Source organism: Drosophila suzukii, unplaced genomic scaffold (genome assembly GCF_043229965.1).
Source record: "Drosophila suzukii unplaced genomic scaffold, CBGP_Dsuzu_IsoJpt1.0 scf_12, whole genome shotgun sequence".
Lineage (NCBI taxonomy): Eukaryota > Metazoa > Arthropoda > Insecta > Diptera > Drosophilidae > Drosophila > Drosophila suzukii.
In genome coordinates, this window is record NW_027255899.1 from 956,623 (window position 1) to 1,028,711 (window position 72,089).

Sequence of the window (72,089 nt, forward strand, 5' to 3'; positions counted from 1 at the left end):
GTAGCTATGAAGCTTCAGGGTCCTGTTGACATCTTGAATATCGTCCCCGTGGTCAACGATCTCTACGTGATTAATCACATTGGCGGTGCTGTCGGCCACTTTGGAAGTTTCGCCGCCCATCTTGGGGTCTTTAGGCCATTCACTTGGTTCACTAGTTATTTTCGTCCTTCGGGATTTTGCTGGTTGACTTCCTCCAGATTGTGGTCGATCGCAGGACCGGTTATCGGGACTTTCTCCTGGGTGAAGTTGCTCCTAGGGAAACGTCAAGACATCCTTCTGGACACCAGCCTTCTTCCAGTCGTGGTCTGTGTTGATGGGAGTTGCACTTCTAGACCACCGTCATGGAGAGATCAGAACAATTTCTGTCTTTCTCCATTTGGCTGGGGTCTTTTATACCGGACTAGAGCTTTCGCTAGCCCCCATATTGGATGAATTAACTAGGTGTTCCCACCTAGGGGTACTGTTTCTCCATTTCCCCTATTTTAGGAGTCAATGGCCGGCTGGTGCACTTTGCCACCTTGGTCGTTGTTCTGGCCACGCGACACCCATGAGTTGTCGAATTGTTTTTGCTGTTTTGCTTTTATCAATCGCAGTGTGGTTAGTCATTACGGCACCTACCCTCAACTAATGGCAGTTGTTTTGCCGGGGTTAATCTTGGTATGGGGGTGGGCGTACGTAACAGGCTCGAAGTGATCGATGCGGCTTCGCATGGAATGACTTCGCAAAAGAAATCTTCGTACGGCCATCTCCTTAGATCTCCTTCTTCTCCTTTATTCTTTTCTTAGGCGCCCATTTACGTGTGGCTTCGACCCACTACATCAACCCAGTCTCAGATGAGCTAGTCGGGCTTATTACTTTATTGTTTTAATATTGTACTTGTTTATTTTATTATTATATATGCTGAAAAAGAAAAGCTTTCCGGCCTCGCACGGAAACATACATACATACATATTTATACCTGTAAATAAAAATATGGCTCATAATAAAATATATAATATAGTTTTAATGAAAAATAATATATAAATATATATATAAAAATCAGAAGTGAGTAGCAGCTAAAAAGTTGAGAATAAAATTGCTGAGTGTGCCATAACCATGGTTTTTGACCAGGGGCTGCTCAGCTGAAAAGTGAAAAGTTGAATAAAAAAGATTTCCCATTTCCCGAAAAAAAATATATTAAAAGTATAAGAATTTTTTTTTTTTTTTGTATTATATTTATTTTTATATGCTTAACATTTTATATTAATTACAATGTTTTAATCTAAGTTTAGCGGCTCTTTCAGGATGGCTGCTACTTCTCGCCTCGCCTGGATACCAAGTTGAGGGCTTCGAATGTAAATTCTCCTGACCGCGCGGTTCATGCGCCGGCTCATTCTCCATGTTTCCCGTTGTATCCGGGCGATGTGTGCTTGGTTCCTTTGTAGTTGCTCCTGGACTCGGAGCAACTGGTTCTGGTCCTCTTCCTGATCTCGGCTCCGGTGCCGGATCTCTTGCTCGATTTCGGATGCCAGTTCTTCATCTTCTGACTGGTATCGGCGTGTCCAGCATTGCTGGATATGATCCTCGTTCAAGTGGATGGCATGGCAAAGCCCGTTCATCCACTCGACGAGGAGCGCCAGATATGATGCCTGGTCCATATACCTAGCCTGTAGCCGACGAAGCCGGCGGGCAGCTCAGATGGCTTGGTTATAGCTGTTGGAGGACTGCATCATGTCTGGTGACTGGTCGGTCCCTGGTTGTGGCTTTTATAGCAAAACTGGGGCAGTTCTGATGACTGTTCTACCCATCATGTGATCGGGAGCTTCTATCAAGTAGTGCAATCTCGCAGTTCTGAGTTTGTCGCCTTTTGGAGTCGTCGGATTACGTTCAGAGGTTTAGGCGACATACAGGTCTTTAGCATGGAATACCCCGACACTTTTCCCTACTGCATTGCCCAGCTCATATAGCGCTTTGCCCTTACGCTGGAGTACAACACAGCGAATTCGATTCGGGCCCAGCTTGGCATTATATCCGTCAGCTTTGTTACTCTGCTTGTAGTTTTTCCTATAGACAACTTGTCCTACGGAAAACTCTACGAGCTTGCTACGGGTGTTATATGCCTTTTCTGCGCGTTCATGAGTTCGGTTTAATCCTTGGGTCACTTTTTGTCGGATAAGTTCCATTTTGTCTGGGAGAGTTATCTGTGGATCTCCTGCCTGTATTCCCCCTAGTTTCCGTAGGATCGGGTAGGCTGTTCCATGGGTAACCATCCGCGTGCCGAACATTGCGTAATATGGTTCCATGCCTATTGATTCGTGTAGGCCATTCCTAAGGGCACACTCTATTCGACTTAGTTGGGTATCCCAATTTCGCTGATCGGTGGCAATTGTCGCTCGCAAAATTTGGAGTACAGATCGGTTTACCCTCTCAGCCGCGTTCGCTTGCGGTGAGTAAAGTCCAGTCTTTACGTGTCGAATACCGTAGCGGATCATTAGCTCGCCAAAAATTTGAGACACAAACTGTTTGCCGTTGTCTGAGTGTACAAACTCGGGGACTCCAAATTGATGGAAAATTTTGGTCTCAAGGAATTTGATGACTTCTGCAGCTACTGCATGTCTCATCGGCTGTAGCCAGACAAATTTGGAGAAATGGTCTAGGCATACGAAAATCACCGAGTTCCCAGCTTTGGTCCTCGGGTATGGTCCCATAAAGTCGATGAACAACCTTTGGCCAGCCCGCTCCGTAACCCGCTGTTCTCCCATGGGTGGCCGGTCATTTTTGTTGGCGGTCTTGGTGATCTTACAGACCTCGCATTCCTTCACTACTTTTTGGACGTCTACAGCCATGCCTGGCCAATAGTAAAACTGTCTCAATTTGGCTAGTGATTTGTGCAACCCCCCATGCCCTGCGGTTATGGCATGATGTGCTCTCCAGACTAAATCAGGACGCAGCTCGGCGGGAACCCAGAGCTTCCATGCTCGGGCTTCATCCACAGCGTCGTTTAGGCAGAATCCCATCCGTTTATATACATAGCCTTCTGATGTTTGAAGGTCTGGACTTTTACCTAAATTTTCGTCCACCGCCTGCACTAGGTTGACATAATCCGCTGACTGGAACGCTGTCGAATCGAGGTTGATGTGTATGTCCAGTTCTTCCGCACCGGCCTTCTGTAGCTCGTCCATATGAACTCGTGAGAGAGCATCTGGGACTACATTTAGTGATCCTTTCCTGTGTTCTATGGTGAAGTCGAACGCTTGTAGCTTCAGACTCCATCGCGCAAGCCTGCCTGATAAGTCTTTCTGACTCATCAGCCATTTTAGGCTAGCGTGGTCAGTGATCACTTTGAAGGGCATCCCATCTACGTAGGCACGGAATTTGGTAATGCTGAGGATAGCGGCATAGCACTCCAACTCGGTTATGCTGTAATTCCGCTGTGCTTTGTTCAATTTGGCTGACATATAGGCGATTGGATGTTCTCCGCCCTCGTCATCTGTTTGGAACAAAACTCCCCCCACTCCAGTGGTCGAGGCATCACATTGGATGGTAAATGGTTTCTTAAAATCCGGTGTGACGAGTACCGGTGCTGTTGCCATGCTGGTTTTCAAAAGTTCAAACGCCTTAATTGCCTCTTCTGACAATTCAAATTTCTTTATGCGGTCTTTCTTCAAGCAGTCGTGAAGCGGTGCCGCTGTCTGGGCGTAATTTTGGATGAACCTCCTGTACCAGCCTGTCATTCCCAGGAACCTCCGCATTTGTTTGGCGGAGCTAGGCTGGGGAAATTCCTGTATCGATTGTATTTTCATGTCATCCATTCGGATGCATCCTCCCCCAACTACATATCCTAAATATCTTGCCTGGCTGTAGCAAAACTTGCTTTTGTCTACATTTATCGTTAGCTCTGCCCGCTGTAAGCAGGCACTGACCTGGCTCAACATATCCATGTGGGCTTCAAATGTAGGTGAACAGACCAGTAAGTCATCCAGATACACAAATACATTATCGCGTAGCGCCGCTGGTATAACTTTATCCATTAGTCGGCACATTCGCTGCGCGGCATTGCACAAGCCGAACGGCATGACTGTAAACTGATACAGTGGCCTGCCGGGCACTGTAAACGCGGTTTTCTCTCTGCTTTTGGTTTCGAGAGGTATTTGCCAAAAGGCGTCTTTTAAATCAATTGCGGAAATGTAATACGTTTCCTGTAGTCGACTCAACAGACCCTCGATATGTGGTAGTGGATACGCATCTTTGATCGTCCGGGAATTTACTTTACGCGCATCGAGGCATAGGCGATTTTTCGGCCCTTTTTGCACCAGAGTTACTGGTGAACTCCAGCTGCTATTGCTCTCCTCGATCACGCCTAGACCTAACATGCGATCTAGCTCGGCGTACACCAGCTTCTGTTTGGCTGGGGATATCGGGTAATGTCGCTGCTTGATTGGTAAGTCCTCGTTGGTCACTTCAATTATATGTTGCTCTAAACTGGTCTTTCCTAATCCTTTTTCTAGACAAGACGGGTATGTGTCTATCACTTGCTGCAGCTTACAATGTTGTTCTGGGGTAAGCTGATGTGGGGTATAGGCGGTCTCGGGCTTGAGCGTATTGTTCATGTCTAGGTCGCCGGTCATAAGGTCGAAATCCGGAGTTGTTTCGACGGCGGCAACCTCGCGTCTACCTTTACCGAGGAATGTGAGGCCGAACGTATCCCAGAAATTAATTCCGAAATAAAATCGTTGTGTCAGACCTGGCACTATCAAAAACTCTAGGTCCTTGGTTTCTCCTTCCCATTCCACGGGTAACGTTATGGCTCCGGTTACTTGGGTCTCACCACCGCTTGCTGTGCGTACGCATTCTTCGCTTAGCTTCCTTATCGGCCGCGTCCGGTTTTCCAAGAAAGCGTGTGCTCCTCTGCCAATACAGTTCGCACTGGCGCCTGTGTCCAGTAATGCGAGTATCTCTTCTCCATCGACCTTCGTTTTGGCAAAGAAACGGTTGTCATTTTGCACGCTCACCACTGTGTCCACCACCTTTTGCTTGAGCCGGCGATAGTCTGCTCGGGCATCATATAATCTTAGTATTTTTCGCGTTGTCCGTGTCTCGCTGTCTGCATCTTCCGAGCCATTGAAGATACGTTCACGAGCATGTTCGTACTCCCTCTCTCGTTGTTCTAGGCTCTTATGAGGGGAGATTTGGTTGGGCTTCCGTGTGTTTACCGGAAAGGGTTGGTCCTGGTCCGCCCGGCTGTCCCGGTCTTGCCTGACGGACTCCGCGCAAAAGCCGCTGGGTTAGCATCTGCATCCGTCCCGACTTTCTCGCAGAACCTGCAGGTGGCATCGTGGAATTTGATAGGGCAGGATTCTTCCTTCGAAGGATGCTTCCTGTAGAAGTCTGCTCCTTTGCCACACTTATAACACACCAGCGCGTGTAATGGGCCTCGGCATCCTTGTTCATCCTCGTAACGCCCTCGCGCATCTTTCCGCTGCCGGTTGAATTCTTCCACCGTGACCGCGTCCGGCAAGTCCTCCAGTGTCTGGAATTCCTCTATTTCGTTAATTGCAGCTCGGCTGCGCATGTTCCTTCCTGTGTTTCTCAGCCAGCGATCAACTCTGAGACCCTCTCTTTTGAGCTCCGCTAATGAGGTGATTGGGGATGTTAGTAGTAATCCCCCCATCTGGGAGTTCATGTTATCCTTTAAGAGCTCCACGAATTCATCTTCAGCGATTTTGTGCTTGAGCTTGAAATGCAGGTTATGCATATCCGAGACATAATCGCTAAAGGTTTCGTGTGGCCCTTGCTTGCGTTCCATCAATTCTTTGACTTTCATAAGGTCACTTCCGGTAGTGGAAAATGCCCGTCTCATTTCTTGGGTCAATGAGTAGTAGTCAAAGTCGTAATCCTCTGCCTTGTCTTCCATAAGCTGCCAATACCATTTCGTGGCTGCACCTGCCAGCAGAAGATGGAATTCACGAAAGACTTGTTGACGGCTGAGGTCATACAATTCTTGTAGTCGGTCCACGCGGAATAGGAAACTCTCAACTGTCATGCCGCGTCCGCTTCCATCGAACTTTAGGTTCCATCTGTCCAATCTGACATCTTTTGGTCGCGGTCCTTGGAATGATGAGTTCCGATCGATCTCTGGATGCAGTTGGTGACTCGACTCCCTCTCGTTTGTTCTGAACTGCCTGTGTGATGGGGTGTCCATCCGCCTGGGTGTTCTTAGCCGGTGCATCTGGCTATTGAGCATGTCCTGTGTTACCGGTTCCAGAGGCGGGGTCTCTTGGTATCTCAAAAAACTGTCCGTTGGATTCGGGACAGTACGGGGCGGCGAAGGCAGTCCCTTCTGTTCGGGTCTCCTGTCTGTCGGAGACTGCATTTCTGTTATCTGGGCTTTCAGCGCTTCTATCTGGGCACTCATTCCACGCTGCATTTCATTGCTTTGCCTCAAGAGCTCCATCAATCTTTGTTCACGTCGCTCGGCAGCCTCTAAGTTGTCCTCCTCGTGCCTCTGAAATTGAGGAAGCATACTTGATCTTCCTTTCGGTGGTCCTAGGGGTAGATTCTCCCCTCCGGCGGCTCCTTCCATTTCAGAATATTGGTCCAGGTTGTTTTCTTCAGACAGGGTATCTACCTGTCCTGGCTGATCCTGTGCGCGCTCCCACGGCTCTCTTTCAGGTGAATATCCTAGCCTTGGCGCGCTTGCACTGCGGGGTTGGTGATTGTCTCCGCGCGTTGTTGCTCGGGTCACTCTTCCGGTGCTGGGTTGGAATAAGACCTTCTTCTTGGCCCCCTTCATTTATACGATTGGACCTTCTTTAAAGGCCTCCGCTTTCTTTTTATAGGTTGTCACTTTGTGCGGATTAATACACGCACTAAAATTTGTCTTCACTTGTTTTTTTTTTGCGTTTTGGTATAAAAGGTTCACGTGATTCTTTTCAAAACACCCGGTCAGCGACGTAAACGCTGAATAAGTCGACAATAAGAATGTTTATCAACTGGGGGTGCTTCCCTCTGCTTCTCAAGTTTCTCTTCGGTCAAGAACCGTCCGATATTTAAGCCCCAAACAAAAACAAATAAATTTCCCTAACTAGGGGTGTTAGCCGCTTCTACACAACGCGGTTCCGCTAAGCTAACATGCCCTTACTTTCCCTTTTTCTAGACATCCCAAATGTTCCAAACGGAATGGCTGTGTCTAGATAAGGAATCTGTCCAAAAACCCCCTCCCGCCAGTCGTCGGAAAACAAGTTATTTTGACCGATCATTCTCGGGCTCCACAACCGTCTCCTATTTCTCTGGACTCGAACCAAGCAAACGACCTGACCAACTAGCCTAATACGTTGTGGGGCGTCGGCCAGAGAAACTAAAATCGTCCACCGCCCAAATATGTCAAGGGAAACAGCAAAGACTCGAACCAAGCAAACGACCGGACCAATGCCTAGTACGTTGTAGGGCGTCGGCTTTGCGTTTCCTGTCAGTTCCCCCACCCCCATTCTGTCCTGGATCGACAAACGAACAGTAGACCCGCACCGCAACTGCTAAATGCGTTACCGTAATGCTTGCGCTCCTGCTCTTTCTGGACTCGAACCAATTCAAACGACCGGGCAAATGCGTAGTACGTCGTGTGGCGTCGGCCAGAAAGCACCTATAAATTGTATTTACGTTAATTTTAACAAGTAGTCGTCGACACTTAGTTGTAGGTATAGTATTATAAAAAGGATAACTCATAGTTCTTGTTTTAAGGAAATTCTGGTAAATTTGTCCATGAACAAAACAGGGAATTTCTAATGTTACAAATCATTTCAAAGTCAGGCCTCTATTCTGCGACAAAGTTCTGATTGAGTGGCCACTCAACACTGACAGTCACAGAAGTTGAGGACTTTACGGTTATTAATTTAAAGACAAAAACAAATAAGTAGGTGCACATTTAAAATTATTTAAGTTCCCTGCTCTATAAAACAGTCAAGTTACTCGTGGCAAACAACGATGAAAGCTTTGCCATCCCTAGGTGCATCCACTCCGATACCGCAGGCATCGAGATTGTGGACCCTGGTAAAATTCCTTAAGGAATATGAAATGTCCTAGCGTTGGGCGTCAATTCTGTTACGTGGGCATATTAGTGCCCGAGTCCTGACAAGGACTTGGGCCGAGGGAGAGGCGTCCGATGTTCAGGCACCATTTGCCAGCATAAGCTACGTCGTATTTGGGTCGTGGGATCTTGGTAAGCCTCTCTCCTCTCCAACATAACGAGAATAAATATTAAAAGTGCCTGGAAAAATAATAATAGTCATCAAGTTCGTCAGTCATCAGTCCACACTGCCCAACAAGCTTAGCTGTCGCTTGATCGCAATACGATCGGGCTGTGTGTTGGCCATATTCCCTCCCCTTCACACATTCGTGTGCCAATGGATCGTCGCGGGCCGCGCAATACGATCCCCTATTGTCAAGGTTGTCCGTCGAAAGTTATGTCGTTGTTCTTGACCTACTTCACTCCTCGCGTCAGCACACCCCCTTTGTTAGAGTTCTAGCACACCATGGTTTTGAATTCTTTTTCACATTATAAATTTATTAAATAATTTTTATGTCGGCGTGTGCCGGTGTTGAATAACATAATATTGGTTAATTCATATAGGGATTAAATTAATTGACAATTATTGTATTAGCGGAGAGTATCGATTTGACCACCTGTGAAGGTGCACACATCAGCAAAATGCTGACTATTTACGACTGCAAACGTCGCTCAGAGGGCTCTTGAAATTGTCATACAATTACAAGGCTGATACTCGCCGCTGAAAAATTAACATTTAATTATTATGTATAAAAAAAGGTATAAAAAGAAAAGTATATCTAAATGATTATATATATGGAACAATTATCATATGTGGCTATTATATATTATTACATGTATTCCTAACAGATTAATTCTTTGTCTTAACTAGGAAAGTATTAACATTGCCCAAAAACAAAATCTTATCCAGACGGGAAAGAACAATGACCGTTGGAACGGTAGAGATAATGATAGCTTTTTCGGTCTTATTACAGTGGGCAAGTGGAGAAAAATCTAGACGGAAGGTCTCAATATATAAGTATTCCAATTCATTCACTGTTATTGGTAGGGTCGCTTTTGATAACAAGTATAAAATTCTTACGTTAAATTGTGGATCAGTGTCTATTGTTTTTGCTAAAGCTTCTGATGTAATCATGGTGCACGGATATATATATATATATATGAATGTATGAGAAAAGGAACCGTGTTCCGACAAACTTACCCTCTTTTTAATCCTGGGCGATGAGATCTCGACGCTCCGGATCCTGGGCTTTGGGAGATTTTATAATTGGTTTATATACATATATACGTGCAAGACTTGAAGGCGGTTTACAAAAACAAAACACAAAAATTATGTTACACAAAAAAAATAACACTATCGCTGTATAGATATGTATGTATGTATGCATCGTATGCGAGTTCCACTGAGGCACACGTCAGTTCCAATGCTCGGGCTGGGCTGGTCGGTGCAGCTCCAATTTCTTGTTCAGCGTATGTAATTGGGGGTTCTGTTTACACTTGCATTCAGAAATGCATGTACTCGCAAATTGCTTTTGATTGTTTTTGGCGATTCACTTTTTTGTTTATAATATTGGAGTGCAATTTATTTATTATTATTTGTATTGTTTTCTATTGTCTTTTTGCTGCTTTTATTGTCTTTTTGGTGGTTTCACTTCACTGTATCGGTTCGGCTTATGCTCCAATATGGGTCACCACTTTCTCCAGGGTGTGATGTTGGTCGCGGCGTCTCTGAACAGAGCGCTTGTACATCTTGACCACTTTAAGGATCACTATAACCAGTAGTAGCTATGAAGCTTCAGGGTCCTGTTGACATCTTGAATATCGTCCCCGTGGTCAACGATCTCTACGTGATTAATCACATTGGCGGTGCTGTCGGCCACTTTGGAAGTTTCGCCGCCCATCTTGGGGTCTTTAGGCCATTCACTTGGTTCACTAGTTATTTTCGTCCTTCGGGATTTTGCTGGTTGACTTCCTCCAGATTGTGGTCGATCGCAGGACCGGTTATCGGGACTTTCTCCTGGGTGAAGTTGCTCCTAGGGAAACGTCAAGACATCCTTCTGGACACCAGCCTTCTTCCAGTCGTGGTCTGTGTTGATGGGAGTTGCACTTCTAGACCACCGTCATGGAGAGATCAGAACAATTTCTGTCTTTCTCCATTTGGCTGGGGTCTTTTATACCGGACTAGAGCTTTCGCTAGCCCCCATATTGGATGAATTAACTAGGTGTTCCCACCTAGGGGTACTGTTTCTCCATTTCCCCTATTTTAGGAGTCAATGGCCGGCTGGTGCACTTTGCCACCTTACTGGATTACGGTTACGAGCAGGTCGATCGTGGTCGTTGTTTTGGCCACGCGACACCCATGAGTTGTCGAATTGTTTTTGCTGTTTTGCTTTTATCAATCGCAGTGTGGTTAGTCATTACGGCACCTACCCTCAACTAATGGCAGTTGTTTTGCCGGGGTTAATCTTGGTATGGGGGTGGGCGTACGTAACAGGCTCGAAGTGATCGATGCGGCTTCGCATGGAATGACTTCGCAAAAGAAATCTTCGTACGGCCATCTCCTTAGATCTCCTTCTTCTCCTTTATTCTTTTCTTAGGCGCCCATTTACGTGTGGCTTCGACCCACTACATCAACCCAGTCTCAGATGAGCTAGTCGGGCTTATTACTTTATTGTTTTAATATTGTACTTGTTTATTTTATTATTATATATGCTGAAAAAGAAAAGCTTTCCGGCCTCGCACGGAAACATACATACATACATATTTATACCTGTAAATAAAAATATGGCTCATAATAAAATATATAATATAGTTTTAATGAAAAATAATATATAAATATATATATAAAAATCAGAAGTGAGTAGCAGCTAAAAAGTTGAGAATAAAATTGCTGAGTGTGCCATAACCATGGTTTTTGACCAGGGGCTGCTCAGCTGAAAAGTGAAAAGTTGAATAAAAAAGATTTCCCATTTCCCGAAAAAAAATATATTAAAAGTATAAGAATTTTTTTTTTTTTTTGTATTATATTTATTTTTATATGCTTAACATTTTATATTAATTACAATGTTTTAATCTAAGTTTAGCGGCTCTTTCAGGATGGCTGCTACTTCTCGCCTCGCCTGGATACCAAGTTGAGGGCTTCGAATGTAAATTCTCCTGACCGCGCGGTTCATGCGCCGGCTCATTCTCCATGTTTCCCGTTGTATCCGGGCGATGTGTGCTTGGTTCCTTTGTAGTTGCTCCTGGACTCGGAGCAACTGGTTCTGGTCCTCTTCCTGATCTCGGCTCCGGTGCCGGATCTCTTGCTCGATTTCGGATGCCAGTTCTTCATCTTCTGACTGGTATCGGCGTGTCCAGCATTGCTGGATATGATCCTCGTTCAAGTGGATGGCATGGCAAAGCCCGTTCATCCACTCGACGAGGAGCGCCAGATATGATGCCTGGTCCATATACCTAGCCTGTAGCCGACGAAGCCGGCGGGCAGCTCGGATGGCTTGGTTATAGCTGTTGGAGGACTGCATCATGTCTGGTGACTGGTCGGTCCCTGGTTGTGGCTTTTATAGCAAAACTGGGGCAGTTCTGATGACTGTTCTACCCATCATGTGATCGGGAGCTTCTATCAAGTAGTGCAATCTCGCAGTTCTGAGTTTGTCGCCTTTTGGAGTCGTCGGATTACGTTCAGAGGTTTAGGCGACATACAGGTCTTTAGCATGGAATACCCCGACACTTTTCCCTACTGCATTGCCCAGCTCATATAGCGCTTTGCCCTTACGCTGGAGTACAACACAGCGAATTCGATTCGGGCCCAGCTTGGCATTATATCCGTCAGCTTTGTTACTCTGCTTGTAGTTTTTCCTATAGACAACTTGTCCTACGGAAAACTCTACGAGCTTGCTACGGGTGTTATATGCCTTTTCTGCGCGTTCATGAGTTCGGTTTAATCCTTGGGTCACTTTTTGTCGGATAAGTTCCATTTTGTCTGGGAGAGTTATCTGTGGATCTCCTGCCTGTATTCCCCCTAGTTTCCGTAGGATCGGGTAGGCTGTTCCATGGGTAACCATCCGCGTGCCGAACATTGCGTAATATGGTTCCATGCCTATTGATTCGTGTAGGCCATTCCTAAGGGCACACTCTATTCGACTTAGTTGGGTATCCCAATTTCGCTGATCGGTGGCAATTGTCGCTCGCAAAATTTGGAGTACAGATCGGTTTACCCTCTCAGCCGCGTTCGCTTGCGGTGAGTAAAGTCCAGTCTTTACGTGTCGAATACCGTAGCGGATCATTAGCTCGCCAAAAATTTGAGACACAAACTGTTTGCCGTTGTCTGAGTGTACAAACTCGGGGACTCCAAATTGATGGAAAATTTTGGTCTCAAGGAATTTGATGACTTCTGCAGCTACTGCATGTCTCATCGGCTGTAGCCAGACAAATTTGGAGAAATGGTCTAGGCATACGAAAATCACCGAGTTCCCAGCTTTGGTCCTCGGGTATGGTCCCATAAAGTCGATGAACAACCTTTGGCCAGCCCGCTCCGTAACCCGCTGTTCTCCCATGGGTGGCCGGTCATTTTTGTTGGCGGTCTTGGTGATCTTACAGACCTCGCATTCCTTCACTACTTTTTGGACGTCTACAGCCATGCCTGGCCAATAGTAAAACTGTCTCAATTTGGCTAGTGATTTGTGCAACCCCCCATGCCCTGCGGTTATGGCATGATGTGCTCTCCAGACTAAATCAGGACGCAGCTCGGCGGGAACCCAGAGCTTCCATGCTCGGGCTTCATCCACAGCGTCGTTTAGGCAGAATCCCATCCGTTTATATACATAGCCTTCTGATGTTTGAAGGTCTGGACTTTTACCTAAATTTTCGTCCACCGCCTGCACTAGGTTGACATAATCCGCTGACTGGAACGCTGTCGAATCGAGGTTGATGTGTATGTCCAGTTCTTCCGCACCGGCCTTCTGTAGCTCGTCCATATGAACTCGTGAGAGAGCATCTGGGACTACATTTAGTGATCCTTTCCTGTGTTCTATGGTGAAGTCGAACGCTTGTAGCTTCAGACTCCATCGCGCAAGCCTGCCTGATAAGTCTTTCTGACTCATCAGCCATTTTAGGCTAGCGTGGTCAGTGATCACTTTGAAGGGCATCCCATCTACGTAGGCACGGAATTTGGTAATGCTGAGGATAGCGGCATAGCACTCCAACTCGGTTATGCTGTAATTCCGCTGTGCTTTGTTCAATTTGGCTGACATATAGGCGATTGGATGTTCTCCGCCCTCGTCATCTGTTTGGAACAAAACTCCCCCCACTCCAGTGGTCGAGGCATCACATTGGATGGTAAATGGTTTCTTAAAATCCGGTGTGACGAGTACCGGTGCTGTTGCCATGCTGGTTTTCAAAAGTTCAAACGCCTTAATTGCCTCTTCTGACAATTCAAATTTCTTTATGCGGTCTTTCTTCAAGCAGTCGTGAAGCGGTGCCGCTGTCTGGGCGTAATTTTGGATGAACCTCCTGTACCAGCCTGTCATTCCCAGGAACCTCCGCATTTGTTTGGCGGAGCTAGGCTGGGGAAATTCCTGTATCGATTGTATTTTCATGTCATCCATTCGGATGCATCCTCCCCCAACTACATATCCTAAATATCTTGCCTGGCTGTAGCAAAACTTGCTTTTGTCTACATTTATCGTTAGCTCTGCCCGCTGTAAGCAGGCACTGACCTGGCTCAACATATCCATGTGGGCTTCAAATGTAGGTGAACAGACCAGTAAGTCATCCAGATACACAAATACATTATCGCGTAGCGCCGCTGGTATAACTTTATCCATTAGTCGGCACATTCGCTGCGCGGCATTGCACAAGCCGAACGGCATGACTGTAAACTGATACAGTGGCCTGCCGGGCACTGTAAACGCGGTTTTCTCTCTGCTTTTGGTTTCGAGAGGTATTTGCCAAAAGGCGTCTTTTAAATCAATTGCGGAAATGTAATACGTTTCCTGTAGTCGACTCAACAGACCCTCGATATGTGGTAGTGGATACGCATCTTTGATCGTCCGGGAATTTACTTTACGCGCATCGAGGCATAGGCGATTTTTCGGCCCTTTTTGCACCAGAGTTACTGGTGAACTCCAGCTGCTATTGCTCTCCTCGATCACGCCTAGACCTAACATGCGATCTAGCTCGGCGTACACCAGCTTCTGTTTGGCTGGGGATATCAGGTAATGTCGCTGCTTGATTGGTAAGTCCTCGTTGGTCACTTCAATTATATGTTGCTCTAAACTGGTCTTTCCTAATCCTTTTTCTAGACAAGACGGGTATGTGTCTATCACTTGCTGCAGCTTACAATGTTGTTCTGGGGTAAGCTGATGTGGGGTATAGGCGGTCTCGGGCTTGAGCGTATTGTTCATGTCTAGGTCGCCGGTCATAAGGTCGAAATCCGGAGTTGTTTCGACGGCGGCAACCTCGCGTCTACCTTTACCGAGGAATGTGAGGCCGAACGTATCCCAGAAATTAATTCCGAAATAAAATCGTTGTGTCAGACCTGGCACTATCAAAAACTCTAGGTCCTTGGTTTCTCCTTCCCATTCCACGGGTAACGTTATGGCTCCGGTTACTTGGGTCTCACCACCGCTTGCTGTGCGTACGCATTCTTCGCTTAGCTTCCTTATCGGCCGCGTCCGGTTTTCCAAGAAAGCGTGTGCTCCTCTGCCAATACAGTTCGCACTGGCGCCTGTGTCCAGTAATGCGAGTATCTCTTCTCCATCGACCTTCGTTTTGGCAAAGAAACGGTTGTCATTTTGCACGCTCACCACTGTGTCCACCACCTTTTGCTTGAGCCGGCGATAGTCTGCTCGGGCATCATATAATCTTAGTATTTTTCGCGTTGTCCGTGTCTCGCTGTCTGCATCTTCCGAGCCATTGAAGATACGTTCACGAGCATGTTCGTACTCCCTCTCTCGTTGTTCTAGGCTCTTATGAGGGGAGATTTGGTTGGGCTTCCGTGTGTTTACCGGAAAGGGTTGGTCCTGGTCCGCCCGGCTGTCCCGGTCTTGCCTGACGGACTCCGCGCAAAAGCCGCTGGGTTAGCATCTGCATCCGTCCCGACTTTCTCGCAGAACCTGCAGGTGGCATCGTGGAATTTGATAGGGCAGGATTCTTCCTTCGAAGGATGCTTCCTGTAGAAGTCTGCTCCTTTGCCACACTTATAACACACCAGCGCGTGTAATGGGCCTCGGCATCCTTGTTCATCCTCGTAACGCCCTCGCGCATCTTTCCGCTGCCGGTTGAATTCTTCCACCGTGACCGCGTCCGGCAAGTCCTCCAGTGTCTGGAATTCCTCTATTTCGTTAATTGCAGCTCGGCTGCGCATGTTCCTTCCTGTGTTTCTCAGCCAGCGATCAACTCTGAGACCCTCTCTTTTGAGCTCCGCTAATGAGGTGATTGGGGATGTTAGTAGTAATCCCCCCATCTGGGAGTTCATGTTATCCTTTAAGAGCTCCACGAATTCATCTTCAGCGATTTTGTGCTTGAGCTTGAAATGCAGGTTATGCATATCCGAGACATAATCGCTAAAGGTTTCGTGTGGCCCTTGCTTGCGTTCCATCAATTCTTTGACTTTCATAAGGTCACTTCCGGTAGTGGAAAATGCCCGTCTCATTTCTTGGGTCAATGAGTAGTAGTCAAAGTCGTAATCCTCTGCCTTGTCTTCCATAAGCTGCCAATACCATTTCGTGGCTGCACCTGCCAGCAGAAGATGGAATTCACGAAAGACTTGTTGACGGCTGAGGTCATACAATTCTTGTAGTCGGTCCACGCGGAATAGGAAACTCTCAACTGTCATGCCGCGTCCGCTTCCATCGAACTTTAGGTTCCATCTGTCCAATCTGACATCTTTTGGTCGCGGTCCTTGGAATGATGAGTTCCGATCGATCTCTGGATGCAGTTGGTGACTCGACTCCCTCTCGTTTGTTCTGAACTGCCTGTGTGATGGGGTGTCCATCCGCCTGGGTGTTCTTAGCCGGTGCATCTGGCTATTGAGCATGTCCTGTGTTACCGGTTCCAGAGGCGGGGTCTCTTGGTATCTCAAAAAACTGTCCGTTGGATTCGGGACAGTACGGGGCGGCGAAGGCAGTCCCTTCTGTTCGGGTCTCCTGTCTGTCGGAGACTGCATTTCTGTTATCTGGGCTTTCAGCGCTTCTATCTGGGCACTCATTCCACGCTGCATTTCATTGCTTTGCCTCAAGAGCTCCATCAATCTTTGTTCACGTCGCTCGGCAGCCTCTAAGTTGTCCTCCTCGTGCCTCTGAAATTGAGGAAGCATACTTGATCTTCCTTTCGGTGGTCCTAGGGGTAGATTCTCCCCTCCGGCGGCTCCTTCCATTTCAGAATATTGGTCCAGGTTGTTTTCTTCAGACAGGGTATCTACCTGTCCTGGCTGATCCTGTGCGCGCTCCCACGGCTCTCTTTCAGGTGAATATCCTAGCCTTGGCGCGCTTGCACTGCGGGGTTGGTGATTGTCTCCGCGCGTTGTTGCTCGGGTCACTCTTCCGGTGCTGGGTTGGAATAAGACCTTCTTCTTGGCCCCCTTCATTTATACGATTGGACCTTCTTTAAAGGCCTCCGCTTTCTTTTTATAGGTTGTCACTTTGTGCGGATTAATACACGCACTAAAATTTGTCTTCACTTGTTTTTTTTTTGCGTTTTGGTATAAAAGGTTCACGTGATTCTTTTCAAAACACCCGGTCAGCGACGTAAACGCTGAATAAGTCGACAATAAGAATGTTTATCAACTGGGGGTGCTTCCCTCTGCTTCTCAAGTTTCTCTTCGGTCAAGAACCGTCCGATATTTAAGCCCCAAACAAAAACAAATAAATTTCCCTAACTAGGGGTGTTAGCCGCTTCTACACAACGCGGTTCCGCTAAGCTAACATGCCCTTACTTTCCCTTTTTCTAGACATCCCAAATGTTCCAAACGGAATGGCTGTGTCTAGATAAGGAATCTGTCCAAAAACCCCCTCCCGCCAGTCGTCGGAAAACAAGTTATTTTGACCGATCATTCTCGGGCTCCACAACCGTCTCCTATTTCTCTGGACTCGAACCAAGCAAACGACCTGACCAACTAGCCTAATACGTTGTGAGGCGTCGGCCAGAGAAACTAAAATCGTCCACCGCCCAAATATGTCAAGGGAAACAGCAAAGACTCGAACCAAGCAAACGACCGGACCAATGCCTAGTACGTTGTAGGGCGTCGGCTTTGCGTTTCCTGTCAGTTCCCCCACCCCCATTCTGTCCTGGATCGACAAACGAACAGTAGACCCGCACCGCAACTGCTAAATGCGTTACCGTAATGCTTGCGCTCCTGCTCTTTCTGGACTCGAACCAATTCAAACGACCGGGCAAATGCGTAGTACGTCGTGTGGCGTCGGCCAGAAAGCACCTATAAATTGTATTTACGTTAATTTTAACAAGTAGTCGTCGACACTTAGTTGTAGGTATAGTATTATAAAAAGGATAACTCATAGTTCTTGTTTTAAGGAAATTCTGGTAAATTTGTCCATGAACAAAACAGGGAATTTCTAATGTTACAAATCATTTCAAAGTCAGGCCTCTATTCTGCGACAAAGTTCTGATTGAGTGGCCACTCAACACTGACAGTCACAGAAGTTGAGGACTTTACGGTTATTAATTTAAAGACAAAAACAAATAAGTAGGTGCACATTTAAAATTATTTAAGTTCCCTGCTCTATAAAACAGTCAAGTTACTCGTGGCAAACAACGATGAAAGCTTTGCCATCCCTAGGTGCATCCACTCCGATACCGCAGGCATCGAGATTGTGGACCCTGGTAAAATTCCTTAAGGAATATGAAATGTCCTAGCGTTGGGCGCCAATTCTGTTACGTGGGCATATTAGTGCCCGAGTCCTGACAAGGACTTGGGCCGAGGGAGAGGCGTCCGATGTTCAGGCACCATTTGCCAGCATAAGCTACGTCGTATTTGGGTCGTGGGATCTTGGTAAGCCTCTCTCCTCTCCAACATAACGAGAATAAATATTAAAAGTGCCTGGAAAAATAATAATAGTCATCAAGTTCGTCAGTCATCAGTCCACACTGCCCAACAAGCTTAGCTGTCGCTTGATCGCAATACGATCGGGTTGTGTGTTGGCCATATTCCCTCCCCTTCACACATTCGTGTGCCAATGGATCGTCGCGGGCCGCGCAATACGATCCCCTATTGTCAAGGTTGTCCGTCGAAAGTTATGTCATTGTTCTTGACCTACTTCACTCCTCGCGTCAGCACACCCCCTTTGTTAGAGTTCTAGCACACCATGGTTTTGAATTCTTTTTCACATTATAAATTTATTAAATAATTTTTATGTCGGCGTGTGCCGGTGTTGAATAACATAATATTGGTTAATTCATATAGGGATTAAATTAGTTGACAATTATTGTATTAGCGGAGATTATCGATTTGACCACCTGTGAAGGTGCACACATCAGCAAAATCCTGACTATTTACGACTGCAAACGTCGCTCAGAGGGCTCTTGCAACTGTCATACAATTACAAGGCTGATACTCGCCGCTGAAAAATTAACATTTAATTATTATGTATAAAAAAAGGTATAAAAAGAAAAGTATATCTAAATGATTATATATATGGAACAATTATCATATGTGGCTATTATATATTATTACATGTATTCCTAACAGATTAATTCTTTGTCTTAACTAGGAAAGTATTAACATTGCCCAAAAACAAATTCTTATCCAGACGGGAAAGAACAATGACCGTTGGAACGGTAGAGATAATGATAGCTTTTTCGGTCTTATTACAGTGGGCAAGTGGAGAAAAATCTAGACGGAAGGTCTCAATATATAAGTATTCCAATTCATTCACTGTTATTGGTAGGGTCGCTTTTGATAACAAGTATAAAATTCTTACGTTAAATTGTGGATCAGTGTCTATTGTTTTTGCTAAAGCTTCTGATGTAATCATGGTGCACGAATATATATATATATATGTATGTATGAGAAAAGGAACCGTGTTCCGACAAACTTACCCTCTTTTTAATCCTGGGCGATGAGATCTCGACGCTCCGGATCCTGGGCTTTGGGAGATTTTATAATTGGTTTATATACATATATACGTGCAAGACTTGAAGGCGGTTTACAAAAACAAAACACAAAAATTATGTTACACAAAAAAAATAACACTATCGCTGTATAGATATGTATGTATGTATGCATCGTATGCGAGTTCCACTGAGGCACACGTCAGTTCCAATGCTCGGGCTGGGCTGGTCGGTGCAGCTCCAATTTCTTGTTCAGCGTATGTAATTGGGGGTTCTGTTTACACTTGCATTCAGAAATGCATGTACTCGCAAATTGCTTTTGATTGTTTTTGGCGATTCACTTTTTTGTTTATAATATTGGAGTGCAATTTATTTATTATTATTTGTAATGTTTTCTATTGTCTTTTTGCTGCTTTTATTGTCTTTTTGGTGGTTTCACTTCACTGTATCGGTTCGGCTTATGCTCCAATATGGGTCACCACTTTCTCCAGGGTGTGATGTTGGTCGCGGCGTCTCTGAACAGAGCGCTTGTACATCTTGACCACTTTAAGGATCACTATAACCAGTAGTAGTCCAGCTATGAGCTTCAGGGTCCTGTTGACATCTTGAATATCGTCCCTGTGGTCAACGATCTCTACGTGATTAATCACATTGGCGGTGCTGTCGGCCACTTTGGAAGTTTCGCCGCCCATCTTGGGGTCTTTAGGCCATTCACTTGGTTCACTAGTTATTTTCGTCCTTCGGGATTTTGCTGGTTAACTTCCTCCAGATTGTGGTCGATCGCAGGACCGGTTATCGGGACTTTCTCCTGGGTGAAGTTGCTCCTAGGGAAACGTCAAGACATCCTTCTGGACACCAGCCTTCTTCCAGTCGTGGTCTGTGTTGATGGGAGTTGCACTTCTAGACCACCGTCATGGAGAGATCAGAACAATTTCTGTCTTTCTCCATTTGGCTGGGGTCTTTTATACCGGACTAGAGCTTTCGCTAGCCCCCATATTGGATGAATTAACTAGGTGTTCCCACCTAGGGGTACTGTTTCTCCATTTCCCCTATTTTAGGAGTCAATGGCCGGCTGGTGCACTTTGCCACCTTACTGGATTACGGTTACGAGCAGGTCGATCGTGGTCGTTGTTCTGGCCACGCGACACCCATGAGTTGTCGAATTGTTTTTGCTGTTTTGCTTTTATCAATCGCAGTGTGGTTAGTCATTACGGCACCTACCCTCAACTAATGGCAGTTGTTTTGCCGGGGATAATCTTGGTATGGGGGAGGGCGTACGTAACAGTTCTCATAACTGGGTAGAAGGAAGAGATCGCTAAGCACAACGTATCTTGTGTATCGCGTACTGGCAATACTTTTATTTGTCGCGAAATAGCAGCTCCTCATCCTGAGGCAACCATTACATAACTCATTGCTGCGTTCTACTCCTTTTATTGTTTCCTCCGCCTGGTCACACCATTCGTGCGTGCTCGATGGTTATTCGTTTATCGATACCGACGGTGCGGCGTTGCCACCTGCTCGTTGCGATATTTCCACCTTGGGCCGATATTACCATTTGACATGTACCCATCGATCGCACTTTCATCTAGTGCCAATCGATCGCCTATCGAGGCGCCCCCTTCCCTGGCTCATGGTGATTTTGCAACTTTCTAGGTAAGTTTTCGCATTTCCTCACTCCTTTCTATTTCATCCTATCTCTCTCCACACGACCTCTCTCGCCTCTCGTCTCTCTCTCTCGCCCGTCAATCGTCCGTCGCCGGCTGAGCCTGGCTTCACGCTGGCAACACTCGAGAGCTGGTGCGGAGAGGACTTCGCATTTGCTTCGATGCAGGTGAGTATTTTGGTGTCGTTTGGCTGCTTCCTGTATTAACCCAGTATGAATTTCAGGATGCTGGAGCTGCCATGCATGCCCTTTACTTCTGGCCCCTGTTTCAGCCGCGTTTCCCGTTCATGCCGGTTTTCAAACTCCGTTTTGTTCATTTTATTCAAATTTTATTTCGGCCGCTCATCGAACACTCTCGGGCCCGCCAGCCCCAACCGGACGCGGAACGCGCGCCCCTCTCTCCATACGCGCACGCTGCGACTGCCGCCCAGGCTGCGAGCCTCCTTTACCACCGGTGCCTCCGCGATCCCTTCGGGCCGCTCATGCTCCGCGATCTCTCGCCATCGCTGGCCCTCCGGCGCCGACACCGTCCGCGACAATTTCGGCCGTGTCACCACCTCGGACACTTCGGGCGCCGAGTGCTGCCGCTTGAGCGGAGGACGGCCGTTTTCCACGGGCTCAGGCCACACCCAGGGTCCTCGCTCCAGAGGCTCCGCGGGTACTGTCGCGCTCCCGGTAGGGATTGGCGTCGATGGCCCTGTCCTTGGCGTTGTTGGTACGGTGCTCGGCGTCGGTGGTGCCCACTGCTCCGGTCTGCCACGGGTCCTGGGATCCAGCGGGCTCACCCGGGGACCACTTCCTTCCCAGATTCGGGGCTCCTTCGTCGCTGTCGTCTCCTCTACGGGTCCCTCCGGCCAGGTCCAGACAACCGTCTGCTGTCGCCACCTAACTCCTTCGGCCACGAACGTCCGGGTGCTGTGGCTCACATGGGCCGCCGGTATGTCCGTCCGGATGTGTTGCTGCTGCGGTGGTGGCTGCTGCTGCGGTGGTGGCTGCTGCTGTGGTGGCTGCTGCTGCGATGGTGGTAGCTCGCGTTCGAGCTGCTGCTGCTGTGGTGGCTGCTGCTGCGGTGGTGGCTGCTCGCGTTCGAGCTGCAGCCGCTGTGGTGGCTGCTGCTGCGGTGGTGGCTGCTCGCGCTCGAGCTGCTGCTGCTGTGGTGGCTGCTGCCGCGGTGGTGGCTGCTCGCGTTCGAGCTGCTGCCGCTGTGGTGGCTGCTGCTGCGGTGGTGGCTGCTCGAACCTCGGCGTGGGCGGACGTGCTGGCGTCCACTGTGGTGACCCCTCGTACCGCGGTGTGGGCGGGATTTCGGGCAGCCACCGCGGAGGTGAGGACGCCCAGTCGTCTGCCACTTCTTGCGGCGGGATGCAGGGCTCGGGCGCATACCTCGGCGTGGGTGGGTACCCCGGGTTTTCCCACAGCTGCTGCTCCTCCTTCTCCTTTAACCGCCGCTCCTCGCTCCGCCTTCGCGCCTCGCACTTTCGTCGAAACTCCCACGTAGCCGCTACCACAGCCTCGGCATGGCTACTGGGAGCCAGCTGGTCCTGGGGCGGCTCTTCGCTAGCCGACTCCACCTTCGCCGCGCCAGTCGGGATGCGTCCGTCGGCCCGGTTGACCGCTTTGCGAAGCCGCCATCGCCGTTGCTCCACCCGCGGGTCCTCCACCAACTCGACGTCGCTGTCGGAGCGGATGACCGGCTCGGGGACGCCCCGCACGGAGATCCGCCGCGAGGTTCGGGTAGGCCGGGCTGTCGACCATCCTTGCCCCGGGCTAGATCCTCCGGACGGCTGGTGGGCAGCCATCATTTTGCGCGCTTCGCTCCTGGTTATGCGTGTGCTCATGATGCTCGTCGATTTTAATTGTTCAGCTGGATCCTGGGCTCCCTTTAACGACACCTCGGTTCCGAGCCTTCCTCTTTGCTCAATCCCGCTATTTCCATCGGCCTCTCCTTCTTACTACCCAGATCTACTGTACAGCTCTCTGCTCTGTGCCGTCTTCCCCCTTCCTTCGGCAGACTTTTGATGCGTGTTTTCCCTTCCTCCGATCAGTCCCAATCGAGACCTTAGACGCTCTGGTTCGCTCCCTTTGTGTTCTTAACGTTCTCCTGATGTCCTTTATGTGTTTCATTGCGCATTTGTAGATGCCCTGTAGTATCCTTGGAGTCGGTTTGTAGTATCCCTTTCGAATCCTTGGAGGTATCCTTGGAATTTGTTCGTAGTATCCTTTGGGAATCCTTGCAGGTATCTTTGGACTCTTTCCGTAGTACCTTTTGGGAATCCTTGGACGTATCCTTTGACTCCTTTCGTAGTATACTTTGGGCATCCTTAAGGGTATCCTCGGAATCCTTTCGTAGTACCCTTTGGGCATCCTTGGAGGTATCCTTGGACTCCTTTCGTAGTATCCTTTGGGCATCCTTGGAGGTATCCTTGGACTCCTTTCGTAGTATCCTTTGGGCATCCTTGGGGGTATCCTTGGACTCCTTTCGTAGTATCCTTTGGGCATCCTTGGAGGTATCCTTGGGATCCTATCGTAGTATCCTTTGGTCATCCTTGGAGGTATCCTTGGACTCCTTTCGTAGTATCCATTGGGCATCCTTGGAGGTATCCTTGGACTCCTTCCGTACTATCCTTTGGGCATCCTTGGGGGTATCCTTGGACTTTCAATGTTGTTTTGCGTCTGTTGTATCTGCTTGCTGTGGCCGCTCGCTTGTGTTTTCCGTTTGTGGCTGTTTCAGCTCGCTTACGTGGATGGTCCGCTCTTTCTTTGTGTTTATGTGTCGTATTTTGCAGATTACTGGTGACGCAAAACCTATGACTTGGTGAGGTCCGTCGTATCTTGGGGCCAATTTTGCTGCGAACCCCTCGGCCGCTTTTGATAAGTGGTGTTCCTTGGCCCACACGACGTCACCCACCTCTGGCGTCCATTGCCTCCTCCTTAGGTTATAATGCCTAGCCTGGTCCTGGGATGCTTTCTCCAGGTTCCGCCTTACAATCTCGAAAATTTCTCTGAGTTTGTTTGCTTTCTCTTCCGGTGTCTCTGTCGGTCGTCCGGTCCCTACGGTTTCTCTGTCGTATAGGGCGCTCGGTAGTCTTGGTTCTCTGCCTTGGGTAATGAACGACGGTGTGTAACCTGTGGATTCTGAAACGCTCGTGTTTACTGCCATCATGATTTCTGGCCATTTTTCGTCCCAGTTTCTTTGGTTCTGCCCTGCAAACTGCTCTATCATTGTCTTATTTGCTCTCTCAGTCCGGTTTTCCTGCGGGGTGAATAGAGGTGTGAACTGTTGCTTGGTTCCCATTTTGGCCAGGAAACTCTTGAAAATTTTGCTGGTAAACTGGACTCCGTTGTCCGTTATAACTATTTTGGGGACCCCGTACCTCTCGATTATGCGTTCTTTAAAAGCTTTCTTTAGGGACTCGGCCGTCGCGCTTCGCAGCGGCACCAACTCAGTCCACTTGGAGAACCGGTCTATCAATACCAGCAGCATTTGGTCGCCGTGCTTCGAACGCGGCAGGGGTCCGACGAAGTCCGCACATACCGCAGCCCATGGTTTCTCTGTCACCTGCGTAAGCATTTTCCCAGCCATTTGCATCTGATTCGGCTTGAATCTCATGCATGTCTCGCATCCTCGCACGTGGGCTCGGGCGTCTCTGTGCATTCCTGGCCAGTAGTACCAGGCTGCCAGACGTGCTATTGTCTTTCGGCTTCCTACATGGCCAGCCGCCGGTGAGTCGTGGTTCTCCTTCAGCACCGTTTCCCGTAGAGCTTTCGGGACTCACATATTCCATGTTGCAACATCTTCGGTGCCCGCTCTATGAGGTATATTCCTGTACAGGGTGTTACCCTCCATCACGTAGTCCGGATACTTTTGCGGCTGGGTCCTTATCTTTTCGCGCATTTCCAGAATCCAGCTGCATGCTGCAGAAGCTTCCGCCGCCGACGTCTCCTTGATCCCTCGAAGCGTTTCCGGCAGTGGCTGCCTTGACAAAGCGTCTGCCACCACGTTGAGTTGCCCTTTCCTGTACGCTATTTCGAAGTCGTACTGCTGCAACTCCAGGGCCCATCTGGCGATCCTCCCTGAAGGGCTCTCTATGCTGTTGAGCCACTTCAGTGCAATGTGGTCGGTTACTACTTTAAAGTGGTAACCTTCCAGATACGGCTTGCGCTTTCGGATTGCCCAGACGATTGCACTCCTTCTCGGTCGTTGAGTAATTCTTCTCAGCGCCGTTGAGCGTTCGGCTTGAGTAAGAGATTACCTTTTCGCCTCGTTCAGTTTCCTGGGTCAAGATTGCCCCGATGCCGTAGTCGCTTGCGTCAGTTTGCAAGGTGAATGGTTTGTCGAGATCCGGGCATGCCAGTACGGGGTCTGCGACGAGTCTTGCCTTCACCTCTTCGAACGCCGTCTGATGTTCCAGTGTCCACACCCATTTATTGCCCTTGCGTAGCAGATCGTTGAGAGGTTTGACTATTTTTGCGAAGTCAGGTACAAACCGGCGGTACCATGATGCTACGCCCAGGTACTGTCGGAGCTCTCTTACTGTCGATGGTGGTTCTAGTTCGGCGAATGGTAAGGCTTAGGAAATTCGAATGGTTGTATCGCGACATCTTATGACGATGCTGGCCCGACCTTAACTGACCATTTATTAGTATCTTGATTACACAGACATTGCCTTTCCTTAACCTGTGTCAAAGTTGTACAGCTTCGATATTTACCTACATCCTAGCCCCTCCTACACCATGTTCACCCCCAGTAACTTGTTATCAATCCTTGTGTTCGTTTTCCTTCTAATAACCATTCTACTGGGGTATTGGGCTGCTCCTTATATTCGAGAACCAATCGGATTGGTTCTAGGAGTACAACATGCCTGTATGCACTCCTTGTAGATGTCAACGTGTTAAGTAAACATTCTAGACTAACAAATAACACCACTCAAATTGCTCAGGATCAGTTCTTCAAATGCCTCAGTACTGTATTCTAATAAAATAATTAGATCCACATCGGTCCTCGTTACCGCGCCTAATAATTCGAATCGTGCTTTTTACCTTTTTAACGTGTGAGTGAAAATTTTTAACAACATTACAACATATAAAAAAAATTAAAACTAAAACCCTAAAAATGGAGTCATTCATTGCTTGTGATTTGGGCTCCAAAAATGTGGAGAAGAGTGAGTTTGAAGCTCAAAGCCTCGGAATGCCTTCGAGGTTTGAATGTGTAAACCAAAAATAAGGTGTGACTTATGCTCTACCTTAGTTCATAATTATGAATCTGACGAGCACTATCAAAATTGTAATGGACCTTAAAATGCATTCAATATTTTAATGAATGTTGAAAAACGGCAACCACAAAACAGAAGTCAAAATCATCTGGACGATCATCCCACAACATCATTAAATGCTCTTAAACGGATGAGAATGGATGAGGGTAAGAAAGTGCTCAACCAAGAAAAAAATGCTAAGATTAGCGAAAATAAAGAGGATTTAAAATTATTACTTTTGTGCCCTACTTGTGGTGATAAATATCTTGCATCAAGGGAACGTCAACACATATTAACCGAAAATCATAAAAATGCATCAGCCAGAGAAGTCAAAATTAATGAAAATATAATTCTTCTAAACTCACAAATTGTTTTTCTTGTAAAATCATATCGAATCAATAGTACAGTCCAAAACACTATTGATTAATAAGATGTTTATCAGCATTGTCAAAAAAATATAATTGAAATTATAAAGCATTGCATGATAGAATATAGAGCCAATAAATTCAACCTAAGAGTTTATGGTACCTATATTAAACAGACGAAGAAGTTTCTGTTGAAACAACAAAACATTTTGGGACTGCATATAAATCTGTATACAAAAATGAAAACATTGTCGATGAACTAAATATGGCAGTAGATAGCTTATTAGCATCGAGCAGTGAGTTTCAAGAAAAAGACTCTGGTTGGGCAATACAAAATTTCAATTATTTTGAAATTACTATAATCAAGATATAAAACATTCCTGCTAGCGGATACATACAGGCTCCGAAGAATATAAGAGCCCGAAATGCACTTATAAACGTACAGAATACGGACGTACTTTGTTTCAAATGGTGCATACTAGCATTCATAGCTAATAAAAGTCATGAGAGTGCTACCTTTACAACAGCAAAGCAAAAAAAGTATTCACGAGAGAAAATGACAAAGCCCACAACTTACCACATTAATACCAACAACGAAATAATTGTACATGACGGAATTAAATTGGATTTTTCAGGAATCGAGTTTCCCATAACGAATAAAGGGATTATTCATTTCGAGAAAAATAATAAAGATTGTAGTATAAATATTTATGAGATCGATGCTGATGGTGACAAAATTATCGGTCCAACGGTTAGAACTGAATGTATTCGCACTAATCACATAAATATATTGGGAATAAATAATGTAAGCCAAGAAAGTATGCATTACTCACAGCATTCCAAGGCCAAATCAGGAGGATATTTTTGTGATAACTGTCTACGGTTTTTCACAAGCAACAATACTACCCACAACAAACTTGAATGCGGAAAAGTGAACTCGTTTTACCCTGAACCAAATACTACAACTTCATTTAAGGGCTTTCACAAAAAATTATCTCCTCCGGTGGTGATATATGCCGACATTGAAGTTGTTCTTGAAAACTATAGAACATGCCTAAATTCGTCTTCAACTTCGTCAACAACAAAAGTGCAAAAGCATACTGCATGTGCCGTATCATTTTATTTAGCATATAAACATAATCTTGATCTTAACGAATTGTGGACATATTAAGGTATGTACAAAACAACAAAAAATTAATTTATTACTATTTTAAAAACTAATTCAAATTTTGTATAATTTTATAGGCGCTGACTGCATACAACATTGCTTGTTTTACATGTACTGATCGACCCCCAAAAACCCGAGTGCTAGCACAATCCATTCTTATGAAAAGGAGGGCAACTGCTGTGCCTGTGAAAAGGAAATCAACGCTGACGACCTGGAAAAATATTTCGATCAATTTTTTGGAAATTACATGGGTCCCATTCATAACAATTGTAAGCCAAAATATAAATTAAGTGATGCGTTCTTTCCTGTAGTATTTCATAACTTATCTAAGTATGACATACATTTATTCATTACTGAAGTAGAAGGAGACTTAAGCCCCTTACCCTGCAATATAGAGATTTATATAGCGCTAACGCAGACAATAAAAATAAATGCCCCAAATAGATATAAAATAAAATACATCGATTCGAATAGATTTTTAAATTCAAGTTTAAAAAAACTATTGAGCTACATGGAGGACAAAGATTTTAAAATTCGAAGTACAAAAATTTAAGGGAGAAAAACTTAAGCAAACGCGTAGAAAGTGTGTTTTCCCTTACGACTATTAAGACCGTTTTGAAAAATTTGAGGATACCAAGCTTCCTGAATTTGAAAGTTTTTACAATTCTCTCAGTGAAGAAAATTATAGTATAGATGATTACAATTTTGCCCAAAAGGTTTGGAAAACTTTCAGTTGTAATGTCATACAAGATTATTTAAAACTTTGTTTAGAAAGTAATGTATTAATTTTGACCGACGTTTTCGAAAATTTTCGAAAAATTTGTCAGAAAATTTATAAGCTAGACCCTATTAACTAAGTTACAGCTCCGTCAATATCATGGGATGCTATGCTCATGCTATGATGACGGAGACATGTAAAATTTTGTAAAAAGAGCGGTAAGAGGTGGGTTAACTCAATGTACCCAAAGAATAGCTAATAATAAATATACAACTAACTTTGATTCAAGTAAAACAAACAACTATCTGAGCTATATTGATGCAAATAATTTATATGGTTGGGCAATGAGTCAACCCTTACCGCTTTCTGGATTGAAATTTTTAAGTAATTATCAATAAGAATCGTTCAATTATAAAAATATTTCTGTTGAGGGACACACTGTTAAGAGTTCCTATCCCTTTTCATCAAAGTAATCTATATCCATCACCCTCAGTCATTAAAAATTACGCCTTATAAATGTAACCAAGTCAGTTGATGTGGATATTTTGTCAGAGGAAGTCGTGTCATTCATAGAGTTTAAATAAAATACCTTTGTTTCTTTAATTTACTTAACTATACCCGAAATAAACATTTTAATTTGTAATACCCTACAAATTGTGCGTTAACACATCGAAAAACTGCCGCGACAAAGAACGAAGCAAAAACTGAAAAGAAAAAGTTAAAAGCGGGGGAAGTACCTGTTATAGAAACAATTGAAGACGAGAAAAATCTGAAAAGTTAAAAAAAAAAAATTGCCAAAATTTGTGCAAAACTTGATTGTGTGAGTGCCCACAAATCTAACGCGCTAAAACCCGCAACGAAGTAATGTACGCAGTATAGAAAGAAAAGCAATTCTGATGCAACACGACGAAAAAAAATTTCGACGACAATTTGATGCAGTGCCTGTGATCGAATTTTGACGACACGGTCGCAGGTGAAAACGAAGGAGTGGCCACTTGCTACTTTTGCTACAACAAAAGTTTCCCTGTGGCGAAAAGAGCAGCTGCAAGAACTTGCAAACGACGCAATTTGTAAAAAGTGGACGAGACGATCAAGCAGTGCAGTGTGTCGACATTGTAGAAGAGTACGAGCTGGAGTAGCTGAGTGGACTGGAATTGGCAAAAATTCAAGCAGTTGTAGAAGACAGAAAAATCCAATTGGGCGTGGTGAGCGACTGAGGCGATTTCACATATTTAATCTGATTCGAACTTTTTTTGATCACACGAATTGTTTAACGTTAATTAAATTATTACTTTGTATCATTATATTTAAATATTGAATTGTACCATTGTTTGTAAACGGCTTAAACGCATTACCATGGATGCTAGAACGATCCTCGCCAGTGACAGTGCCTCTTCTAAGGGCAAAGTTATCCGAACCGTGTTTGAATACAACTGACAGAAAAGGAGCTTTGCAGGATCGGTTGTTCGATCATTATGGATTAGTTGTGGCTGACGATGAGGACGACGATGCTGATGAGGATGGTGCGAGTGTTAGTCGTTCTTCCAATTACCAAGAAGCGGTTCAACCTAGTAGCTCGAAATTTACCCTACGCGATATTCAGGACAGTGTTTCATCATTTTCAGGCTCCGAACAAGAAGACGTCAATCACTGGCTGTCTGAATTCGATGACGTTGCAGTTACCGTGGGTTGGGATAATTTGCAGAAATTCATTTATGCCAAGCAACTTCTGATTGGAGCAGCCGAGCTTTATATCAAAAGTACAAGTGGACTTAGGGGTTGGATTGAGCTGAAAAACGCGTTGAAGGAAGAATTCGGTAAAAAACTATGTTCGGCAGAGATACACAAGATTTTGCGCCAAAGGCAAAAACAACCAAAAGAGACATGCATCGAATATCTCTATAGTTTAATGGAGATCAGCAAACCGATAAATCTTGATTAGGAAAGTCTAGTATCGTACTTCGTAGATGGCATCTTAGATAGCAAGATCAACAAGGCAGGGTTGTATCGAGCGAAATCCATAAGGGAACTTAAATAAGAAGTATTTATTTACGAAAAGATGAAGGGTAAGGGAAATTCTAAAGACAATTTTAACAGGGAATCGACAGGTAAACAGAGTCAGAGCAATTTTTTAAGAAAATGCTTCAAGTGTAACAGCGAAGGCCATATTGCTAAGGATTGCAAGGGCGAAGTAATATGTTACAAGTGCAACAAGAAAGGACACATTTCTAAAAATGGCGATGAGAAGAAAGCAACTATTTCCATTAAGAAAGAGCTTGCAAACGTGCTGGAAGAGAAGGCTGCGAAGGGACTCATTTACAAAGAGATGAAAGCTGAGGGAGTGACATTCATAGCAATGATTGATTGTGACTTGTGTTTGATGAGAGAGGACATTTTCAGAAGTTTTGACGGCTTGAAGCTACAGCCAAAAGTTAAGCACCTGAGAGGTATCGGGAACGGCGAACTTGTGACCGTAGGATGCTTCGACGTCGATCTTGAAGCAGATGGCGTGTGCTTCTCAGTAACTTCCCATGTCGCTAAACAAAATGAACTCGAGTACGCTGCGATTGTGGGAAACGATGTGCTACAATCAGTCGACGTTATTTTCAGTTCCAACGGCGTCGAGTTCAGGGCAAAAGAGAGAGACTTTGCATCGACATTTAATAGAATGTGTGTCACGGAGATAGTCGAGGAAAGTTCTGTCCTTGATAAAATTAACTTATCTCACTTAGACGATTGCCAAGAGCTTAAGGTACAGCAGCTTTTTACAGAGTACAAGCCAATAAAATCGATAGAGTCTCCAGTAAGCATGAGAATCGTTTTGGAAGACGACATTCCTGTATATCAACGCCCAAGACGCACATCATACGAGAACAAGTGTTTCATAGAAAAGCAAGTGCAGGAGTGGTTGGCAGAGGGAATTATTGTACCCAGCTCCTCAGAGTATGCTTCGCCAGTGGTACTGGTAGCTAAAAAGGACGGATCCAGACGATTTTGTTGCGATTAGGGTCGACTCAATTAAGAAATCAAGAAGGACAATTTTTGCAGGGCTCAAAAATATTCACAACCCTGGACATGATGAACGGATTCTTTCATGTGCCCATTGACGAAGAATCCAGGAAGTTCACAACGTTCGTGACGCATAACGGGCAGTACGAATTTACTCATGTACCGTTTGGTATCTCAAATTCTCTTGCTCTATTCTGCCGATATGTCACGGCTACGTTGAGAGATCTCATTCAAGCGCAAACGATCGTTGTCTATATGGACGATATATCGTGCCAACTAAGAACGAATCTGATTTCGATTAACCTTTTGAAACAGCTACTAGTGTCAGCACCAGTACTCAAACTGTTCGTCCGATAGCCACAACCGAAGTGCATACAGATGCAAGCAAGTATGGCTTTGGAGGCGTTTTAATGCAGAGAGACTCGGAGGATCAGCAGTTCCATCCTGTAGAGTTTATGAGCAGGAAGACAAATGGTTGTGAAGAAAAGTACAGTTCCTACGAGCTCGAGGTTTTAGCAATCGTAAATGCGTTGAAAAAATGGCGAGTTTACCTCCTTGGTAAACCTTTTACTGTGGTTACCGATTGCAACGCCTTCGCAATGACGATCAAGAAGGATGACCTACCACCAAGAGTTGCCAGGTTGGCCATGGCTCTGCAAGAGTTTGAATTTCAGGTAGAACACAGGGCTGGAACCAAGGTGAGGCACGTGGATGCATTAAGCCGATTGTCATGCTTTCTAATCGCAGATTCCACAAAGTCACGTTTAGTGGAGGCACAGGACAACGATAGCTGGATTAAAGCTGTAAAATCCATATTAACCAACAACGATGACTACGAAGACTATTTCCTAAAAAATAATATCCTGTACAAGGACGCAGTTCTTGAGCTGTTAGTTGTTCCTAATTCAATGGAAGAGGAAATTATTAGCGTAGCACACAAGGAGGGCCACTTCGGTATAAAGAAGACTCGCGATATTCTGGAAAAGTCGTATTATATCCCTAAAATCCAACAGAAGGTAGAACGAGTTGTCAAAGGATGCGTGGAATGCCTGATAATCGACTCCAAGCGTGGAAAAAAGGAAGGGTTACTCAGTCCCATTGACAAGGCTCAGGAACCTCTCGGAACCTATCACATCGACCACGTTGAACCCCTCACCGACACGAAGAAACGCTATAACCACATTTTGGCTGTCGTGGATGGATTTTCCAAGTTTGTTTGGCTTTATCCAACAAAGTCGACTGGAACCGAAAAAGTCTTAGAAAAGCTGGAAAAGCAAGCATCAGTTTTTGGCAATCCTCGCCGAATAGTTACTGACAGGGGCACCGCTTTTACTTCAGGACTCTTTAACGAGTACTGCAACCGTGAAGGAATACAGCTTCTACACATTACCACAGGCGTACCCAGAGGTAACGGCCAAGTGGAAAGAGTTCACAAAATTGTCATTCCGATGCTCAGCAAAATGTGCCAGGAAAACCCTCTGAATTGGTATCGTCACGTAGATAGAGTTCAGCAAATAATTAACAACACTCCACCTCGAACAACTAAGTACCGTCCGCTCCAAGTCTTGACCGGATTGAATATGAGAAAGAGGGACGACGAATTCTCGAAACTTTTTGAAAACTTAGAAATAGAAGAACTAAATGACGAACGTGAAGAGATACGAAAGAAAGCTCAGCAAAATATAGAGAAAGTCCAGCAAGAATACAGAAAGAGTTTTAACGAAAAAAGGAAGGTAGGAACTGAATATGCTGTAGGTGAATTGGTCGCCATAAAAAGAACACAGTATGGAACTGGAATGAAACTCCGTCCAAAATTTCTCGGCCCATACAAAGTAACTAAAAAACTTAATCACGGGCGCTATGAAGTAAAGAAAGAAGGCAATCAGGAGGGACCAAATATTACTACGACAGCAGCCGAATATATAAAAAAATGGGGTTCATTCAGGGGCGAATGAAGATTCAGGATAGCAGATTGTGGGATATGGATACATTGAGGGATTTACAGCAACCTATTAAATTTCATATGGGGACACACTGTTAAGAGTTCCTATCCCTTTTCATCAAAGTGATCTATATCCATCACCCTCTTTCATTAAAAAATACGCCTTATAAATGTAAGCAAGTCAGTTGATGTGGATATTTTGTCGTGTCATTCATAGAGTGCGAAAGTCGTGGAGTTTAAATAAAATACCTTTGTTTCTTTAATTTACTTAACTATACCCGAAATAAATATTTTAATTTGTAATACCCTACATATTAGAAGTTCATTTGGAATACCCTACTGATCGTCAAGACTCACATAACTACTTGCCTTTCTGTCCAGAAAACAAAGTTCCTCCAGAAGGTAAACAGAAAACACTTATAGATGATTTAATGAATAAAAGCGAGTACATTATCCACTTAAAACAGCTTCAACTTTGTATACAGCATGGTTTAATTGTACAAGCAAGGAAGAACGCTATTTTCGAGTACCCGTTACTCAGCTAAAGGGACCAAAGGGAAATGGAGATATGCAAGCGAGATTGAAATGCACCACCTACCCGTGATCTCAATATATGGTTTTGTGGGCGGTAGACAGATTTAAGCGTTATGGGCGTAAGAGTGGGCGGCAATCTTTTTTTGGATCAATCGATAGGTACTGACGAGACCAATACATTTCAGTTAAGATTTTTGTCAAGCTTAAAAAATTGTGGGCGCCACAGGCTTGGTCGGTTTGTGGGCGTTCGAGTGGGCGTGGCATATTCGCGTAACAAACTTGCGCTGCGTACAAGGCTACGGAATCTAAATCTAAGATCCCATTTCTCTATCTTTCATAGTTTCAGAGATATCTGCGTTCATACTTACGATTTTTTGAAGTTTGTGGGCGGTTTGTGGGCGTTAAAGTGGGCGTGGAAAACTTTGTTTGGGTCAATCGATAGGTAATGATGAGAACAATAAATTTCAGTTAAAATTTTTATTCTAGCATGAAAAGTGTAGGATCCAAAGTTTTGGGTGGTTTGTGGGCGTTAGAGTGGTCGTTGCACATTGCTGAAACAATCCCTTTTACTCTACAAGTAACGGGTATAGAAATACATAGGGTTTTGTGTTTTACACAATCATGCTGGTTAAAGCCATATATTTATTTAAGCACTGATCAAAGAAAACTAGCCGAAAATGATTTTGAAAAAAAAACTTTTAAGTTAATGAACAAGAAATATAGTGTTAGTAAAACAATATAAATCAAAACGCCAGGCTTCAGGCAACGCATAGCTAGACATGATTTCCATAGCGTTGAGATATTCGGGACAGATCTTGCAGCTATTGAATCAAAAATTATGTATGACAAGCCAATATACATAGGAGTTGTTGTTTTAGAATTATCTAAATGGTTAATGTATGAATTTTATTATAATTTTCTATTACTTAAAAAGTCCTTTTTCGAAAATAATTTATATGGGTACAGATTCATTTATTTTATCTTCAGAGAAAGACTTTTACGAAACTATAAAAGAAAATCCCGAACGATTCGCTACCTCAAATTATAAACTAGAAAACAAATTTAATATAGTTCAAGCTAATAATAGGGAACCTGGAAAACTGAAAGATGAACATGCAGGTAGGGTGATTACTTCTTTTGCTGGACTTAAGGCTAAGGCATACTCTTGTTTAGTTGATAAGGAAGGAAATGAAAACGAATGTATAAAAAAAACAAGGAAGAACGCTATAGTCGAGTACCTCGACTATCAGAGACCCGTTACTCAGCTAAATGGAGATATGCAAGCAGCAAAGCGAGATTAAAATGCGCCACCTACCGGCGGTAGACAGATTTAAGCGTTATGGGCGTTAGAGTGGGCGTGTCAAATCAATCGATAGGTATTGACGAGACTAATACATTTCAGTTAAAATTTTTTATCTAGCATGAAAATTGTGGGCGTCACAGGTTTGGGCGGTTTGTGGGCGTTAAAGTGGGCGTGGCAAACTTTATTTTAGGTCAATCGATAGGTATTAATGAGAACAGCCCAGGAATCTGCACGTCAAATCTCAATAGCCTAGCTCCTATAATTACCGAGATCTCAGCGTTCATCCGGACAGACAGACAGACGGACAGACGGACATGGCTAGATCGACTCGGCTAGTGATCCTGATCAAGAATAGATATACTTAATAGACTTTACGACGATTCTAGCATACCCTTTTACTCTATGAGCAACGGGTATAATTAAAGGAGTTAAGAAATCAGTTATTAAAAAACTGAATCATGAAGATTATATAGAATAGATGTATAAAATATAAAAAAACATTTTATGGAGCCCAGCGGGGTTTTCGGAGTAGGTCGCACATCCTTTATACTGAAATTATGAACGAAATAAGTCTGAATTATAAGGATGATAAGAGATATATTTAACCAGATAATTGTAACACATTGGCTCACGGTCATTATAATATTGAACATATACTAAGTAGTATCCAAAATTAAACACATAATTAAATAAATGGTTATATATTTATATTATAAGAATAAAAATTTGTAAATAAATAGAAAAAAAATTAAATTGTTATTGTTGCGTTTTATTACTTTAGCAGGTCATTTACAGATATCCATGAGTTGTGGCTGGAATCGAGACCGCTCCATTTTACAAGCACTTGATTATTTTTCCTTTTTAATATTTTCTCTACAAGAAAAGCATTTTTGTCTTTCACTTTTTGAAGTTACTTTTCATAAAATGACCCATTCATAGGGGTACCCATATAATCTTGTATTTCATATGTTACGTAGTATGTAGACTTGACTTTTAAAACTAAAAAACTTCTGTGGTCCAATTAGGTTCGTATCCCTTCATAAATGCTCCCTTTTATTTACTGATTGTAACAAAATCAGCTACTAATAAGGAAGAACGCTATAGTCGAGTACCTCGACTATCAGATACCCGTTACTCAGCTAATGGGACCAAAGGGAAATGGAGATATGCAAGCAGCAAAGCGAGATTAAAATGCGCCACCTAACGGCGGTTGACAGATTTCCTTCTGCCTGTTACATACTTTCCGACGAATCTAGTATACTCTTTTACTCTACGAGTAACGGGTATAAAAATAATATATTCGACAGCAAATGCCGACGTCACTATTTATACTCTACAGAAGTTAAAGAATAGTCACATTTAAGAAGATACCAAAGCGTTTTGTTTTACTATAAATTATTTATATAACATATATCCACAGGTCACAAATCATTTATTGTTATGTAAATACATACCTTTATTATTGAAAAAAGCAAAAAACCAGTTAAAAATTATATTTTAAAAAATTTTGCAGCACAATTTGCAAACGTACCTAAACTGAACAGATTGTATTTTCAATAACTGTTTCAACAAATGTTGTGATCAAAAGCTTACAGCGATAATTTAAAGTGCAACTATCGATTTGGTTGTTATCGATATTCTAAATAACCATATAGCTATCGACTGACAAACTAATTTTGAAATTTGTTAAAAGTAAAAAATTCAAATTCGATCCGCCAGATTGCTTAAATCGACAACTGTGCGTAGGAGGTTAAATGTTAAAAACACCACAGATAAAAATAACATTTTTTTTTCGATTATTCCTATGGGAGTTTTAAGATATAGTTGTCCGACAGTTCCAACTTATATACTACCTGCAAAAGAAAGAAGACTTTTGGGAAAGTTTCAGCCCGATAGCTTTAGGACAGACGGTCTGTCCGTCCAGACGGACATGGCTAGATCAACTCGTCTAGTGACGCTGATCAAGAATATGCATACTTTAGGGGGTCGGAAACGTCTGCTTCACTGCGTTGCAAACTTCTGACGGAAATCAGAATACCCTCTGCAAGTGTATAAAAATATAATATGTTGACTTAGAGGTTCCACAACATTATTAGCTATGGCATTTTAAAAACCGTGTTATTTTAGCCAAGCTATGAGCTCAAGTGGTTGAAATAGAAGACAACTTCTGTAAATCTTAGCAAAAAAACAAGGAAGAACGCTATAGTTGAGTACCTCGACTATCAGATACCCGTTACTCAGCTAAAGGGACAAAAGGGAAATCAATATATGCAAGCAGCAAAGCGAGACTGAAATGCGCCACCTACCCCTGATCTCAATATATGGTTATGTGGGCGGTAGACAGATTTAAGCGTAATGGGCATTAGAGTGGGCGTGGCAAAATTTTTTTTTGAATCAATAGATAGGTATTGACGAGACCAAAACATTCCAGTTACAATTTTTTATCTAGCATAAAAATTGTGGGCGCCACAGGCTTGGGCGGTTTGTGGGCGTTAGAGTGGGCGTGGCATATTCGCGTAACAAACTGGCGCTGCGTACGGGCCTAAGGAATTTAAATCTTAAATCCCATTTCTCTATCTTTGATAGTTTCCGAGATATCCGCGTTCTTATTAACGATTTTTTGAAGCTTTTGGGCAATTTGTGGGCGTTAAAGTGGGCGTGGCAAACTTTTTCTTCGGTCAATCGATAGGTATTGATGAGAACAATACATTTCAGTTAAATGTTTTATTCTAGCATCAAAACTGTAGGAGCCACAGTTTTCGGCGGTTTGAGGGCGTTAGAATGGGCGTGCATGCCTAATCCCAGTATTTGTAGCATTTATAGTTATTTATTTATTTATTTATATAATGCTAACAAGTAATTGTAAACTAAATGCTAACAGTCGTCATGAGCTATAGCAGATATAGGCCTTAAGCTCGTCTGGTTTAGTATAATTTCATTTTGTTTTCTATTGTCGTATGAGTTGAGGTGATGTATTGAGATGATGTTGAAGTTGTCGATTGTGGGGTTAGCTATACATAGGATGGGATCAAGGTTGTGGAAGCATTGAGAACGTAGTGAGGAGAGGGAGGGGCAAAAACATATTATATGTTGGATATTTATGCGTGCGTTGTTGCACAATGGGCACAAATTGTTTTTAGCCGTGTCCAGGTAGTGGGCATTTGTTAAGTTCCTGCTCAAGGGAGAGTTTTTATGAAGGGAGTTTGACGTGGATGATTTGGCAATTTGTCGATACCAGTAAGATGTTGAATTAAGAATGTTTGTTTGTTTATCTTGTAGTTCTTTTTTTAAGAACTGTGTAATGTCGTTAGAGTTGTTGTTGGCAGTAAGGGTTAGTGAAAATTTAGAGGCCAGTTTGGCTGCCTCGTCTGCGTTTTCATTACCTACGAGTCCTATGTGGCTAGGTACCCAGACCATAGATTTAGTGACTAGGTTTCTGATTGAGGTGGCATAGTGCGAATGGTTGTTTTGGTTGGTGATCGAGGAGATGGAGGAGAGGGAGTCTGTGCATATAACATGTTTGCCTGGCATCTTTACGCAAATTTTAATGGCTTCCTGAATAGCTATTATCTCACTCGAGAGGACTGAGGAATAGAAAGGCAGAAGTCCCAGTTTGATCGTTGCTGTTTCGGTTGTGATGCTGTATGTTGTTATGCCGCCAGATTTGGAGCCGTCGGTATAGACGAAGTTATGGTTGGGGTACGAGGATTTGAGGGTGCAAAAGAGTTGATGGAAAATGGTTGGAGGTGTTGTATTTTTATTGTATTTAGATAGGGTGGTGTTGGTTGCTTTAATAATGCTATCCATGTTAAATGTTTTGCATTTATTGTTTTTGATTGGGAGGTAAGGAATTGATTTGGATTTGGATGATTGTATTACGCGGTCTATTGTGCTGGAGGTGTCTTTTAGTCGATTTGGTAAGCTTTTTTAAGGGTGTATCGATGGATTTTAAAAGGTTTTTGGCTAGTTTTCCAGTTAAGAAGTCTCGCTTGTGTTCTTTGGGACATATGTTGGCTTCTAATAGAAGGTTGTTTATTGGGGTGGAGCGGAATGCTCCAATACCTACTCTTATTGCTGAATTGAGGGAAGTTTTAATTTTGTTTAATTGTGATTTGGGTGCGTGTCCATAAATTGGAAGGCAGTAGTCTATCTTGGAAATAATGAATGATTTTATGACTTGGATGAGGGAGGCGGTGTTGGGGTTGTATTTGTGGGACGAAAGGTGCTTTACTATGCCTAATGGCTTGGACAGATCGGCTTTTAACTTGGCTATGTGAGTGTTCCATTTGTATCTTTTGTTGATTGTGAGTCCTAGTATTTTGAGGGTGTCGGTGGATGGTATAGTGGTGTCTCCTGTTAGTATCTTAGCGTTGCAGTTGTGTTTCCGGCAGATATGAAGTATCTGGCATTTGTCTTTGGAAAGGACTGAACCTGAGTGTGTGCACCACTCGTCGATTTGGTTAAAGGTGTCTGTTAAGTTCGTTGTGGGGTTTTTTCGTTTGTTGTGCTCTATGATGAGGTGAAAGTCGTCTGCGTAAGCGCAGAACTTTATTTCTCTTGGGATAGAGATGATGCTGGTAAGGGAGTTGTAGGCTATGAGGAATAAAATGACAGAGATTGGAGAGCCTTGCGGGATCCCATTGTAAGGGGGAAGGTATTGGAGAGATAGGTGTCGGTTTTAAATATTATTTTACTATTTGTCATGAAGTTTTTGACGTAGTTGATTATACGAGCTCCTATTTTCCAAACGTGTAGTTGCTGTATGACTGTGTGTATGCCAATTTTGTCGAAAGCCTTAGTGAAGTTGAGTGAAATAATTGTTAGGTGTTTCTTGAGGGCAATGGATCTGGAGGCTAGGTGGTCCACATAAAGTAGACTGTCTAGTACAGATTTGCATCTTTTAAAGCCGAATTGGCTGTTGTGAATGAGTTCGTTATTTAGAACGAACCACCACAACCTCTTTGCAACTATTTTGTCGGGGATTTTGGCTAGGCATGAGTTCAGAGATATGGGTCTGTAAGATTTTATGTCCGTTTGAAGTTTATGTGGTTTCAAGATGGGTAGGACCAGGCTGAGTTTAAAAGATTGGGGGATATGTGAAGAGAGTATTTCATTGAAGAGGTTAATTATTCTTTGTTTAAAAGTTTTGTAACAAACTTGCGCTGCGTACAAGGCTACGGAATCTAAATCTAAGATCCCATTTCTCTATCTTTCATAGTTTCAGAGATATCTGCGTTCATACTTACGATTTTTTGAAGTTTGTGGGCGGTTTGTGGGCGTTAAAGTGGGCGTGGAAAACTTTTGTTTGGGTCAATCGATAGGTAATGATGAGAACAATAAATTTCAGTTAAAATTTTTATTCTAGCATGAAAAGTGTAGGATCCAAAGTTTTGGGTGGTTTGTGGGCGTTAGAGTGGTCGTTGCACATTGCTGAAACAATCCCTTTTACTCTACAAGTAACGGGTATAGAAATACATAGGGTTTTGTGTTTTACACAATCATGCTGGTTAAAGCCATATATTTATTTAAGCACTGATCAAAGAAAACTAGCCGAAAATGATTTTGAAAAAAAAACTTTTAAGTTAATGAACAAGAAATATAGTGTTAGTAAAACAATATAAATCAAAACAAAATTCGCCAGGCTTCAGGCAACGCATAGCTAGACATGATTTCCATAGCGTTGAGATATTCGGGACAGATCTTGCAGCTATTGAATCAAAAATTATGTATGACAAGCCAATATACATAGGAGTTGTTGTTTTAGAATTATCTAAATGGTTAATGTATGAATTTTATTATAATTTTCTATTACTTAAAAAGTCCTTTTTCGAAAATAATTTATATGGGTACAGATTCATTTATTTTATCTTCAGAGAAAGACTTTTACGAAACTATAAAAGAAAATCCCGAACGATTCGCTACCTCAAATTATAAACTAGAAAACAAATTTAATATAGTTCAAGCTAATAATAGGGAACCTGGAAAACTGAAAGATGAACATGCAGGTAGGGTGATTACTTCTTTTGCTGGACTTAAGGCTAAGGCATACTCTTGTTTAGTTGATAAGGAAGGAAATGAAAACGAATGTATAAAAAAAACAAGGAAGAACGCTATAGTCGAGTACCTCGACTATCAGAGACCCGTTACTCAGCTAAATGGAGATATGCAAGCAGCAAAGCGAGATTAAAATGCGCCACCTACCGGCGGTAGACAGATTTAAGCGTTATGGGCGTTAGAGTGGGCGTGTCAAATCAATCGATAGGTATTGACGAGACTAATACATTTCAGTTAAAATTTTTTATCTAGCATGAAAATTGTGGGCGTCACAGGTTTGGGCGGTTTGTGGGCGTTAAAGTGGGCGTGGCAAACTTTATTTTAGGTCAATCGATAGGTATTAATGAGAACAGCCCAGGAATCTGCACGTCAAATCTCAATAGCCTAGCTCCTATAATTACCGAGATCTCAGCGTTCATCCGGACAGACAGACAGACGGACAGACGGACATGGCTAGATCGACTCGGCTAGTGATCCTGATCAAGAATAGATATACTTAATAGACTTTACGACGATTCTAGCATACCCTTTTACTCTATGAGCAACGGGTATAATTAAAGGAGTTAAGAAATCAGTTATTAAAAAACTGAATCATGAAGATTATATAGAATAGATGTATAAAATATAAAAAAACATTTTATGGAGCCCAGCGGGGTTTTCGGAGTAGGTCGCACATCCTTTATACTGAAATTATGAACGAAATAAGTCTGAATTATAAGGATGATAAGAGATATATTTAACCAGATAATTGTAACACATTGGCTCACGGTCATTATAATATTGAACATATACTAAGTAGTATCCAAAATTAAACACATAATTAAATAAATGGTTATATATTTATATTATAAGAATAAAAATTTGTAAATAAATAGAAAAAAAATTAAATTGTTATTGTTGCGTTTTATTACTTTAGCAGGTCATTTACAGATATCCATGAGTTGTGGCTGGAATCGAGACCGCTCCATTTTACAAGCACTTGATTATTTTTCCTTTTTAATATTTTCTCTACAAGAAAAGCATTTTTGTCTTTCACTTTTTGAAGTTACTTTTCATAAAATGACCCATTCATAGGGGTACCCATATAATCTTGTATTTCATATGTTACGTAGTATGTAGACTTGACTTTTAAAACTAAAAAACTTCTGTGGTCCAATTAGGTTCGTATCCCTTCATAAATGCTCCCTTTTATTTACTGATTGTAACAAAATCAGCTACTAATAAGGAAGAACGCTATAGTCGAGTACCTCGACTATCAGATACCCGTTACTCAGCTAATGGGACCAAAGGGAAATGGAGATATGCAAGCAGCAAAGCGAGATTAAAATGCGCCACCTAACGGCGGTTGACAGATTTCCTTCTGCCTGTTACATACTTTCCGACGAATCTAGTATACTCTTTTACTCTACGAGTAACGGGTATAAAAATAATATATTCGACAGCAAATGCCGACGTCACTATTTATACTCTACAGAAGTTAAAGAATAGTCACATTTAAGAAGATACCAAAGCGTTTTGTTTTACTATAAATTATTTATATAACATATATCCACAGGTCACAAATCATTTATTGTTATGTAAATACATACCTTTATTATTGAAAAAAGCAAAAAACCAGTTAAAAATTATATTTTAAAAAATTTTGCAGCACAATTTGCAAACGTACCTAAACTGAACAGATTGTATTTTCAATAACTGTTTCAACAAATGTTGTGATCAAAAGCTTACAGCGATAATTTAAAGTGCAACTATCGATTTGGTTGTTATCGATATTCTAAATAACCATATAGCTATCGACTGACAAACTAATTTTGAAATTTGTTAAAAGTAAAAAATTCAAATTCGATCCGCCAGATTGCTTAAATCGACAACTGTGCGTAGGAGGTTAAATGTTAAAAACACCACAGATAAAAATAACATTTTTTTTTCGATTATTCCTATGGGAGTTTTAAGATATAGTTGTCCGACAGTTCCAACTTATATACTACCTGCAAAAGAAAGAAGACTTTTGGGAAAGTTTCGGCCCGATAGCTTTAGGACAGACGGTCTGTCCGTCCAGACGGACATGGCTAGATCAACTCGTCTAGTGACGCTGATCAAGAATATGCATACTTTAGGGGGTCGGAAACGTCTGCTTCACTGCGTTGCAAACTTCTGACGGAAATCAGAATACCCTCTGCAAGTGTATAAAAATATAAAATGTTGACTTAGAGGTTCCACAACATTATTAGCTATGGCATTTTAAAAACCGTGTTATTTTAGCCAAGCTATGAGCTCAAGTGGTTGAAATAGAAGACAACTTCTGTAAATCTTAGCAAAAAAACAAGGAAGAACGCTATAGTTGAGTACCTCGACTATCAGATACCCGTTACTCAGCTAAAGGGACAAAAGGGAAATCAATATATGCAAGCAGCAAAGCGAGACTGAAATGCGCCACCTACCCCTGATCTCAATATATGGTTATGTGGGCGGTAGACAGATTTAAGCGTAATGGGCATTAGAGTGGGCGTGGCAAAATTTTTTTTGAATCAATAGATAGGTATTGACGAGACCAAAACATTCCAGTTACAATTTTTTATCTAGCATAAAAATTGTGGGCGCCACAGGCTTGGGCGGTTTGTGGGCGTTAGAGTGGGCGTGGCATATTCGCGTAACAAACTGGCGCTGCGTACGGGCCTAAGGAATTTAAATCTTAAATCCCATTTCTCTATCTTTGATAGTTTCCGAGATATCCGCGTTCTTATTAACGATTTTTTGAAGCTTTTGGGCAATTTGTGGGCGTTAAAGTGGGCGTGGCAAACTTTTTCTTCGGCCAATCGATAGGTATTGATGAGAACAATACATTTCAGTTAAATGTTTTATTCTAGCATCAAAACTGTAGGAGCCACAGTTTTCGGCGGTTTGAGGGCGTTAGAATGGGCGTGCATGCCTAATCCCAGTATTTGTAGCATTTATAGTTATTTATTTATTTATTTATATAATGCTAACAAGTAATTGTAAACTAAATGCTAACAGTCGTCATGAGCTATAGCAGATATAGGCCTTCAGCTCGTCTGGTTTAGTATAATTTCATTTTGTTTTCTATTGTCGTATGAGTTGAGGTGATGTATTGAGATGATGTTGAAGTTGTCGATTGTGGGGTTAGCTATACATAGGATGGGATCAAGGTTGTGGAAGCATTGAGAACGTAGTGAGGAGAGGGAGGGGCAAAAACATATTATATGTTGGATATTTATGCGTGCGTTGTTGCACAATGGGCACAAATTGTTTTTAGCCGTGTCCAGGTAGTGGGCATTTGTTAAGTTCCTGCTCAAGGGAGAGTTTTTATGAAGGGAGTTTGACGTGGATGATTTGGCAATTTGTCGATACCAGTAAGATGTTGAATTAAGAATGTTTGTTTGTTTATCTTGTAGTTCTTTTTTTAAGAACTGTGTAATGTCGTTAGAGTTGTTGTTGGCAGTAAGGGTTAGTGAAAATTTAGAGGCCAGTTTGGCTGCCTCGTCTGTGTTTTCATTACCTACGAGTCCTATGTGGCTAGGTACCCAGACCATAGATTTAGTGACTAGGTTTCTGATTGAGGTGGCATAGTGCGAATGGTTGTTTTGGTTGGTGATCGAGGAGATGGAGGAGAGGGAGTCTGTGCATATAACATGTTTGCCTGGCATCTTTACGCAAATTTTAATGGCTTCCTGAATAGCTATTATCTCATTCGAGAGGACTGAGGAATAGAAAGGCAGAAGTCCCAGTTTGATCGTTGCTGTTTCGGTTGTGATGCTGTATGTTGTTATGCCGCCAGATTTGGAGCCGTCGGTATAGACGAAGTTATGGTTGGGGTACGAGGATTTGAGGGTGCAAAAGAGTTGATGGAAAATGGTTGGAGGTGTTGTATTTTTATTGTATTTAGATAGGGTGGTGTTGGTTGCTTTAATAATGCTATCCATGTTAAATGTTTTGCATTTATTGTTTTTGATTGGGAGGTAAGGAATTGATTTGGATTTGGATGATTGTATTACGCGGTCTATTGTGCTGGAGGTGTCTTTTAGTCGATTTGGTAAGCTTTTTTAAGGGTGTATCGATGGATTTTAAAAGGTTTTTGGCTAGTTTTCCAGTTAAGAAGTCTCGCTTGTGTTCTTTGGGACATATGTTGGCTTCTAATAGAAGGTTGTTTATTGGGGTGGAGCGGAATGCTCCAAGACCTACTCTTATTGCTGAATTGAGGGAAGTTTTAATTTTGTTTAATTGTGATTTGGGTGCGTGTCCATAAATTGGAAGGCAGTAGTCTATCTTGGAAATAATGAATGATTTTATGACTTGGATGAGGGAGGCGGTGTTGGGGTTGTATTTGTGGGACGAAAGGTGCTTTACTATGCCTAATGGCTTGGACAGATCGGCTTTTAACTTGGCTATGTGAGTGTTCCATTTGTATCTTTTGTTGATTGTGAGTCCTAGTATTTTGAGGGTGTCGGTGGATGGTATAGTGGTGTCTCCTGTTAGTATCTTAGCGTTGCAGTTGTGTTTCCGGCAGATATGAAGTATCTGGCATTTGTCTTTGGAAAGGACTGAACCTGAGTGTGTGCACCACTCGTCGATTTGGTTAAAGGTGTCTGTTAAGTTCGTTGTGGGGTTTTTTCGTTTGTTGTGCTCTATGATGAGGTGAAAGTCGTCTGCGTAAGCGCAGAACTTTATTTCTCTTGGGATAGAGATGATGCTGGTAAGGGAGTTGTAGGCTATGAGGAATAAAATGACAGAGATTGGAGAGCCTTGCGGGATCCCATTGTAAGGGGGAAGGTATTGGAGAGATAGGTGTCGGTTTTAAATATTATTTTACTATTTGTCATGAAGTTTTTGACGTAGTTGATTATACGAGCTCCTATTTTCCAAACGTGTAGTTGCTGTATGACTGTGTGTATGCCAATTTTGTCGAAAGCCTTAGTGAAGTTGAGTGAAATAATTGTTAGGTGTTTCTTGAGGGCAATGGATCTGGAGGCTAGGTGGTCCACATAAAGTAGACTGTCTAGTACAGATTTGCATCTTTTAAAGCCGAATTGGCTGTTGTGAATGAGTTCGTTATTTAGAACGAACCACCACAACCTCTTTGCAACTATTTTGTCGGGGATTTTGGCTAGGCATGAGTTCAGAGATATGGGTCTGTAAGATTTTATGTCCGTTTGAAGTTTATGTGGTTTCAAGATGGGTAGGACCAGGCTGAGTTTAAAAGATTGGGGGATATGTGAAGAGAGTATTTCATTGAAGAGGTTAATAATTCTTTGTTTAAAAGTTTTGTAACAAACTTGCGCTGCGTACAAGGCTACGGAATCTAAATCTAAGATCCCATTTCTCTATCTTTCATAGTTTCAGAGATATCTGCGTTCATACTTACGATTTTTTGAAGTTTGTGGGCGGTTTGTGGGCGTTAAAGTGGGCGTGGAAAACTTTGTTTGGGTCAATCGATAGGTAATGATGAGAACAATAAATTTCAGTTAAAATTTTTATTCTAGCATGAAAAGTGTAGGATCCAAAGTTTTGGGTGGTTTGTGGGCGTTAGAGTGGTCGTTGCACATTGCTGAAACAATCCCTTTTACTCTACAAGTAACGGGTATAGAAATACATAGGGTTTTGTGTTTTACACAATCATGCTGGTTAAAGCCATATATTTATTTAAGCACTGATCAAAGAAAACTAGCCGAAAATGATTTTGAAAAAAAAACTTTTAAGTTAATGAACAAGAAATATAGTGTTAGTAAAACAATATAAATCAAAACAAAATTCGCCAGGCTTCAGGCAACGCATAGCTAGACATGATTTCCATAGCGTTGAGATATTCGGGACAGATCTTGCAGCTATTGAATCAAAAATTATGTATGACAAGCCAATATACATAGGAGTTGTTGTTTTAGAATTATCTAAATGGTTAATGTATGAATTTTATTATAATTTTCTATTACTTAAAAAGTCCTTTTTCGAAAATAATTTATATGGGTACAGATTCATTTATTTTATCTTCAGAGAAAGACTTTTACGAAACTATAAAAGAAAATCCCGAACGATTCGCTACCTCAAATTATAAACTAGAAAACAAATTTAATATAGTTCAAGCTAATAATAGGGAACCTGGAAAACTGAAAGATGAACATGCAGGTAGGGTGATTACTTCTTTTGCTGGACTTAAGGCTAAGGCATACTCTTGTTTAGTTGATAAGGAAGGAAATGAAAACGAATGTATAAAAAAAACAAGGAAGAACGCTATAGTCGAGTACCTTGACTATCAGAGACCCGTTACTCAGCTAAATGGAGATATGCAAGCAGCAAAGCGAGATTAAAATGCGCCACCTACCGGCGGTAGACAGATTTAAGCGTTATGGGCGTTAGAGTGGGCGTGTCAAATCAATCGATAGGTATTGACGAGACTAATACATTTCAGTTAAAATTTTTTATCTAGCATGAAAATTGTGGGCGTCACAGGTTTGGGCGGTTTGTGGGCGTTAAAGTGGGCGTGGCAAACTTTATTTTAGGTCAATCGATAGGTATTAATGAGAACAGCCCAGGAATCTGCACGTCAAATCTCAATAGCCTAGCTCCTATAATTACCGAGATCTCAGCGTTCATCCGGACAGACAGACAGACGGACAGACGGACATGGCTAGATCGACTCGGCTAGTGATCCTGATCAAGAATAGATATACTTAATAGACTTTACGACGATTCTAGCACACCCTTTTACTCTATGAGCAACGGGTATAATTAAAGGAGTTAAGAAATCAGTTATTAAAAAACTGAATCATGAAGATTATATAGAATAGATGTATAAAATATAAAAAAACATTTTATGGAGCCCAGCGGGGTTTTCGGAGTAGGTCGCACATCCTTTATACTGAAATTATGAACGAAATAAGTCTGAATTATAAGGATGATAAGAGATATATTTAACCAGATAATTGTAACACATTGGCTCACGGTCATTATAATATTGAACATATACTAAGTAGTATCCAAAATTAAACACATAATTAAATAAATGGTTATATATTTATATTATAAGAATAAAAATTTGTAAATAAATAGAAAAAAAATTAAATTGTTATTGTTGCGTTTTATTACTTTAGCAGGTCATTTACAGATATCCATGAGTTGTGGCTGGAATCGAGACCGCTCCATTTTACAAGCACTTGATTATTTTTCCTTTTTAATATTTTCTCTACAAGAAAAGCATTTTTGTCTTTCACTTTTTGAAGTTACTTTTCATAAAATGACCCATTCATAGGGGTACCCATATAATCTTGTATTTCATATGTTACGTAGTATGTAGACTTGACTTTTAAAACTAAAAAACTTCTGTGGTCCAATTAGGTTCGTATCCCTTCATAAATGCTCCCTTTTATTTACTGATTGTAACAAAATCAGCTACTAATAAGGAAGAACGCTATAGTCGAGTACCTCGACTATCAGATACCCGTTACTCAGCTAATGGGACCAAAGGGAAATGGAGATATGCAAGCAGCAAAGCGAGATTAAAATGCGCCACCTAACGGCGGTTGACAGATTTCCTTCTGCCTGTTACATACTTTCCGACGAATCTAGTATACTCTTTTACTCTACGAGTAACGGGTATAAAAATAATATATTCGACAGCAAATGCCGACGTCACTATTTATACTCTACAGAAGTTAAAGAATAGTCACATTTAAGAAGATACCAAAGCGTTTTGTTTTACTATAAATTATTTATATAACATATATCCACAGGTCACAAATCATTTATTGTTATGTAAATACATACCTTTATTATTGAAAAAAGCAAAAAACCAGTTAAAAATTATATTTTAAAAAATTTTGCAGCACAATTTGCAAACGTACCTAAACTGAACAGATTGTATTTTCAATAACTGTTTCAACAAATGTTGTGATCAAAAGCTTACAGCGATAATTTAAAGTGCAACTATCGATTTGGTTGTTATCGATATTCTAAATAACCATATAGCTATCGACTGACAAACTAATTTTGAAATTTGTTAAAAGTAAAAAATTCAAATTCGATCCGCCAGATTGCTTAAATCGACAACTGTGCGTAGGAGGTTAAATGTTAAAAACACCACAGATAAAAATAACATTTTTTTTTCGATTATTCCTATGGGAGTTTTAAGATATAGTTGTCCGACAGTTCCAACTTATATACTACCTGCAAAAGAAAGAAGACTTTTGGGAAAGTTTCGGCCCGATAGCTTTAGGACAGACGGTCTGTCCGTCCAGACGGACATGGCTAGATCAACTCGTCTAGTGACGCTGATCAAGAATATGCATACTTTAGGGGGTCGGAAACGTCTGCTTCACTGCGTTGCAAACTTCTGACGGAAATCAGAATACCCTCTGCAAGTGTATAAAAATATAAAATGTTGACTTAGAGGTTCCACAACATTATTAGCTATGGCATTTTAAAAACCGTGTTATTTTAGCCAAGCTATGAGCTCAAGTGGTTGAAATAGAAGACAACTTCTGTAAATCTTAGCAAAAAAACAAGGAAGAACGCTATAGTTGAGTACCTCGACTATCAGATACCCGTTACTCAGCTAAAGGGACAAAAGGGAAATCAATATATGCAAGCAGCAAAGCGAGACTGAAATGCGCCACCTACCCCTGATCTCAATATATGGTTATGTGGGCGGTAGACAGATTTAAGCGTAATGGGCATTAGAGTGGGCGTGGCAAAATTTTTTTTGAATCAATAGATAGGTATTGACGAGACCAAAACATTCCAGTTACAATTTTTTATCTAGCATAAAAATTGTGGGCGCCACAGGCTTGGGCGGTTTGTGGGCGTTAGAGTGGGCGTGGCATATTCGCGTAACAAACTGGCGCTGCGTACGGGCCTAAGGAATTTAAATCTTAAATCCCATTTCTCTATCTTTGATAGTTTCCGAGATATCCGCGTTCTTATTAACGATTTTTTGAAGCTTTTGGGCAATTTGTGGGCGTTAAAGTGGGCGTGGCAAACTTTTTCTTCGGTCAATCGATAGGTATTGATGAGAACAATACATTTCAGTTAAATGTTTTATTCTAGCATCAAAACTGTAGGAGCCACAGTTTTCGGCGGTTTGAGGGCGTTAGAATGGGCGTGCATGCCTAATCCCAGTATTTGTAGCATTTATAGTTATTTATTTATTTATTTATATAATGCTAACAAGTAATTGTAAACTAAATGCTAACAGTCGTCATGAGCTATAGCAGATATAGGCCTTCAGCTCGTCTGGTTTAGTATAATTTCATTTTGTTTTCTATTGTCGTATGAGTTGAGGTGATGTATTGAGATGATGTTGAAGTTGTCGATTGTGGGGTTAGCTATACATAGGATGGGATCAAGGTTGTGGAAGCATTGAGAACGTAGTGAGGAGAGGGAGGGGCAAAAACATATTATATGTTGGATATTTATGCGTGCGTTGTTGCACAATGGGCACAAATTGTTTTTAGCCGTGTCCAGGTAGTGGGCATTTGTTAAGTTCCTGCTCAAGGGAGAGTTTTTATGAAGGGAGTTTGACGTGGATGATTTGGCAATTTGTCGATACCAGTAAGATGTTGAATTAAGAATGTTTGTTTGTTTATCTTGTAGTTCTTTTTTTAAGAACTGTGTAATGTCGTTAGAGTTGTTGTTGGCAGTAAGGGTTAGTGAAAATTTAGAGGCCAGTTTGGCTGCCTCGTCTGTGTTTTCATTACCTACGAGTCCTATGTGGCTAGGTACCCAGACCATAGATTTAGTGACTAGGTTTCTGATTGAGGTGGCATAGTGCGAATGGTTGTTTTGGTTGGTGATCGAGGAGATGGAGGAGAGGGAGTCTGTGCATATAACATGTTTGCCTGGCATCTTTACGCAAATTTTAATGGCTTCCTGAATAGCTATTATCTCACTCGAGAGGACTGAGGAATAGAAAGGCAGAAGTCCCAGTTTGATCGTTGCTGTTTCGGTTGTGATGCTGTATGTTGTTATGCCGCCAGATTTGGAGCCGTCGGTATAGACGAAGTTATGGTTGGGGTACGAGGATTTGAGGGTGCAAAAGAGTTGATGGAAAATGGTTGGAGGTGTTGTATTTTTATTGTATTTAGATAGGGTGGTGTTGGTTGCTTTAATAATGCTATCCATGTTAAATGTTTTGCATTTATTGTTTTTGATTGGGAGGTAAGGAATTGATTTGGATTTGGATGATTGTATTACGCGGTCTATTGTGCTGGAGGTGTCTTTTAGTCGATTTGGTAAGCTTTTTTAAGGGTGTATCGATGGATTTTAAAAGGTTTTTGGCTAGTTTTCCAGTTAAGAAGTCTCGCTTGTGTTCTTTGGGACATATGTTGGCTTCTAATAGAAGGTTGTTTATTGGGGTGGAGCGGAATGCTCCAAGACCTACTCTTATTGCTGAATTGAGGTAAGTTTTAATTTTGTTTAATTGTGATTTGGGTGCGTGTCCATAAATTGGAAGGCAGTAGTCTATCTTGGAAATAATGAATGATTTTATGACTTGGATGAGGGAGGCGGTGTTGGGGTTGTATTTGTGGGACGAAAGGTGCTTTACTATGCCTAATGGCTTGGACAGATCGGCTTTTAACTTGGCTATGTGAGTGTTCCATTTGTATCTTTTGTTGATTGTGAGTCCTAGTATTTTGAGGGTGTCGGTGGATGGTATAGTGGTGTCTCCTGTTAGTATCTTAGCGTTGCAGTTGTGTTTCCGGCAGATATGAAGTATCTGGCATTTGTCTTTGGAAAGGACTGAACCTGAGTGTGTGCACCACTCGTCGATTTGGTTAAAGGTGTCTGTTAAGTTCGTTGTGGGGTTTTTTCGTTTGTTGTGCTCTATGATGAGGTGAAAGTCGTCTGCGTAAGCGCAGAACTTTATTTCTCTTGGGATAGAGATGATGCTGGTAAGGGAGTTGTAGGCTATGAGGAATAAAATGACAGAGATTGGAGAGCCTTGCGGGATCCCATTGTAAGGGGGAAGGTATTGGAGAGATAGGTGTCGGTTTTAAATATTATTTTACTATTTGTCATGAAGTTTTTGACGTAGTTGATTATACGAGCTCCTATTTTCCAAACGTGTAGTTGCTGTATGACTGTGTGTATGCCAATTTTGTCGAAAGCCTTAGTGAAGTTGAGTGAAATAATTGTTAGGTGTTTCTTGAGGGCAATGGATCTGGAGGCTAGGTGGTCCACATAAAGTAGACTGTCTAGTACAGATTTGCATCTTTTAAAGCCGAATTGGCTGTTGTGAATGAGTTCGTTATTTAGAACGAACCACCACAACCTCTTTGCAACTATTTTGTCGGGGATTTTGGCTAGGCATGAGTTCAGAGATATGGGTCTGTAAGATTTTATGTCCGTTTGAAGTTTATGTGGTTTCAAGATGGGTAGGACCAGGCTGAGTTTAAAAGATTGGGGGATATGTGAAGAGAGTATTTCATTGAAGAGGTTAATAATTCTTTGTTTAAAAGTTTTGGGCAAGTTTTTGATCATGCAGTAAGATATGAGGTCGTGACCTGGAGTTCTGCCTTTCAGAGTGTTAAGTGCTGAGGAGAATTCTATGAACGTTATGTCCTTTTCGATTTCTATTGCCGTTTTGGTAGGGATGTAGTTTGGGGTAGGATTAAGGAGTTCTTTGTTGAGGCGGAAGGCTGAGGAGAAGTTTTGGTCGCCGGCTTCTTCTGACCAGGTTTGACCAAAAGAGTTAGCGATTTCTTGTGGGTCGATTGTAGGAGTAGGGTTGTTAAGACAGTGGATGTTTTTTTGGGGGTATAACCCACATAGTCTTTTGATGTTTGCCCATGTTTTATTTGGGTTTGAGTATGGATTAATGTCGGAGGTAAATTGTTGAATACTGTTTCTTTTGGCATCTCTGATGGATCTTTTGAATTTTGCATTGGATTTTTTATACTCAATAATGTTATGTGTGTTAAATTCTGTATTGAGTTTCCTCCATTTTTTTGTTTTGTCTTTTTTGAGGAGAGACAGCTCGCTGTTCCACCAGGGAACGGTGCGGGGTTGGGTAAAGGTGGAGTTTTGAGGTATGGATAGGTGAGCGCTACGAATAAGAATTTTTTTGATAGTAGCGGCTTCTTGGTTGACATTTAGACTATGAAAGCTTTCCGAGCTAAAACTTGTGATTTTTTCCTTGAATAGGTTCCAATCTGCATCTTTTAGCTTAAATTAGGGTTATGCGGTAAAGGTTGGGACAGTTTGGTTGCGGAATATTGAAATTAGTATGGGAAAGTGGTCGCTGCCATGAAGGTCGTCTAACACTTCCCAGGAGATTTCTGGAGCTATACTGGCGGAGGCGAAGGAAAGATCAATGTGTGTGTATGTGTTGTGCGTTGAGAAGTGAGTTGGAGATTTGTCGTTTAGTAGTATGTAGTAAGAGCGGTCGATGTAGTTGGCTATAGTCCTTCCTCTTTTGTTGGATTTTGGTGAGCCCCAATAAGGGTGCCAGCTATTGAAGTCACCCAACACTAGTGTTTGGGCGTTCGGGGAATCAAGAACATTTGCCAAGTGATTTGCGTTGAAGGGTTTGGAGGGGGAGATATAGGCTGAGATAATGTTAAATTTGGATTTGGACTGTATGAAAACTCCGACCGCGTCAAAGTTTGAGCTTACGGAGATTTCGTTCTGGGGTATGGAATTGTGAATTAGAAGGGCGGTGCCTCCAAAACTGTTATGGTTATAAGGAGTAGAAGGAGTAGTTTATAGGGGTAGGAAGGGAGCAAAGGTTTGTAATGTGTGTTTCTTGGAGGGCAATAATTTGTGGGTTATAAAAAAAAATATTAAAAAGGAAAAATAATCAAGTGCTTGTAAAATGGAGCGGTCTCTTCCAGCCACAACTCACGGATATCTGTAAACAATAACAATTTCATTTTGTATCTATTTATTTACAAATTTGTATTCTTATAATATAAATATATAAACATTTATTTAATTATGTGTTTAATTTTGGTTACTACTTAGTATATGTTCAATATTATAATGACCATGAGCCAATGTGTTACAATTATCTGGTTAAATATATCTCTTATCATCCTTATAATTAAGACTTATTTCGTTCATAATTTCAGTATAAAGGATGTGCGACCTACTTCGAAAACCCCGCTGGGCTCCATAAAATGTTTTTATACCCGTTACTCGTAGAGTAAAAGGGTATACTAGATTCGTCGGAAAGTATGTAACAGGCAGAAGGAAGCGTTTCCGACCCCACAAAGTATATATATTCTTGATCAGGATCACTAGCCGAGTCGATCTAGCCATGTCCGTCTGTCCGTCTGTCCGTCTGTCCGTCTGTCCGTCTGTCCGTCTGTCCGTCTGTCCGTATGAACGCTGAGATCTCGGAAACTATGAGAGTTACAATACTGGGATTAGGCACGCAGATTCCTGAGATTCCTGCGCAGCGCAAGTTTGTTTCAGCACAGTGCCACGCCCACTCTAACGCCCACAAACCGCCCAAAACTGTGGCTCCTACAGTTTTGATGCTAGAATAAAAATTTTAACTGAAATGTATTGTTCTCATCAATACCTATCGATTGACCCAAAAAAAAGTTTGCCACGCCCACTTTAACGCCCACAAACCGCGAAAAGCTGTGACGCCCACAATTTTCATGCTAGATAAAAAATTTTAACTGAAATGTATTGGTCTCGTCGATACCTATCGATTAATCCAAAAAAAAATTTGCCACGCCCACTCTAACGCCCATAACGCTTAAATCTGTATACCGCCGGTAGGTGGCGCATTTTAATCTCGCTTTGCTGCTTGCATATCTCCATATAGCTGAGTAACGGGTATCTGATAGTCGAGGTACTCGACTATAGCGTTCTTCCTTGTTTTATATTTTATACATCTATTCTATATAATCTTCATGATTCAGTTTTTTAATAACTGATTTCTTAACTCCTTTAATTATACCCGTTGCTCAAAGAGTAAAAGGGTATACTATATTCGTCGGAAAGTATATTAAGTATATCTATTCTTGATCAGGATCACTAGCCGAGTCGATCTAGCCATGTCCGTCTGTCCGTCTGTCCGTCTGTCTGTCTGTCCGGATGAACGCTGAGATCTCGGTAATTATAGGAGCTAGGCTATTGAGATTTGACGTGCAGATTCCTGGGCTGTTCTCATTAATACATATCGATTGACCTAAAATAAAGTTTGCCACGCCCACTTTAACGCCCACAAACCGCCCAAACCTGTGACGCCCACAATTTTCATGCTAGATAAAAAATTTTAACTGAAATGTATTAGTCTCGTCAATACCTATCGATTGATTTGACACGCCCACTCTAACGCCCATAACGCTTAAATCTGTATACCGCCGGTAGGTGGCGCATTTTAATCTCGCTTTGCTACTTGCATATCTCTATTTAGCTGAGTAACGGGTATCTGATAGTCGAGGTACTCGACTATAGCGTTCTTCCTTGTTTTAAAATAAACTCTCTATTTTTCGTGCCGATATCTATATGCTTCATTTTAATTGTTCGGTGATAAGAATTATTGTATTAATTTACGAGATAATTGATGTTCTGAATCCACTTATATTTACCCTGTGTTGGGGCGGGATGGCTTAATCGCTGAAATAAATGAAGCCCCAAGATCGAATGGTACGCAAAAAACACGGGGGTACTTTTGGGTTTTTACGCGACGTGCATATATGTTTATTAGTACACTTTGAAATCAGAACTGCTTATGTTTAACTGAACTTAAGCGCTCCAGAGCAGAGCGGAGACTTAGGGGAGAGATGGAGAGGGAGAGCGGACGGCACTGCGAGCACGCGAGATTTAGACATCTGGATAAAACTGCCGCTCGACACTGCCTCCTGAAATTAAACGCCCTTTTGACGTAAACACCCTGCATACTAAACATTTTCCACATACGATTTTTTAATGTTCGATTAAAGTTTTCACATATAGAAGCCTTGAGATGCGTATAAGTATGATAATGATTTATATCAAATTTATTTTTAAAAAATTCTTTCCCTTGATCTGACTGAATATTCTTGGGTGTACTTTTACTCTTTTTAAAAACAGATTTCATTGCCTCTGCTACATCCAGGGCACACTTTGTCTTAACTGACTCGGCGTATGCGTACTTTGAGAACGTGTCAATAACGGTCAGTAAATATCTAAAACCCTTATTTTCTTTCCAAAACGGTAACATTGCAACTAAATCAATTTGCCATGTGTCATTTATCCCTTTTTGAACGAACTTTCGCCGTATAAAGTTTTTTCGCGCTGTCTTATGAATTTCATCGACAAATTGTTGCTTGCTCATCTTAAGGTGTTGATTTATTAGTGTTATTTTTTATTTGATGACGATGGTTGCTTAGTCAATAATGCTTGCTTATATACAAGAACATCCCTTTTTATTTCTGTACGCATCTTTTTTGAAATTTCAAAACATAATCGTGTTAAATCAATTTGCACATTTTTACCATTTACCTTCTAAACCAGATAGTTGAATATCAAGTTTTTATAAAGATACACACTTAGGAATAATATGAATAATAATATTACTTGCTGTCGGAATATGGAGTTCAACATAAAAATGTAGTAAACACAAGGAAGAACGCTATAGTCGAGTACCCCGACTATCAGATACCCGTTACTCAGCTAAAGGGACCAAAGGGAAATGGAGATATGCTAGCAGCAAAGCGAGATTAAAAGGCGCCACCTACCGGCGGCAGACAGACTTAAACGTTATGGGCGTTAGAGTGAGCGTGGCAAATTTTTTTGGATCAATCGATAGGTATTGACGAGACCGATACATTTCAGTTAAAATTTTTTATCTAGCATGAAAATTGTGGGCGTCACAGGTTTGGGGGGTTTTTGGGCGATAAAGTGGGCGTGGCAAACTTGTTTTTGGGCCAATTGATAGGTATTTATGAGAACAAAACATTTCAGTTAAAATTTTTATTCTAACACCAAAATTGTAGGAGCCCCAGTTTTGGGCGATTTGTGGGCGTTAGAGTGGGCGTGGCACATCTGCACGCCAAATCTCAATAGCCTTGCTCTTATAGTTTCCGAGATCTCAGCGTTCATCCGGACGGACATGGCTAGATCAACTCGGCTAGTGATCCTGATCGGCAAAAATTTTTAAGTAGTTTTTAGACCACATTTCAATTTTAAGTTATGAACAACATAATACTCGAATCCAAAAATGACTTCGTGGTCCTGTTTCTTTCGAGAAGTTTTATTTATTTTAGTTACACACATGTCCATCAGGTAAGACATCTCTAAATAAACTGTAAATATGTTCTAGTCTTACCGGTATATAATGGAGAAAGCCCTAGCAAGCACACCTTCATTTGATTAAAAAATCTCAACCAATGATGAACACAGTCGATCGTAATTCAAGCATTATAGTAGAGTTTCAATATGTACTTGGTAACAACAAACAAGTTTTCGTTAAGGAGCTAGCGTTTATGCCTGCTGGAACTGTTATACCTAATTTTTTCCATTTCAAACCGCCATATAACATAAAAAAATTGGATAATGGAGCTCTTAAGCAGCAGCACCTTAACCAGCAGAACGTAAACGGATTGGATTGGTCAGCTGGAGATATTCCATACACAAATCTTGAAGAAATACTCACACCACTCAATAAGTATCACACAGTTCTTGTTCGTGGTGAAATTAAAAAGAATTTTTTAATCAAGTATTTATCAACAAACATTATCGATATAGATATTGGAAGAAGTTTAACTCAACTACACAATTTTTTTACGAGTTGTAGAATACACAAGAAAAAACTTCCACTTCGATGTTCATTAAATAATTTATTTAAGCTGTTTGTATTCTTAGAAAACAACAATTACGAAATATATAGTAATGGTGACACATGTGTTTAAAATTTAGTAAAAAGAAATTCATGGTCCTATCAGGTTGTCTCTTATTATGGATTCTTTTAAGAGATTTTTTGGAAATGATCCCCGTAAAAATTTCGAGAAGAACTGCTCCAAGAAACGCGATCAAGAGAATATTAATAAAACCTAGTGTAACTTAAAAACAGTATATAAGGAATTAGTAATAATATAATATACTAAAATTCATTCCGAATAAAATAAATTTTTTTAATAAAAAAATGTTTCCACAATTTATACATCCTTTTACAATGCTTATTTGTGGACCCTCAGGATCGGGAAAAACAGCCTTTTTAGAAAATCTAATCACCAAAAAGAATGATCTTTTTAATATATTTAAATAGATCGAATTATTTGGTGTTATGCAGAGGAGAGTGCCAAGCCCAGTTTCGAAAAGATTGAATATTTTAAAGGAGTCCCTGAAACAGTTAAAAATGAAACGAATGAACCAATTCTTTTAATATTGGATGACTTGATGATGGGAGCCTTTAATAAAAATGTGTGTGAGCGGTTTACAAAAGGATCACACCATAGGAATTTGTCAGTAATAGTGGTAACTCAAAACATATTTCATAAATCTTCGCACACCAGAGATATTTCACTAAATACCAAGTACATTGTTGCTTTCAAAAATCCTCGTGATAAGCTTCAATTTCAGTGTTTAGCAAGACAAATTTACCAAGAAAACCCAACGGAGCTATTTGGAATATATAAAGAAGTAACGGAGCAACCACACGGATATTTACTTATTTATTTCACTCAGGGCATTAACGATCTCTTAAGATTTAGATCTGATATTTTTAATTCAGAATATTCTGTGTGCTATTCAAATGAAAATGGTTTACAAAAAAAGCCTAAATTGCTTGAAAGCGAACAAACATTTATTGTATGTGCTCAAAAAGGCCGACAATAGACTTCGTAAGGCAATTATAAGCAATAGTAATAGTGACCTGGTAAAAACAATAGTAGAGATTGTATTGAACACATTACAGGGAAACCATAAAGTTACTAAATCCCATCTTAAAGCTCTAACAAAGAATAAAAAGGCATTGCGCTACATTACGTGCCCAAAACGTACAATAAACTCTAAGAGAAAAGTCCTTATTCAAAAAGGGGGATTTCTACCAATTCTAATAACTTCATTGCTTTCTGGAATTTTTGGAAAACTTTTAAAAATTGATTAAAAATATACATAATTTAAGCAAAGTAATTTTATTGCATCCTAATAGCTATCAGAAATTGATAAGCAATGATAGAAAAATGAATCAATAAATATAAAATTTTTACCAATTTTGAATAATAACAAAATAAGTGATTTCGATAACCTCTTTTTTAAATAGTCAAACAGAAAAAAAGAAAATTGGATTAGAGAAATCAGTGCTCAATTAATTTTAATAAATTTTTTTTTTATTTTGCAGATTGACTTTCACATTTAACAAAAATGGATAACTGGGACACTGAAACAAGAATTTGGATTGTCCGCCGCTATCATGCACTGGAGTCTGTGGTTTCGGTTCAAAGCGAGTATAGGCGCACGTTTGGCGGCAATCCTCCGAGCAGATGGACCATAATGAGACTTGTAAACAATTTTGCCGAGCATGGCACAGTCAATAGAAGATACCATCGAAACCCTTCAGTTCGAACGGAGGAAACAATCGCTGCTGAAGCTGCTGCCATACAAAACAATCCACATGTTTCGACAAGGAGCTTATCTGCTTAAATGGGTGATTCGCTTGGAATTTTAGCAGAAGATGCTTCAAATGGTGGAAGAGGATGGAAACATGTTGAAGTGTCTTTTCATGTCTGACGAGGCCCATTTCGATTTAAACGGCAACATAAACAAACAAAATTGTCGAATATGGAGTGCTTCCAACCCACAGATACTCCATGAGACGGAATTGCATGCACTTCGTGTCACAGTGTGGTGTGCAGTTTCATCACGCTGCATTGTCGGGCCCTACTTCTTCGAAGAAAACGGTCACACCGTTACGGTTACTGGAGACCGTTACTTGAGCATGTTAAGAGAGTTTTCCTATCCAGAATTACGCCGAATGAGAATGTCTTTCAACTCTGTGTGGTTTCAGCAAGATGGTGCAGCTCCTCACATAGGCCCAACCTGTTATGACAGAATTGCGACGAAAATTTCCCAATAAGCTGATTCCAGAAACTCCACATTCCGTTGGTCACCCAGGTCGCCTGACCTTGCTGCACCTGACTTTTTCTTGTGGGGTTATTGCAAACAGGAAGTCTACAAAGCAAAACCAACATATTTGAGTGAACTAAGGCAATCCATTCGAGAAACAATTGCGGCTATTCCTGTCTCAACTCTCCAAGCAGTAATGAACAACTTTTAGGTAAGATGCCGCACATGCATCAACGAGCAGGGGGGCATTTAAATTCCATTATTTTTGAAACTAATTAGGCAATATTTAATAAAATTGAATGAGCTTTAACATGATTAAAAGAAAAATAAATTTCATACACTGAAAAAAAATTATTTGAGTTTCCTAATGTTGCAAAATTCATCAGCCACCCTGCATTTGAATAAATACATTAAATATACACCTAACCAAGATAAAAATGTCGTTATAGAAACCGAATTTGTTAGTCTTGTAAATGCTGAAACATTTAGCTATAAAAATGTATACGTTCAAACGAATATACCTGAAAATGGAATTATTATACCCGTTACTCGTAGAGTAAAAGGGTATACTAGATTCGTCGGAAAGTAGGTAGCAGGCAGAAGGATAAAGTATATATATTCTTGATCAGGATCACTAGCCGAGTCGATCTAGCCATGTCCGTCTGTCCGTCTGTCCGGATGAACGCTGAGATCTCGGAAACTACAAGAGCTAGGCTATTGAGATTTGGCGTGCAGATTCCTGAGCTTCTTACGCAGCGCAAGTTTGTTTCAGCAATGTGGCTCCTACAGTTTTGATGATAGAATAAAAATTTAAAGTGAAATGTATTGCTCTCATCAATACCTATCGATTGACCCAAAAAAAAGTTAGCCACGCCCACTTTAGCGCCCACAAACCGCCCAAAACTGTGCCTCCTACAGTTTTGATGATAGAATAAAAATTTTAACTGAAATGTATTGGTCTCGTCAATGCCTATCGATTGATCCAAAAAAATTTTGCCACGCCCACTCTAACGCCTATAACGCTTAAATCTGTCTACCGCCGGTAGGTGGCGCTTTTTAATCTCGCTACAAAGTAAACATACCCAAACGCAACATAAAAAAAAATCAACAAGAAACTTAATATAGTATAATAATATAATATAATATTAAAGATATTTTTTCTAAAGCAAAATTAGTACGCTTTTCGAAAAGTGAATTAGATTTGTTTGCGGCACACCCCACGCAAAGTTCTATTCTAAAAACTGATGAAGTCTTATACTATCCAATTGTTTCTTTGGACGGCGCCTCTTTAATCGAACTTGTTTTCTTGGGAAGTGGTGAAACGTATCGAGATTTATCAAGTGTTTACTTACGACTTGTTGTGCAACTTAAAAAAAATGATAGCAATAGCTTTGAAGGAAATGCTGTTGGTGTTGTAAACAATATTCTACATTCAATATTTAGAAGTTCGTCAGCTTATTAAAATAATACGAGGGAGGTCCGATAAGTACTTAGTCTGGCGATTTATTTCTCAACATAATCTCCTTTTAGCTCGATACACTTGACCCAGCGATGCTCCAACTTCTTTAACCCGTCTGAAAAATACGTTTTCTCGAGGTCTGCAAAACAGACCTCTGTGGCGGCGACGTCCTCCTCATTCGACGCAAATTTCTGTCCAGCGAGTGACTTTTTCAAGTTTGGAAACAAAAAGAAGTCACACGGGGCCAAATCTGGAGAATATGGTGGATGGGGCAGCAGTTCGTAGCCCAATTCGACTAATTTGGCCTTGGCGATGGCGGATGGATGAGTGTCATGATGGAAGAGCCCTTTTTTCTTCGCCAAATGGGGCCGTATTTTCTGCAATTCGGCGGCGAATCGGCCTAATAATTCGGCATAGTACAGCCCTGTGACCGTTTTGCACTTCTCCATGTAGTCGATGTAGATCACACCTTGTGAATCCCAAAAAATGGTGGCCATCACCTTTCCGGGCGATGGGACAGACTTCGCATTCCTCGGAGCACGTTCGCCGGGTGAAGTCCACTGTTTAGACTGTTCCTTGGTCTCTGATATGTACCAGTGGATCCATGTTTCGTCGACGGTCACGAAACGACGCAGAAACTCCTTCGGATTGCGCTTGAACAGCGTCATACACTGATCTGAAGTGGTCTCACGGTTGCATTTGTTGTCCGGAGTGAGCAAACGCGGCACCCATCGCGCCGACAGCTTTCTCATGCCCAAAATATCGTGCAGGATTTGACCCACGCGGTCTTTTTACATGCCTACTGTCTCAGCTATCTCCCGTATCTTCAATCGACGGTCTGCCAATACGAGATTTTGGATTTTTGTCACGTTATCCTCCGTGGTAGCCGTTTTCGGGGCACCTGGGCATGGCTCATCAAAAACCGACGTGCGACCACGTTGAAACTCGTTAAACCAATTTTTGACGGTCGCCATAGAAAGAGAAGAGTCACCGTCAAACTACGAGTCCGATTCGGCTGAAATTTCGATAGCAGCCGACTACGAGAATGTACTACACGATAGTAAATTTCTTTTGCGATAGTGACGCCATCGGGCGGTGAGGCTAAGTACTTAGCGGTCTGCCGTCGTATACTGGTATCGCAAAGTGATAATAATTAACCATTTTAAACTATGGGAGTGACACCTCTGAAAGTCACTTGGCCTCCCAAGGTTACTTTCCAAATTTTGGAAGAGTAACAGCAGGGAAATATGTTTATCCGGACTCGAATGAGACCCTTAAAAATATGTTTCATAATAGTAACAATAGTTATTCGGAAAAGTTCATGGAGATATTTTAAATCAAACCAAACTGCTTGTTAACAATGTTGATTTAAGAATAAATTTCAATATTGAAAAAACACCGTTTTATTTAATGAAAACTGGTACTGAATCAAATTTAAAGATACTTGAAGCACAACTTTTCATGAACGACATACCAGTTAACCCAAGCATTTTATTGGCTCATCATCATGTTTTACAAACAAAAAATGCTCTGTACCCATTTAGCAAGGTTGAAGTCAAATCACTTACAATATATCTGGGCAACAATACAATGTCGATAGACAAAGCAGTTATTGGTCAAATACCAAATTTCCTGGCCTTTTGTATGGTTAAAAACCGCTCATACTCAGGACACCGAGTCTTAGACCCATTTCAATTTAAACATTTTAAAACTAACGCTCTTACCTATTGGTTAATGAAGTTCAAGTTCCTTCCCAGGCTCTGGAGTTCTATTACTCGAACGCTGAAAAGGTTCAAAGCTCCAGAGGTTAAAATATGCATTTTAGATCATGTGGAATTAAACATTACGATCGTGGACTACAAATTACCAAGGAAATGTTCGATTCAAACAGTTTTATATTAGCCCTTGACTTAACAGCTGATCAATCAAATTCAACTATATGTTCAAATTTAATCTCTCAAGGTACTATAAGAATCGAGAAAGATTTTCGGAACCACTTGCTGAAGCAGTTACTTGCTTGGTATACTGTGAATACGATTCAATGATTGATATTGATAAGCATAGAAATATTTGTACGCTCAGTTAAAATGAATACTTTACAAATTGAACATTTTCTTTCTAAGCATTCAAAGACAACATTTTTTTTTTAACCCTCTAGTGCCCAAGACCGCCTCCAGACGGGTAAGGTTAAAAACACCGTTATTTTAGTCTTTTCATTCCTTTTGACTCGCTTTTGCGATTTTTCTAATTCGGGGAAGTCCAAAAATTAAGTTCGTTGCGTTTGGAATACATACTAGAGCTTGCGCAAGCTGCTGTAGTCATTTGAAGCAGAAAATTTGTGCAATTCGGACGAAATAATTATTTGCAAATTAAGTGCAAAATATAAATATTTTTTTAAAATATTGTAAAAAGTTTGTTGCTGGAAAAAAAAATTGTACCGTGTTGCTGATAGTCTCAAGGACTAAAAAAACGAAACCCACACTAAAAATAAGATTTCGTTAGCTTTCTATAGCTTTTATAAGGTATCCCGTCTAGAGGCGGTCTTGGGACAATTCGGGAAAAAAAAATTATAAGGTAAGTTTGAAAGTGGAACAACCTATGACATATTTACGTACAAATAATTGCTTCAGTAGACATGGAGCGACGACAAGTGAATAAGCTATCAGCTCTTTCCGACGTGGAGATTGAAAAATTTTTAAATTCAATTGATATTGCCCTCCAAGGATTCTACCGACCACGATCCTTTATACAAAATACGGCCGCTCGTGAATCACTTCAATGAGAAGTGTCAGTCAGTTCCGATGCGCCAACGCTTATCTGTGGATGAACAAATGTGTGCAACGAAGATGAAGACCTTTCTTAGACAATATTTACCAGACAAACCACACAAATGGGGAGTGAAATTCTTCAATTTGTGTGACTCTTCTGGCTTTTGCTATAATTTCGAGATATATTGTGGAGCAGGTGACAACGTTGTTCAAACTGGCTCACCAGATCTTGGTCCGGCAGCAAATGTAGTTGTTCGATTGTCACGCAATGTTCCGGATTTCAAAAACCAGATTATCTACTTTGACAATTATTATACTTCTTTGCCGCTTCTTGTATATCTCAAGTCCCGGGGAATATTTTCTTTGGGAACTATTCGCTCGAATCGCATTCCAAATTGTAAGCTGCCATCTGACAGCGACCTCAAGAAACAATTGCGTGGATATTCTACAGAATTTTGTGGATCTGTATCAGGAGTCGAACTGTCTTTGACGATTTGGAAGGACAATAAGGCAGTACGACTTGCTTCGACTTACGCGGGCACAAAGCCTTTCCTGAATGAAACGAATTCAAAAGATCAGGTTTCACGTTTTGTTCGTTCCGAAAAAAATTACGTTGACATAAATTGCCCAAATGTAATCCACGAATACAACAGCCACATGGGTGGTGTCAACTCAATGGACGGACTTATTGGTCGATATAAAATTCCCGTAAAGAGCAACAAGTATACAAATCGACTATTTACACATATGCTCGATTTAGCCATGGTAAACGCTTACATTTTGTTCCACCGAATAAACCAGCCGGACGCTAATAACACAAAATACCAATTGCCAAACTTCCGGTCAGAAGTTGCAAATGTTCTTTGCATGCTACAAACTCCTTATCTGCCAAAAGGACCCGGGCGCCCGCGACAAGTTGATGGAAAGGAAAATAAATGCACAGGGAAGAAAACTTTCCTTCCGATTAATGATGTACGTTATGATAAAGTCGAGCATTTTCCAATGTTTTTATCACGCGCTGACAAAAAAACCTGTAAGCTTCCTGGTTGTACATCGGAAACTCAAATTGTCTGCCGCAATAGTAATATAAACCTGTGCTTTTCCCAGAAAAAAGACTGTTTCTATGATTTTCACCACAAATAAGTAATATAACTTTTTGTACCCAAATATTTGAAGCTTTGTGAATTTAAGTAACTTTAGTTTTATTTGTTGTTTTAAGTAGTAGGGAAAGACGGGTTCTGGGACAATTAGCATATTAATGGCCCCCACCCCCCCCTCCCCACTCATTAACGTATGCGGGTTCTGGGACAATTAGCATAATCCAATAAATTAACTGATTTTAATGGGCTTTGAAGTCATAAAAATGTCACGATCATGTCTATAAAGAGTATACTTAATTGCCCCCATCGCCCCCACATCCCCATGTGACAATATTGATCATGTATCCTTCCCCTCATTATGTGCAATTAATAGTCAGGTGAGAAAGGTGCACGTGAGAAAGGTCGCACAACCATAGTATCCAAAGGTTGTTATCTTAGAGGAACATATCCGATCATGTTGGGGAAAGGTGTGATCACGTACCCTTTTGCCTCATTATCACAGGTGTTGCTGTGCACGTGTGAAAGGTCGCACACCCAAAGTATTCAAAGATGGTTATCTTAGAGGAACATGTCCGATCATGTTGGGGAATAATGTTTCCTATGATTGTAAAACTAATTTAGAAATCAAAAGAACCCCAATAAAATAAATCTCACAAGTTAATGATTCTCAGATGTGGAATATTTTCAAATACACATTTTTGTTTCCGCCCCAGAACGTTTAACTGGTAAATTGTCTAAGATTCTCTCCTTTCCACAAATGGGTCATAAACATGTCATAAAAGGGATTCAAGCAAGAGCTACCCGAACATGCGCACCTGTCAATTACCTGACCGCCGACATATCTCAGTCAAGGAAATATTTTCCATTCTCCGTACCTGTAATTTTAACTCGAAATAAAAAGTCAGAAGTTTATTTTGTAGCATAATAATACATTTATTCATTTATTTTGGTATTGCGAACATTTTTGTTATACATAGAAATTAATTTTCTGCTTTGATTCCGGCGATTTGCATAGAAGAAGCAGGCGCACGTTTCCGACGTCATTTCTGGATTACAAAATGTAAAGTGTTCACCATAATTCGTAGTTTTGAGATCATGTCCACCTCGATTCATGAACATAGATTTTGTGTTTAGAAGATATTGAAAATGCTGACCAGTTATCTCTCCTTTAAATTGTTCAATAAATTGGTCAATTTCCTCATGAAATTTCATTTTGTTAATTCTATTTTCTTGTAGGGGTTTACACATCTAGTGTCAACTTTAAAATGATGTATAACAATTATTTTATTGTTTTGGAGCTACTTTTAAAAAATGTCAAAATAATGTATGCATTGTTTAGAGCACAAACCCCGCCCTTAAGGTGTGTTTCACAATAGGGAAACCGGTTTCCTTTAAACCTGTTTAATGACGGACAGCCCATTTCCTCGATATTAATGAGCTGACGACTCCCAAAAAACTTCTGTAGAAATCGTTTATTTTCCACACCTTTACAAATAATTTGTTTTCCGCTTGTAATTGTCCTTAGATACTTTCGAGTTTGTGGAAAACTGTTCTCTCCATCGTTCCAAAAAATTTTGTGATGTGTATTGGTTAACCAAATTGCAGTCTTTCGAGATTTTGTATTTAGCAAAGTAAAATCAATTATTCAAGTTTGGATCTTTTTCGAATACAATTCCAATTTCCTTTAAAATAAAATTATTATTATTATCAAAGAAACCTTGAACATCAATCGAAACAGTATCATTCAACATTTTTCTAATGTTAAACAACTCGTTGTACTAGTCCGTTTAATGGGTTATATTCAACTAAACGGTCATGTATGAGGAGACAGTAAGCTTGGGTATTTTCATGACTTGGTGTCTTCAGTTCTATTGAAATTCTCACATCAATAGGACCAGTTTTCACTGATTCGTTTTGATATGAAAGATCAACCACAATAATAGGGGCCTTCAATTTAAATTCATTTGGGGTCAAAAATAGTTGTGATTCACGATTATAGTAACTCGTCTGAAATCTTGTATACATTTCATATAGGTGAGCATACTGATTCTTACTAAAATCAACATTCAGATTATCATATGGATATGACTCTGAATTCAAGTGAACTTTCAAGTTTGATAAGTTATTTGTGATAAGTTCTCCATTTAGTGTAAATCCAATTATAGCAAATCTTGGTTTTTCGCGGTTAGCCGACAATTTCACATTCCAGCTGTGTTGACTTCCATACCCCAATCTGGGGTTAACATATGAATCCCAACTTCGGAATGCGATTGGTAGGTTTACACCACTTTTAATAATATCGTACATCTTAATTTTTGCAAAATCGCTCGGAGTTACATGGGGAATTTTCCAGGTTATATATGTCATTTCCAACTTAAAAGTTTGTTCATTTCTGGTTTGTTCAAACACATCACCAAGATTCTTAGTTAGCATCAACACTAGTTCGTGTTTACAATTTAACAAAACTTTTTTATAATCCTCAGCAAATCCCAATAAATTTTGTAATGGTACAGAAAAGTTAAAGTGGGGTCCCGTAGATATTTCGTCCCCACTGCTCCATCCGGAATTTAATAGATTTTGACTTTGAAGATTATCCAGAGATATATAATTTTTTAGGGGTTGTAGTCATACCGACAAGTCGTGTTTTATCAATCTCACATCCATTTATTTCGTACTTAATTTCATCCAAAAAGTAAGCCATACAATTATTTTTAAAAAAAGTGGTAACATTTTCAGTTGTAGGTCCATTCGGTGAATCTTTTCTAATAATTCCTTGAAAATTAAGGTAACTTTCGTGAGGAAGCACGTACAAGTCTTGATTTTGAATAGTAATTCGAATTTCATCGTTTGGCTTAAATGTTTGATTATACGATGAATAAGTATGAAACTCTTTCTTCGAAATACTCTCATCTGAGTAAACCTTTTCTCGAACATTTAAAATTTCGTTCATTGTTTTCCTTTCCACCTTTTATATTATACTCGAAGCTTCAAGCCTAACGACTTTAAAAATAGTTTATTTTTCAAAGTAAGTGAGCTTCTTTTTACTTTTGATCCTCTTTCTATAGCTTTACAATTAGTAATGCTTGGCTGAGGACTTAAGCTACGTCTTTTATTATAAATAATCATTCTATTAACCGAATGTGCATGCGAATCGAAACGTTTTCACCACGTAAATTCACCAAATCACCGTTTTGATCAACTATGCGTATAGATAGTGTGCTTATTTCGTCACAGTTGATTGGTAAATAAATTAGGTTATGTGGTGTCACTGTCATTTTATACCCAGGCGGAACATTAATGCCAAACTCATGTAATGTATGATTCGGTGTATTATCTACATATTAATATGTTCACGATCTGATCTGATCGATAGGTTTTTATAGGATGTGGTTCTAGTACTTTTTGATGGAAACCAAACAGCTGTCCAACCGATCTTTCCTTATTAAAGTAAACTGACTCTCGCATGGTAGTTATTTCAACTTGAAGTGTATAAATATTACTTTGAATTTTAAATGTATTTTCCAGGTTATAATCTTTTAGTTTATTGTAAATGAAATCGGTGATATCATTCAATTCATATGATCCAGTTGGAATTGTAATAACCTTGTCACCGATGTGGAAGAGGTTATTTTTTTCATCAATATTTGGAATCGAATTATACATATTAAAATCGATAAGAGCGCACTCATATCGACCATTCAATTCGATAGGTGGAAAAAAGTTTGTATTTATAATGGAACTATTTCCATTCAAGGATAATGCAAGTGATCTAGACATATTGAAATCTCTTGATAAACTGTGGGATTGTAAGTATCTAACCAAGCTTTATATTGAAATTACTCCTTAAATCATAATAAATTGATCAAATCCTTTTCTGTATCTTCCGTTATCCATTTCGTTATCCTTGCTAATTAATAGGAATCCGTGCTTGTCCTCCCAACATTTTTGACAAATTTTCACAAATGTTTCATAATTCATATCAGTGTTAATATGGTCCCGATATATATGCCGCATATTTAAATCATCTTGCTTAAACATTATAATAAAGTTGGCATTGTCACGAATCAGATGTTTAGGTATATGACTATACGTTTGACATAAATAAAAGGAGTCGATATTTTTATGTCGACCCATACAAAAATAAGATCTTATGTTATCTTGTTTTTCACAAGCTACGTCATCGAATATCATAATGGAATTGTTTTTAGCTTCACTGGGGTGTAGTACACCCTCATTATGGGAGAATGTATGATATCCCATTCCTTTAATCGGTTTGATTAATTTCTCCAAGTACTCATATTTAGGTTGATATAAACTTTTTGAAAATATATAAACATTTTCGAATTTTAATCCATTAGGACTCTCTATTAGACTTAACATAATATTAGTTTTACCACAATTCGAAGGCCCAACAAGTAGAGCACTTATTGTGTTCGGTAAGAGAGCACTATGTCGTGGCGGTAGATTTTTCTCGTTTTCATCGTTAATATTTCTAACTACAATTTTTTGTTTCTGACTTATTAAACGCATCTTTTAACCTAATGTACCTCATTCAATGAGAAATCTTTGATGATTAAACATCAATAAAATGGGGAAACGTTTTTATAATCGCATCAGTCGTATTTTTAATTGTAAACACGGTGGTGGTCTTGTCGATAAGCTAATTAATACATTACCGTTTGAAGCCCATATTCCGGGATATAATTTTTGTGGACCGGGTACAAAGTTACAGAAACGGTTGGAACGTGGTGATCAAGGAATAAACCCATTGGATGAAGCTTGCAAAGAGCACGATATCGCATATTCTCAAAACAAGGCATTGAGTGCAGCAGCAGCATACTTTGTTACAAATATAATGAAAGCCAAGAAAAAATTTGGTATGGGATTGAATAAAACGGAAAAGAAAGGAAGGAAAAAGATATTGAAGAATAAAATGAAGAAGACAAACCTTTCGACTGTAATAAATGCTGCTACTAAGACATTAAAAAAACCAAAACCATTAGACATTATGAGTGCAATTAAAGTTGCACGTAAATCAATTCATCAATCAATGGGTTCTAAGAAAAATGTTAAAGTACCTCGTGTAATTAATGTACCCAAAATTGGAGGTTTTCTACCAATCGTGCCGATCTTGACAGCCCTCAGCGCTCTTGGTAGTTTAGCAAGTGGTAGTGCAGCAATTGCAAAAACAATTAACAATGCGAGAATGGCTAAGGAAGATATGGAGGAGAAAAAACGTCACAATAGGAAAATTGAAAGTGTTGCTGTAGGAGAAGGATTATATCTCAAGCCCTATAGAAAGGGTTATGGTTTCTTTCTTAAGCCCTATAGTAAGGGGAGAGGAATTAAGAAGCGAAAAAACTAATTTCTCTGCTACCCAATAGACCACTATCAAATATCGACATTATACATTTTGCTAGGAAATATATCCCACATTTTAGAGGGGTGTTTATGAGAGATCTACTCCCAGAAGCACCAAAAAGTAGGGAGTGTGGTATTATTATTATTATTTATTGTTTTAGGCTTCCTAACGCTACAAGTTTTAAAACTTATAAATTACAGCGCTAGTCACAACTGGTAAACATATTTAAATTTGGACAAAATTGGTTCTTAAGTCTAATGACATACATTGTTACATTTATTGTTGAACATTTAGATAAATAGAAATGAAGTTAAATCGAAATTAAAAAACTAAGGAAAAGGTTTTGGGGATAAGTCGCAATGTTAAAATAGGATAATATACCTTATAGTAGACTAGAACTGCTATTTTTTAGGTGTGAGAGAAGTTTTGTCTTAAATAGTGTTGCGCTCCTAGTTTCTTTTATGTAGTTGGGAAGCTCGTTCCACGTTCTAATCGCATTTATAAAAAATTGTCTATTTGAAAGCAGAAACCTGTGTCGGATGCAGATAATATTCTTTGTTCTTGTAGATCTGGAGAATTGTAATTTTTCAAATAAGTACGATGGCTCCCTGGTGTATATAACTTTGTGTAAAAAGATTATTGTTCTACTTTTCATATAATCTGCCAAGCTTATATCAAATATCTTGTAAGAAAATTGAGTTACATGGTCAGATCTATGCAAATTAAATATAAAACGCGCAATACTGTTGTATGCTATAGTAAACTTAGATAATTCACGATCAAGTGGTACACATTGGGTTGCATATAATAAAAATAAAAATAATATACATTATTTCGACAGTTTTGGAAATCTTCAGCCACCTAGAGAAGTTGTGAAATACTTGGGACATAGAATACAATACAACTACGATAGAGTTCAAGACTTTGATACATACATCTGTGGACACCTGTGCCTCGCTTTTCTACTTTCTTTCGTAGAAAATGTGGAGTCAAAACCGGTATATTTAAATGGTTAATTTACATTTGGGGGGTTGAAAATCAATGTATGGGTACGTGTATGTGTGAACTCTGTATGGTATAAAAAGTGGACCTGCACGCGTTCAAATTCACAGTCTAAGTTTCTACTTCACATCGAACGTCATCCAGAGGACAAGAATTTTTGATCATTCTTAACAAAAAAAAAGCCTATAACTGCTCATAACAGCTCAAAACAGCTGGTGACCAGCTTATAACAACTAGTAAACAACTAGTTAACAGCTACTAAACAGATAATAAC